The 60,948-nt window shown below is 32.9% G+C and overlaps 1 protein-coding gene across 1 annotated transcript; it reads left to right on the forward strand.

Moving 5' to 3' along the window:
- The first annotated feature begins 43,356 nt into the window (after positions 1–43,356).
- On the forward strand, positions 43,357–60,426 carry LOC127730731 (DBH-like monooxygenase protein 1 homolog). Its single transcript, XM_052239249.1, has 11 exons — positions 43,357–43,633; positions 45,766–45,912; positions 46,349–46,522; positions 48,417–48,500; positions 49,852–50,022; positions 50,729–50,831; positions 51,858–52,024; positions 52,813–53,004; positions 53,983–54,042; positions 59,155–59,403; positions 60,176–60,426. Exons 1-11 carry the CDS (start codon positions 43,577–43,579, stop codon positions 60,263–60,265), a joined length of 1,494 nt encoding a protein of 497 aa, XP_052095209.1. The 5' UTR covers positions 43,357–43,576; the 3' UTR covers positions 60,266–60,426.
- The last annotated feature ends 522 nt before the right edge of the window (positions 60,427–60,948 follow it).

The following is a 60,948-nucleotide window of genomic DNA, read 5'->3' on the forward strand; positions in this document are numbered from 1 at the left end:
GAACAGTTAGTGGAACATGTGTTGTAATTTGTGATACAGATATTCCATAACGGTGAACTGAATCATGGGGGATTCCGTATAACCATCGTAGATGAATGATTTTTACCTTGCTATTTGGTAGCTTTGGTGCAATACTAATGCTAAGCAGCAACCATCTTTCAAGGACTTAATGATTGGAGTATCGTATCAACTGTAATATATTTCTACTATGAAGGTACTGCTGGAATGTTGCTACAAGGAATTGTCAAAAAAAAAAATTCATCACTATAAAGTGTTCTTCAAATACTATTCCAAGGTCAGTAACAAACTCTATGTCTTAATTCTAAGATATGTGAAAGTTGAGGTCTATGATTTTTTTGTAAATATTTGATAACTAGTTGAAATACACAATAATCTGTTTCAATGAATTCATCTTTACGAAATTTTTACAGACGCCATCATGATTTGGTTCTCAATACCATCTTTCTTTGCCACTTTATGATATCACCTAATGCGACTAAATGAGCAACATGACACAAGTTACAATTGTATTATTCAATGTCTGAGTTGTTACTCTAGGTGACGGTCTCGTGTATTAATCACCCTATAAAAACTGCCTTTTCTTTTCAACCTTTCACATTCAGTCATGTATAAGGCTTAGCTAATTCAGGTGTACCAATGGTTTGTCGAAAATTACCAATTGACATTTACCATTCCGCTATTTGGTGATACCTTATCCCTGATTATGACTCATTAACTTATTTTGATAGGAATAACACGACAAAGGAAGCCGGAACTGCTGACCCCTTTGCAATAGTTGACTTAATCCGCAGTTTTTAAAGCTCAATCTTTAGTTTTCTGTGTTGTGTTTTATGGATCTGTGTTTGTCTTTTCGTTTGATAATATTGTTCCAAGTGGTATCTTCTAACCTTTTTAAATTGGTACATAAGTACAAAATGATGATTGCAATTGTAAGCTGCTTGCTGTATAACATCGACAACATTAAGAAAGAAGTAATTGTTTTAACAAAAAAGTATAACAAAAATACCGAACTCCAAGTAAAATTCAAAGAGAAGAAAGTCAATTAAAATTGACAAAATCAAACGTTAGATTTTATCAGCCAAGGGAAAGAATGGAAATCAACTCATATTCCTGACTTGGTACAGGCATTGTCCGAAAAACAAATGTTGAGTTAAACCTGGTTCAATAGCTAGCTTTAGCTTCAGTCCATTTAAATGGCAGACACCGAGCAGTAATAATCATATGGACGACAAATTGTAGTGTGGGTTGTCATCTTAATTGTAACAAAAAACTTCCTTTGCATGTTCAATCAATTAAAACGAGTTTTTTTTATCTCATGAAAAATATCAAAAAAGTCCCAAAACCGTGTTGACATCTGTTTCAAGTTATGGTATTATTGCTAAAGTAGCTGAAAATGAAAGTCATCTTTTGTACACACATTTTGTTAATAATAGAATACAAAATATTTTTAACAATACTTTTTTAAAAGGACTTTCTCCCTTCTCAATTCTACTTTTCCTGTGCTAAGTTTCAAATTACACTTGAGAACAATTGATCAAATGTTTATGGTACAATGTACAAGTTTTATATAGGGTTGTAAATACGTTGACCCTGCTTGGATTTTTAGTGTGTGGAGAAGGGCAACAAAATATAGCATTAAATTTCCCTCAATATTAGACTGAAAGTTATCTATAAATTGTTTGTTTGGACGCAACCATCGTCGATTTTATTCGTTTTGGATTTGAGAATTTTACATACCGAAGTGTATACCGAAGTGTATAAACTTCTTTTCTTTTAAATGACACAATCAACAAGTTGTGTTTCGGAACCGTAGCCAATGGACAACTATTTGATAATATCGGAAATTTATAATAGATCATGTGAATTTTACATTACACATGCAAATTATAATATCGAAAGTATCACATTTGAGCTTACCTAACTATATTGAAAAATGCTCGGAAATTAAATTCATTTTGTATAGGTTTACATATACGGGTTTACATTGTTTTTAAGTTGATTCAAAATGTCATTTAAGTGACACGAGATCGCTATGTATGTTTTCAAGCTCTGTACATTCTTTCTTTACTGAAAGATCAAATTTGGCTGAGAACATACATTTTTCAGTCCAAGGAGAAAGTGCTCATCGCCCAAGTTCACCGTCCCGATCATAATCTGGGCCCTCCTTCGTTTTCGAATGCGTCTTATGACAAATAACATTAACAGTTCCAATTTTATTGCACCATATGTGTATTTCGATTAATAATGTCTCTTAAGCGATGCTCAAGACAAAATCATTTAATAGTTCAAAATATGAAGAGCGAATATAACAGAAAAGGACCAAAAGTATAGCAAAAGTCGGACTAGAAATTAAAGCTAAGTATGAGGGAGACATATTCCTTAATTAAAAAGGACGTGTAAGATTTATAACAACAAAGTTCATGAATCGAGCGCCACTGGTGAGTATTATATCGACATAAATGCGCGTCTTGCGTACCACATTATAAGCCTGATATCTTTGCTGAGTTTTAACAACCACTGGATCAATGCTACTACTCATGAAAGTACGTCCCCGCCCAGTAATCAGCACTTTTGTGTCGACATGAAATATCATTGATATGTGCATTTTCTGTAAAATTTCGGTTTATAAAATGTTAAATTATTCGAAACATTAAGGATTTTCTACCCCCAGGCTATGGATTGCATTGCCGTATTTGACAGACCTTTTCAAATTTTTCAGTTTATGATATTCAAGTTCGTATTTGATTTGGCCTTGAAACTGTTTTGAATCGAGCGCAACTTATGAGTCTTATTTAGCCGAAACGCGCTTCTGGTGTACCAACTTATAAACTCGGTACTGAGCTACTGTGCCGATGATACCCTTGGGGACTTAAAGTCTTTCAGATGAGGTAAGAACCAAGTTAAGTGAACCAATTTTACTGCATTGGATGCAAATTTCGACAACTAATGTCTTTTCAGTGATGCTTGAGGCCAAAACGTTTGTTTTAAGTGCTGTTTTAAAGTGTCTTAAGGCAGGATAAATTCCAAAATTCATCGTATAGTTAGGACAACAAATACATTTCCAAATGTAAAAGACTTGCATCCAGGACCGAGGTTGTGGATGTTTTATTCTCTCTTCTCGACAAATATTTTGTTGTTCCAGGAGACAAACCCTCTAATAATTTCGTTTTATATGCAGAAATCATTATTTGGAATGTCTCTGATTCAATACTGATATCTACATTCATTTTACTTTAATTGTTTGTTGAATTTGAACTGAGTATTATTCACATTTAGCGTTATCTTAATTGACGTTGTAAAGTAAAGTGCAGATGAACTTTGGTCAAATTATTGATAACAGTTTGCCTTGTCATATCGACTTTCTTTAATTACAAACCTTTTATTGCAATTTTCATTGTTATTCAAAGCAAAATACTAACCTTAGATACCTGTGACGATTTCATTTCCTTAAGGATCTCTTTTGTTTACTTATTGAACCTCGAACTTATTAACCCGATGTACACCGTGTAGAACAAAGTAAAATAACAAAAATACCGAACTCCAAGGAAAATTCAAAACGGAAAGTCCCTCACCAAATGGCAAAATCAAAAGCTCAAACACATCAAACGAATGGAAACCAACTGTCATATTCCTGACTTGGTACAGGCATTTCCTTCTGTAGAAAATGGTGGATTAAACCTGGTTTTATAGCTAGCTAAACCTCTCTCTAGTATGATAGTCGCATAAAATTCCATTATATTGACAACAATGTGGGAACAAAACAAACAGACATAATAGGTAAAAATGTCAAAAATAGGGGTACAGCAGTCAACATTGTGTTACAATCTTAATCACTATAAAAACAACAAATATGTCAACAAAGAAAAACAAAATGGCATGTAGACAAACCACATAAGCAAAAATGAAACAAGAATACAAAATATGACCATAGCACAATAACACAATGACGGGATGTATAAGTACCGAGCCACGCGAAAAGGATATTACCAAAATTGGACTAAACAGTAAAGGTTAATGATTTACAAAGACAAATAAAAGAACACTGTAACACGAAATTAAGGGCGTCCGATACAATTTCACGTTATATTGTCATTTTTATAATTTTGAAGTATGTTGTAGCCCTGGACGAGTTATAAAAGAAATCACCAAATAAAACATAGGTCACCGTGTTTGTTTTCGAGAAAATTGAGGATTTTTGCACTTTATTTAAAAAGTTGAGCAACAAAGTTATAAAAATTTTGAAGAAGATATTCTTCGTCATAAATTGATAAGATTGGATTCAATCTGAAGCTGTGATAAGTGAAGATAAGGGAAAAATAAATCCCGTCAAGAATGACTAGTTAATTATTCAAGCCATGCTTAAAATAACAGATAAGATGCTCAAAGTGGGATATTTTTTTACCTCAAAATGTGGAAATCGAGAGGTCCTTACAATGTCATTTTTCTACATTAACTGTCTTTTGTCATGATTTCTCCAAATAACAAATAAATAATATATGTCATTGTGCTGGATTCGAAGATAAATCGCGATTTATCCTAAAAATTGCACCCCCTCCCCTCCCCTTGGTAACCTTAACGTTATTGCAAAAATGCACGACGTCGCTGGCTGACAATTTTGACGTCTCCCGCCAATTACCCCTGCAAGGTTATCGGCGACATTTTCCAAGTGTTTATATATTGCTTATAAAGAGCTACCTTGAAATAATAATATTGTTTTGGAAATAAACTGTTAACACAGAGATATGTCTCGCCTTTTTTGTAATTTTGATAATGCAAATGTTGAAATTAAATTAGCAATACTTTAACATTTAAGTTATGCAAATATTCAAAGTCAATGAACCATGACTGAAGGTACACGGCTAAACAATCTCCATGGAAATGAGATGTGCCAATGATAATACAACTGCATACCATTGACTTATCATAAGTCATTCCCTTTAAACAAATCTTAACACAAACATTAACTTGTAAACTATGTAAAAGTTTCAAAGTCAATGAACAATGATGAGGGGGTTGGGCTATATAATCTCCATGGAAACGAGACTTGCAAATTCTAATACATTTGCATACCAAATATCATTGACTTAACATTAGCAGTTCATCTTAAACTGATCTAATTAACTAATACATGTACACTTAGCAAAAGCTTCAAAGTTAATAGACCATGACTGAGGGGGCGGGGCCAAATAATCTCCATGGAAATGAAATGTGCCAATGTTAATACAACTGCATACCAAATATCATTGACCTACCACTAGTGGTTCACCATAAACTAGACCTAATCACAAACTAATACATTGTTGACGCTGCCGTCGCCGCCGTCGCCGCCGACGCCGGAAACAGCATACCTATGTCTCGCTTTTTGACACTTTATTTCTTTTGATGTGTTTTGATGTGGAATTACAATGATTAAAACTGGATTTTTTTGCGATATCTGAACTTTTGATATGAAATTTGACACAAATTGATATTGACTTTGCTTGTTACTAAAATGCGCCGTAAAACTATTTTTTGTGTGCTGTCAGAAAATCGGATCCAAATCAAAATTCGATCAGGAATGAATGATAATAAAAATGATAATTGGCATTCATTATGTTTACACCAAAAGAGTCAGTCGTCTTGAGATTGCTCACTATACGATATTTTGTTGACTTCATTATTCAAGACCTCACAGAAGCTTCAAGACGAGGACAGCAGAAACAGTAATAAGTGTTTAATTTCTTATGATTTTATATATCAAAATGTTAGAATCAAAAGCACTTATCTTAAAGACATAGAAATTGACGTGTGTAAGAAACACAAGTTGGGGCATCGTTTATACTAAATACCGTTCAAGCGGTTTTTTTTATTACGGAAAATTACACGCATGACGTCCAGCCGAAACTTTTGCGGAAATTCGAATGGTCGCGCCAATAGTTGAATCCCTTGAAACTGTTTCGGATGCCCTTAAGATGATAAACAACGTCAGTACCTAGAATCTATACGTAAAGACCATCATGTATATTATTTGTGAATTTTTTTTTTATTTATTAACAAGGTCTTGGTATCTTCCGATGAACTTTTTTTTAGGAAAAGGACGAAACGTTCTTTGACATAACCCTAGTTCATCCACTTTCTGCTCAGACACTGGTGACGTTTGATAAAGTCTGAGTAGCAGCTGCAAGCTCTTGAATACCGAATGAGTTGGGAAATGTATATCCCATATGCAGGTGAAATTGGTATATTGCTACTAAAGGGGGGAGGGGGGAAATTGATAATTTCAAAATTAAAATCGTCTCTGTTGTCATAGATCCTGGTACTGAGATGACCGCTTATGTCAAATTCGTTGTATAAGTCTAAAAATGAGGCAGAGGAAACCGTGTCTGTTGTTTCTTTAATTTCTAGTTCTATAGGATATATTAGTGGAACCCCATCAGAAAAGTTTGGAATTATTAATGGAAAGATCATCATCAATATATCTGAATGTGAAATTAAATGATCTGGCTTCTGTGATCTTCTTGTTTTTGACAAGTGTCTGAAGGAACTCCGAATCATGAAAATAAGAAAAGGTCGGCGAGGAGAAACGCAAAGTTCGTTCCCATAGGAACGCCATATGCGGGGTGTTGGCTATGTTTGACACGGGGTGGCGGTTTTGAAGCGGAGAAAAAGCGATCAAGGTAAGTAAAAGTTTTAAAATTTCTTTTCTTTAAACTTTTAGCACCAAATAATGTATTGCGCGGAAGGAACCGAACCATTATCTATTTCCATCAAGCAGACGTTTTCAATGCTTCGTTTTCATAAACACCTCTCCCTAGTTTTCCGTGTTGTAGATTTTGAGACGACTTTGTATGCAAGCTTCAGGATAAAAAACTACTTTTGGCGATTTTTCTCGCATGATTTATATAGAAATGAATTCCTATCATAGAATTTAACCAAATACCAGCTTCTCAGTCAAAATTGTTTGGTTTTAAAGTTTATTTTTCATCGAAATGTAATGTGTCGTTCGGGGTGTCAGATTTTGCATCTCAAGGGAGTGGGGCATTTATTAAAACAAGGGTAGATTTGCCTATAATTCAGTCTTTATCTGATCATTTGGAATTCAAACACACCTATTCTATTATGATGAATCATCACAAACGTAAAGTATTTCATTTTGCCCATACTTTAGTTTTTTTGAGTAATGTGCATCTTTAATGTTAGAAATAGAGAAAGAGCCTCGAAGTATTATGTTTTGTACCTGAACATGATTTGTTTTCCTTTTCAGTTCCTATCATGGTCAGGAAGATGTCACGGCCTATATGGCGTAATGCACAGAACAAGGAGCAAACTCATATGCAGAGCAGACCTCCGTATAAAATTTGCCCGAAGCCGAAACCACCAACACCTAAATTTCATCAAATTTCTTTACCAGTTTTCTCTACTAAGCACACGTGCACGCAGCAAAATGGACTTACTCCTAAACGAATTCGCTTAAATTCCACAGAAATACTCACCGGCATCTATATTTACAAATAAAAATAACGCTATAAGAAAACCCGAAGAAGATGATACATGAATTTTAAACGATTTCAAAACAGTAATCAAAAATCTAGAAGAACATAATCTGGCGACTGATTTTCTTTCATTTATCTAAATTAATTGTAAAAGAAAACAAATTTCCATTAGACAATATTTCCTCTTTTCTTTCCCGGGTTTGCTTGTATAGCTCACTACTATAATATATGTTTGAATAATTATAACAGATAATACAAGTATCAAAATATGCAGCTGCATTTCACTTTTAATGACTATAGAAACAGATGTATGCCAACATGATCTATCTTTATACTTTCTTTAAGGAAAAGACTGTAAATATAGATGCCAGTGAGTATTTCTGTGGAGTGAGTAAGCAAATGTTTCGGAATAAGTCCTTCTTGCGGAGTGTTTTGTAGAGAAAACTGGTGAAGAAATTTTATGAAATCGATGTGTTGGTGGCTTCGGCCTCGGGCAAACTTTATACGGAGATCTGCTCTGCATGTGGTTTTGCTTCATGATTTAGTGCAATAATCCATAGCCGTGACTTCTCCGAATTCCTGACTATGGTGGTAACTGAAAAGGAAAACAATTCATGTTCAGGTATAAAACAAAATGTTTTGAGACTTTTTCTCTATTTCTAACATAAAAAAAATGCACATTGCTAAAAAAAACTAAAATATGGGCAAAATGAAATACCTAAAGTTTGTGATGAGTCTTCATAACATAGTGGGTGTGTTTGAATTACAAACTATCAGATAAAGACTGAATAATAGGCAAATCTATCCTTGTTTTAATAAATGCCTCACCTCCTTGAGACGCAAAATCTGACACATTACATTTCGATGACAAAATTTACTTTCAAACCAAATAAATTTGACTAAGAAGCTGGTATTTGGTTAAATTCTACGATAGGAATTCATTTCTATATAAATCATACAGGAAAAATCGCCAAAAGAAGTTTTTTTTTAACTTGAAACGTGCATTAGAAGTCTCAAAATCTGCAACACGGAACACTAGGTAGAGGTGTTTGAGAAAACGGATCACTGGAAACTGCTTCTTCTGCTCGATGGAAATAGATCATGGTTCAGTTCCTTCCGTGCAGTACATTATTTGGTGCTAAAATTTCTCAAAAAAGAAATTTTGATACTTTTACTTACCTTGATCGTTTTTTCTCCGTTTCAAAACCGCCACCCCGTGTCAAACATAGCCAACATCACCCATGTGGCGTTCTACACGGTGGTCTTTAAGTTGAGGTTCTATTTACTAAAAGTTAATTGGGTATGCTTAATTAGATACGCTCCCTTAGAATCAAAATCGGATCCGGAAAAAATGGCCAGCGAAACCGGGAAATTTTGGTTTACAAAATAAGTGCATATCTCATTTACTTATAGTGGCCGTTATTGCCTGTTAATTCATTCCGTTCTGTTTTGGCATTTGTCTACCGTGGATAAAAAATGTGTTAATAGCTTACCTTACGATTTGATCATGATTCAACTTCATTCTAGTAAGGCATACGTTTTGCTTTAACCAACGCTTCGTCAAATTAAATAAAGGCAACAGTAGTTTACCGCTGTTCAATAGTCATAGTTCGATTAAGCAAAAACAAATCCGAGTAACAAACTAAAACCGAGGGAAACACATCAACTATAAGAGGAAAACAACGGAACAACAGAAACACTGAACTACAACAAAAGCAAACGCCAACATACATAGAAACGGACTGTCTGTTAACAACTGCCATATTCTTGACTTGGTATAGGACATTTCAAGAAAAAATGGTGGGTTGAACCTAGTTATATTGCTAGGCAAACCTCCCGCTTATATGGCAATGTTAAAAATACCGCAAAATGACAACACTTCGTTTCAGGAATACATTACAAACAAACGCAAGAACACCCAGCACAGAGAAATACATAGATAAATAATATAATAGTACATTACAACATGTAAACCGCAGAATAACAACGGACACCTCCCATGAATTTACGATAGCACACCAGGACACCACAAACGAAATATAAACTGCGCGTCACATGAATGGTCACTAAAAGGGTAAACATTTGTTTCAAGTCGACCCACTTTGCATCTCGTCATGAACATGCAGGACATATTTGACACTGGACGTCAAGTGAGCAATCAATTAATCAGCTTCATTTAATGATTTATAGTCATTTGTCCTCAGGGGAAAATTGTCCCAAACAGGTTTATTTTATTCTAATTTTTAGATATTGTATTTTTTTAAGCGAGGGTTTCAGTAGATATAAAATCTTTAAATTTGCATTTACATGGAAAGGTTTAAAGACGTATATAATAAAGGATCCTACATATGAAAAATACGATGAAGAATATTTTTTAAAATTAAAATCAAAACGACAGATTCGGTTTTATATGAAAAGAAAGGTTTAGATAGTAACTTTATATTCAGCTGAATATTACATACAACACAATAAAACGGTTTATTTTCAATTGTACAAATGTTAATATGAAAATATAGAAGGGTAAAAGGGTGGCAGACAACGGGTGGTGTTTGAAGAATGGAGTCATAATTAAATCGTGTAAGGACTTAGGATGTTTTATGATTTCTATGATTTTATTCTAGATTTTTGTTCACCAATAGCAAAAAGATCTGCAATAAACGTAAATGTTAGCATTTCTTTCATCATTTGTCTCTTTCCATTTGATTTTTTTCAGGGTTTACATTGTATCCTATCCATCCAAACTAGAGGAAGGGAGTAGAGATAAAAAAGATATTTTCATTGAGTGGCAATAACTCATTATATCGAAGCGAACAACTATGGCAGTCTGGTCTAAATGACAAAATTTACTATTTCAAGTTTTTCTTTATCTGGTTAAGTTTTCATAAAGGCAAACATAGATAAATAAAAGTTTTTTTTTAGGGCAACAATTTCTATAAGGATTCAACTATTTTTGTCGTTTCATTTATTTGTAGATACTGTCTTTTTTCATATAAAGTTTGTTTTTCTTGATCTAAAATTGCAAAAAATGTGTTAAAATCAGCCATTTGACTAATTTGAAGATCTAGCTGACCCTTCTTACTGTTTAAATATTTCAATCATTTAACTTGTGTGAAGATCTGATTTCCCCTTAAAGAGTTCTTCAAATGGTTCTTTAACGCGAAGAGAGTGTGAAACTCTGGCTACACGAGGCATCGGATATAAGACATCTCAATTGGTAGCTGCGTATTTATACATCCGCACAGCCGACCGTGCAAGGGCTGTATAGCCAGTCAAGGTCGTTAAAAACTTCCATTTGTTGTACGGACGCACCCCTTTAGCAAGGGGTTACTGTCAGGCGGGAAAAGTACAGAGATGCCAATATTTCTGTACCCAAGTCAATCCTTTGGTTTTGAATAAAATGCTACATCAATGAGACAGAAAACCCAAAGACACAGTCAAATCAAAACAGATAGAGTCAACATGCAGTTTTTTATAATGGAATAAAATGGAAACGGGGAATGTGTCAAAGAGACAACAACCCGACCAAAGAGCAGAAAACAGCCCAAGGTCACCATTAGGTCTTCAACACAGCAAGAATATTCCGCAACCGGAGGCGGGCTTCAGCTGACCCCCTTCACAATAATATATACTAGTTCAGTGAAAATGGATGTCACACTAAACTCCGAAACATATAAATGAGCCCAAATTAAAAAAAAAATACAAGACTTCACCATTTAAAAATGAATTATTAACAATACGAAAGAAAAATCATCTTTTTTATCGTAAATTGTAGTATTAAGCTTCCCGTTAAAGATATAGATATCAATATCCAGGAAAGGACAGTGTTAATTGTTGGCATTAGCTTTATTTTAAGTCAGTTCAACAGGATAAATCTCTTTAGTGTACATACTGATGTCGTCATTATTGAGAGCCAATATATCATTCAAAAATCTAAAAGTGTTATTAAATTTTTGTATCAGATATTGTTTCAATGAGTCTTTGCTGATTTTAGTCATAAATTGTAACTCGTAACAATACAGAAGGCCCAACAATAGCCGATGGGGAACTGAAATTGTTATTGGACCCTTCTTGGAAATGTATTTTTAGAGGTATTCATAAAGGAACTCCTATCCTGATATATGACACTGTTAGACCATTCAGTCAGAGATGAAGACTTCCATAACTCGTCATTTATGGTATCCCATCTCAAATGTAGAATTTTTCTAACCCTTCTAAATTTCTCATCATATGTTTTAGCTGCTCGAAACCCCAAAGATTTACATAAACCACGAATAGTATAACCATACTTTATCAAGGCCAAAGCAGAATTCAAAGACTTTTCAAAATAAATGGACATAAATATGTCAAAAGCATTCATCAATTGATGAATTGATTGGAGCTCCCTTTTGTTTTTCCTATTTGAAATAGTGATGTTAAAATTTTCAAACAAAGTTGTTGAATCTTCCTCAATATTAGACGGCAGCAAAAAGGCAAAGTTCACATAATTGTCTGCCCAAACATCATCTTTCAGGTTACAAATACCATGAAAATCTATTGGTATAGAATGTTTTAACATATGACATGCATAGGGAGTGTCTACATTAGCAGAGCTTGAGTGGAACTGCTCACCAGGTATTACATCCGGATCCGATGATAAGGGTGGCTGAAATAATGCTAATGATGAGTCATGGTTATCACTGTTGTCATGTTGTATAGTTGCCAACGGTGGTATACTTGTAATAAATGGAATCTGCATAGACTGTTCTGAGCTTGCATGACCAGTTTGTGATGAAGGATTCAGTATGGCTGAAATCTCACTGGTCGGCATCACGTTATTGTCCTTTACTAGTTGAGTGCCGGAACTGTGCAACTTTGCAAATAATGCTTCAGCAATGTCATTAACGGATGGACTGGTATGAAGATTATTGTTGGAAGAACTCATAATAATATTGTCCGGCAAATCAGCTCGTTGCGGTTGTGTCCTAGTACTCCTTCGTTTCTTTGCCCTGGGTCTATTTAACGGCGGCAAAGCAGTAGTCTCCATCTCAAAAACATCCCCAATTGTCGCCTCAGTCAAATTTCCGGGAGCAGCTTTCCTTTTTGTTTTTTGCTTTGGCATTCTGACTGAAATAATTAAGGTAGATCATAGGTATATATTTCCTCAGATAGAATTTTTTTATACTTTGCCAAAATAAAGTTTTTTTCTACGCTTTTTCCAAAAATATAATAAAAAGTATGGGTCACCGTGCTAATTTTCAAGCTACGGGTCGTACGAAATTGCACAAATTTGCTTAGATTGTTCATGAAAAAACACATTTTTGTGCATAAAAAGAAATCTATGAGATAGAATTTTGAAATAAAATATGAGAAGATATGTTTTATAATATGCTTTAAGAAAATAAAAAGAAAAAATGGTGTCACCGAACTTGTTTTCTTGCTACAAGTAAAAAATTATAATTTCCCTATCAGTCCAGTATAATTTTTTACTGAAAGAGTTATCTCCCCTTAAATGGCCAAGTTGAAAAAATGATTCTAAAAACACAATTATTTGGTATTTATTTAAACATTTTGAATAATGCAATAAATCACCAAGTTTTCTTTCATTAAATAAACAGTCTAACCTATAAATTGCCTATCTGTCTCCAAATTTGCAGATTTGGGCAAAGATCTAGACCGATTGTGTACTGCGATTGTACAATCCAAGATGGCGGTATACCATGAATCTACCTTAAGAATTAAAAAAAATATATGTGTATACTATTTTAATTATTGGTACAATATTTTCTTAATATGGCCAATTGAGGAAATTATGATCCAAAATTTTTTAGGCATATTTGTAAGCCTATTCATGTGTAAATAAATACATAGATTCAACCAATATTGAATTTAAAATTTATATATACTGATATAATAACTCAAGAACTACAAATATTATATGTATAGAACACATATAAAATTAAATTTTACAACCAATTTACCCTATTGTGACACAACCATATAGGATAATAAACCATTTAGTATGTTCCTCTGCTTGAACCAAAGTCAATACACATGTATGTACATCGAAAATGATTAAATAGTTAATCCACATGTAAAACATAACATGTAACCGAACCATGTAATAATATAAGACATTAGTAATGTCAACCATTCTTGTGTCACAACCATAATAAACCAAAGCAAGACAGAGGAAACATATGTTAAATAATATAAATTAAGTAGTAATGGAGTAGCATATTTTCAGTAATTAACCATAATATTTTGTCAAGTTACCACATGACAAGAGCCTCCATATCAAATTTTTGTATATTAAATACTTGCATCAATATCAAACAAAAGTGATAAAATAACTATTTAACTTCGAGCTGGACTACCTACAGCTGCACGAATAATCTTGGCATATTTGACCATACCTATAGCGTTTAAATGCACCTTGTCATTTGATAACAGTGCTCGAGTGTTTTTCCAAAAACCCCTGTGCTGCCAGTAGCTAATATCACAACGTTGATATACATTTTTTCGTAGCTCTTTATTTATCTCTATAACTTTGTTATTATAATTGTCTTTCAAACCCCCAGAGTATCTCTGGAGCAACTGACCTATAATCACGTGACGAACATTATAGCATTTGATTATATAATCGGCAAAAACTATTATATCTCTTGCTAATCTAGCGGGATTTGATTCAGTGGATAAATCATTGCCGCCAATTTGAAGAAAAACACAATGAGGATTATAATCATCAATAATTTTGATAAATTCTAGCCTTTGAACGCATTTTGGGCCCGGACGAATCGTACTTCCACCCAAACCGAAATATTCTAATTGAATGGCTGTACCATCAAACCCCAAATTAAACCATCCCTGATAGCCATTTTTAAACACAAATGATTCCAATCTATGAATAAAAGAGTGACCAAAAATTAATGCACATCTGACCATGGTTTAAAGGCAAAAATTGAAATTATAAATAAAATAATTGAGTTCGCTTTTACCTGAAATATAGATGTACTTTCAACAAAGATGGACCTTCCTCAGATCTTTGGAATTCAACAAGTAGTTGGAAATCAGCTCTGGCAAAGTCTTTAAATGCAGTCAGCTCTCTGAATCTCACACACAAATCTGCATACAATAAGTAACCTCCTTTTTTGAAAAAACAACTACAACCTCACAATTTCAGCTTCAGCTATACACAGCGATTTTTGCAAAAAATATTTTCAAGTTTCAAATAAAAGATGTTTCTTCTTTCAGAGAAATTAGCTGAATGACTGCATGTCCAAGTTCAAGCAATAATCTGATCTTAATTGTCCCTCCCAATAACTGGCTAATCCACTTCCTTATTTGACCATAGCATACATTGGCCTCAGGCGGGAGATAAAGTTTCTACACTCATGATTACAATACTGCCCTAGACCCCAGATGGCTAATCCCCAGATAAAATTACTACACAGTAGATATTACTTAATCCTCAATGATTATCTGAACTTGCAGACAAAAATGTTTTTATTTCCAATAAATTTATTTTTGGACTATTTTTAATTCCTATGCTGTCTTTATCGCTGCAAAAAGATTCGAAATGCCATCAAATATAAACTAACTAGCAGATCTTCTTAACCACATTTTCCACGCAAAAATCAGTTAAAAAAAGCTCCATATGAATAAAGATATTTTTTTACTGATTTTTGCGTTGAACATGTGTTCAAGAAGATTTTTCTTGTTAGTTTATATATGAAGGTCTTTCATATTTTTTGAAGCGATAAAGCCAGCACAGGAATTAAACATAGTCCAAACGTTTTTACATATTCAGTTATTTAGATACTATAACAGATATGCCCAGCTTGGCTTTTACAAAGTTAATAAGTAAAACTCGATGGACTTTGGTGCAGCATTTATTCCGAAATCTGTGTTTTCATAAACCGTTCTATGTTTATTTTTCATTTAAACAGTCCCATTCTATTTTTGTAGGTCCGAGCCTATTTTGCACCAATCGGGCGCGGATCCAGCCATTTTTAAAAGGGGACCAACACATACAAGTCATATAAAAATGTCATTCAAATAGGGGTTTCAATCCCCCCCCCCCTCTCCGGCCGATGACTAATGATCACTGATTAGAACATTGTCTGATTATAATTATTCAACATATGTATGAAATAATTTTATCGTTCAAACAATTTCATATTATCACTTACTTCTAAAGACGAATTGTTTACTTTAAATATTTCTGATTTGAAAACAAATTGCATCAGATTACCAATAAATAAAGCTGTACTTTATTGTATTTTGTATATAATATAAAAGAACATCAAAATTTTATTGCGTATAAATAATAAAATATTGGGTACGAGTGGTGAAAGTGCGAGTTGGTAGAAGTACGAGTTGGTAAATATTGGGTACGATATGGCTAAGGTACGAGTTGACATAGATCAACAGCGATCTCGGGCGGAATATTGTGGAACTATTTCATTCTTGATTTGTAAAACTTCTTGTTATGTAAAACTCCTTGATTTGTAAAACTTCTTGTTATGTAAAACTCCTTGATTTGTAACTTGTTGATTTTTAACTTGAAGTTTTTCTTGAGAAACATAACTTCTCATTAGCGGCAGCGGTAACAATTACACTGACACTTTTTCCCAAAAGGTGACTCAAACAGAGAAATTACATTTCACAAATTAAGGAATGTAGAGTTTCATGTAACGAACGAGGGAAATACGTTAACAAATTAAAAAATTGCGTTTACACATTAGGAAGTTACATTTCACAAATCAAGAAAAGAAGAAATTCATGTAACATGTGTAACGGATGTAACAAATACATGTAACAAATTAAGAAATCACATTTTACAAATTATGAAATTGCATGTTACAAATTAAAAAATAGCGTTTTACAAATTTCAAAATGTATAATTATGGCGGATATTCCTTTTCATAAATAACATATGGCCCGGTGACCTCTAAGCATATTTACGGTCTATGAACCTTCAAGGCAGTCTAGGGTACTTTGTTTATAAAAATTACCCAGTGGTGAAAAATCTTTATCCACAATCTTTAAATGATAAAGAGCATATTAATTCATCTATGAAGCACCCGAACGAACAGCTTATAACTGTCCTTTAAATGTCCCGTTAGCGAACATAGAATTCTTATTATTGCCTGCAACTAATTCTATCATTCATTCGCAGACAAACCAAACGTATTCTAAATTTTTCTTAAATAAAAGAGGGCAAAACGCAGACGATGGCCATTTCGGAACAACTAATGTCCCTACTACTTTGCATGTAATTAAATGATTAATGCCTTTGCTAACAAGTTTAACAGGAGGGACTAACCAATTATTATCTCCATTCCAATTACAAGTAAAAGCATCAATTCCACTAGTACTAGGATTTCAAAATAAAGAATTAAATCTCTCGAGTTTCGTGTTGTTCATATTCGTTATCTTCTCTTGGGATCCATTGATGATATAACGAAATATTACAAGAAACACAAATACTAAATATTGACAAAGCAAACAATTCTGATACTTTGCTACCTTTCTGAACAATACCAACAGCGTTTCGGTTACCTGTAAAAAAACGAAACCAAACTATTCGATAGTCAATGCTTAAAGCTATCTATTGACATTTCAGCGGTTTTCAATTCTCACCAAATGGAACTTTTGATAGCCTGCAGCTGCACAATCACTGGCGTCAGCTAACACTTTAAAATCTGAGTTTTCTCGCAAAATCGCTTTAAACTTACAATATTTTGTCCAAAATAAAATCTCTCATATAGAACCGAAATAAAAATTCAAGTCTACAAATTGATCCCACTCATATCTACTGTTAATAACCTGTAAAGTGCATCTAGTCATAATCTGAGTGATGTTTCCTGTAGCCGGGGTCAAAGAAATTATCTTACCACAAAATTTCGCAAGCAGCCTTATTTTCATTCTATGAGGCTCGTCTAAAATGATTCCTGCTAAATCTATCAAATTTGCCACTTTCTCTGGAATCAGCTAAAAATGTCAACGCTACAAATCCCATATAAATCCAAGCAAAACAAAATTCTGTACAGGCTTCCAAATACACTTGTCTTTATTGGGTACAAATCCCGACAAAATCAAATCCTCTTTTAACCTTATAGCTTGTTGTGCATATACTTGTTCATCCTCTGCTAACGCTCAGCCATCATCTAAATAAACATTTACTCTAATCCCGTTTTTCCGCCAAAGTTTTACTAAAGGACGAACTATCTTTGTAAAATATACCCTGCTGATGAAAGCCTAAACTGCAAAGGGAAAACATAAAAAATTACAGAATTACCAAACTTCCAGGAAAATCCCAGATATTTTTGATGATGAGGAAAAATATCCACGTGATGATAACCAGATTTAAGAAAGAAAAAAAAGGCAACAGCAGTATACCGGTGTTCAAAAGTCATAAATCGATTGAGAGAAAAACCCCGGGTTACAAAATAAAACCGAGGAAAACACATCAACTATAAGAGGAAAACAAAGGAACAACAGGAACACTGAAGTGCAATAAAAACAAACGCCAACATACATAGAAACGAACTATTTGATAACAACTGCCATATTCCTGACTAAGTACATGACAATTTAAGGAAAAATGGTGGGTTGAACCTGGTTTTGTGGCTAGCCAAACCTCCCGCTTATATGATAATGTTAAAAAACATCGCTAAAATGACAACACTACGTGACAGAAATACAGCACAAACACACACAAGAACACTCATCACAGAGAAACACACAAACGAATAATATAATAGTCGACACAACATGCAAACCTCAGAACAACAACGAACATCTTTCATCAATCACAGACACCACAGGACATCACAAATAGTGACGCACTTGCGTAACGAAAATGCAATCTCGAACTTTATACAATTTTTTTTCACAATACCAGTCCAAACAATTTTCATGACAATGATGGTACTGAAAGGCTATTTTATAATTATTTAGACTACAAACGATAAGACATAACACATTATCCAACCTAAATCATAACAAAAACATCAAAAATAAATACATGAATGTTGGATATACAAAATACCGAGACACGTCGTATAGCAATGCAAATTCACACTCGGTTTAACAGTCATATTCGGGAAAAGTTAACGTTCGGAACTTAGCAGACAGAAGACATAGATGTTACTACAATATAAGACGTGGTAAAAATGTCATTAGACACAAACACATCGTATAGATCAACAAATTCGTGATTGTGTCCATAAAAATTCACGGAGTGTCATTTTTAATCTTTCCGCCTCATAACTCTGTTGGAGCAGTTTCTGCGTAAGGAGCACACTTCTGTATATGAGGTCAAACAAACCCCAAACAGTTTGAAGTTAAAAACTGACTAGCTGTTTTCCAGTCCTCGAATTTAACCTTACAATGACGTACCTGTTTGTTTACATGTCGTAAATCTAAAATCAAACGATCTTTACCTGATTGACTTATAGGTACCGTTAAAGGATTTACAACGAAAGGTGCGTTCGACTCCTCTCTGATTAAATTAGCATCTAACAAATTCTGTATTTCCTTCCCTACAAAATCTGAATTATCAAATGCAGATTTATTGGTTTTTTTCGAAAAAAATACACTTTCAGGTTCATTGATAAAAGAATCTTATTACCAGAATTAATAACATCTAGAATAAAATCTGAAGAATTAATGTTTTTCCAAAAAGAAATAGAATGCTTCAGTTTATTATGTACAGTAATCAAAGATGAAAGGATTCATGTTCAAAATAAGTCTGAAAATTTTCTAAGCTTTGAACCTGTAAAATGTCAGACTTTATTGTATGATGAAGATCCTCTGGGAGCTGTAAAGTAGCTATTCCCTTCGTTCGTGCATTCTTTAGCCCAATGCCCATACAACCAACACTTGTAGCAGATGTCTCTGGCTTTTGATCTGATGATTTTGGATAAAGGCCCGATGCCCCGCCAACACGAAATGGCTGCTGGAAATCAATTGCAACATCACCAGCACAACGAGCGACTGAAGACGGGCCACCTGCGGTTTCAGCGGTTCTTTTCATTTCACTCCTGTTAGTATCTTTGAAGCTTTCATTGTCTTCCGAATTGCTAGCTACCTCATCTGAAAGATATTCGTCGACGGTTTCCACCCTGCTTCTGACTTGTCCGCTACACGTATCAATTTGTTTCTCTTCTTAAGCACCTTTTCTGACTCCTCCAATAAAGAAATGGCCTTGGAATATCTCTTTTGATGCATGTTGTCTAAAGCGCCACTAAGTTCAACTCACACTGCACCTAGTTTTCTTTGTATCGTAACGTATTCTCTGTCTTCTTGACTTTACGGGCCAGATCATGAGTTGTGTGTCAGCAAAGTTTCTTTCAATCCTCGACAATTTTGCCAAAATAGTTTATCATCAGAGAGAGCAAATCAGCATTGGAAATCTCATTGTCAGGAATCCCAGCATGTGGATCAACTTCTATTGGAATAGCATTCAATAAATTGTCTGGCTCAATATCAGACATGATGAAAATAAAATTCTAACTTTACTAAGTGCGTTTGTGTGGTCACTACCCAGTCCTCGATAACTTAAAACCCGTGCAATTAGCTTATATACTGACCGCCAAACCGGTTAACGGCAATAGTTACATAACTATATAAAATCCCCATATAAAATTATTGCGCAATCTTTCAAATTCATTCCGCATACCGAACATAAATTCATCTCATTTCTTACCTACCTACTCTAGGGGTGGTTTGATTCAGACGTGGAGTACAAATTTCAAAGATCTGTTAAAGTACATATAATCTCAGTCTCTTTCTCTTATGTCGTAAAGTTTTGTTATCAACCTACCCTCGAGCTCATTGTCAGTTTCTAGATGCAAGTCAAGATATGAAGCAGCCTTAACTGTATCTGGTGTATCCTTTGTTTCAAGTTCGGTTGGATATATGAGTTCTTCATATTCATTTATATAGCGGAACGTGAAGTTAAAGGATACTGCTAGCTTCTTTTCATTCCTCCTTGGAAGCTCTTGTATGACAAGAAAAGGAGCACAGCTGGTTCCCATGGAAATGACGATTGTTTGTTGAAAAACACGTCCTCCGAGAACGTGACGCATATGTTGTCTATCAAGAAATCTATCATCTCTGGCAGTTTCAGTGAATTTTTTTGTAAGAATCAAAGTAGTTTCTTATAAAGAACGATATATCCCTCTCTATAAGAAGGATTTTTTCTGCGCTGCCATTCTTCTTTATGAAACAAAGCAGGACCAATTGTTTCAATTTGTCTTGTAGTTTGAAATGGGAATACTTGTTTACCGGATAGGAATGTTTTGATACTAAAATGTTACAAGACATTTTTTGTGACATTCGACGTGAAATAAAAAAGAGTCTTTCAACAGATCTTTGTAAAGTATATCTGCCGAAGTTGTTATCTAGTAACAACATTACCCTAGTTTGGCGTACACTAGTGTAATATAAGCCATTTTTATCAATCCATTTCAAATAATTAAACTGTCAATTAATTTGTATTTCGATTGGACTTCCTGTGATCCTCTTGGCGGAGATTTGCGCCTTCACTTTTCTGAATCAAAGTTCATGGCTTAGCCACATTACTACCCAACGAAACAAAGTATTATGAAAATATGATTTAAATTATATGAGTTTAATTTTATTGAAATGGTGATTTGTATTTTATATCTGGCTTTGTTGCAATACAATTTATACTATGTTTGTCTTCTTTTTCGGTTAATTATAGATTTATTGATGAAGGTTTATATTATACTACAGTTGTTCATAGTATCGTCTTCTATTTTTTATGTGACCTACCGAATTAGACTTATCACCTGGTTTGTTACTGAAAATTCCAAACAAACATACAAATGATTCTGACAAAATTAGTAGTTGATAGTACATACAGTATAGTAAAACATAAATTCATATACACTTTTCCAATAACGTACAAATTTTGGTAAAATATAGATAAAAGGGTATACCAAATGAAAATAACACTAAAAACCGCATGCGTCTGAATTGTACATCTGGGCCTACCCGTATAAGGAACGACCAACGCTAAACCAGATAGCTGGATGGACAAATACCTAGTCACGTCAAAAGTCATACTAACAAAACAAAACATAATAGTACAAAGGCAAAATGATACACAACGTCAGCACATAGAATCTATAACTCAAGACAATCCTGTACTATTTGTGAAGTAGACACTGAAAATCTATCTATTAGGTCTTGGTACTTTCCGATGAAGATGTACTTGATCGTCTGATAGGGTTTACTGGATTTTACCTTTATCGTCATGGTTCATTGACTACGACTCAAAGACTTTTAACAAAGTGTTATATCATTATTAGTTAACAGGCAAGACATTTTAGTGAATCCTCTCTTGATTTGAATAAGAAAATGTTTGGTGAAGAAGATTATTTTTTTGGCTAATTCAAAATTAAGTTTGTTTTAGCATTTGATTTGGAACATTTGAATTCATCTGACATATACTAATGGTTTTCGATTTTAAAAGTAGGAGCTATGAGAAGAGCCCTTATCCGGCCCCTGAAATTGCAAGATCATGACATTTTCAATACTTTCCAAATTGTGTGAGTTATATTGATGCATACATAAAATGATAAAATCGGGACACTTTAGTACAGAAAATTCACTGTAATGTCGTTTAGGTAAAATTAAGTATAAGCAAAACGGTAGTTTTATCCACATTTATATATTTTCAAGACGTCATGTAGCAAAATATCTTTTTGAATACAGCCTTGGTTTATAATTGTTCTCAAAATGATGTAGTTTTAATGACTGCTGGTGAACGTTTCGTCCCCGAGGGTATCACCAGCCCAGTAGTCAGCACCTCGGTGTTGACATGAATATCAATTATATGGTCATTTTAATAAATTCCCTGTTAGAAAACTTTGAATTTTTCGAAAAACTAAGGATTTTCTTATCCCAGGAATAGTTTACCTTAGCCGTATTTGGCACAACTTTTTGGAATTTAGGTCCTCAATGCTCGTCAACTTTGTACTTGTTTGGCTTCATAACTATTTTGATCTGAGCGTCACTGATGAGTCTTATGTAGACGAAACGTGCGTCCGGCGTATTGAATTATAATCCTGGTACCTTTGATAACTATTTGGCTGTTTTCGAAATTTATATTAAATGCAAGGAAGTTTTAATCTTAAGAGCAAAAAAAGAGTGAATATTTAAAATTGAATACTGTTATCTGAGATATTAATGTTTTTTCAACATCTAAAGGAGATTTGTAATACTTAATGTTTTCGAATTCAAGGATAGAAAAGTTACATTATCATAATTCTTTTCTACCAACTAAATGTATGTAATTATATTTCATGTTGAAACTTGATAAAATAAAAATTATGCTGTACCATAACCTTTCATTACCACATACTGTACGCATAGATAAGAATTTCCTGGTCGATATATTGCATTATAAAAGTTCTCACAGGAAAAGACAGACTATTATATTATGACAGAGGAAAAGTATAGATGGTAATGTTTCATGTCATTATTACGTGCATTCGATTTGATTCAATAATCATGTTTAACGACCATTACATTTGGAATTGATTTCCCCCGAAATAGATAAAAGATGGATCATAATGTTACTCAAGGTGAAGATCTGAGATACGAAAATGAGATGCTCACATTAGATGTCATTCCCGATATCATAACAAACTTGATATATCTGGTATCTGGAACTATAGGAAATGCACTGGTAATTTATATTTATGTCTTCAAGTTGAAGTGCTTATACAGTGAGAAGTATTTCATTGCAGTTATCTCAATGGTGGATTTTATTACCTGTTGGATTAACTGTACTTTTAATATTGTCACCGACTGCATGCAGCTAATATTTGTTCACGAAGAAATTTGCAAAATAATGAGTTTCATCACTCACGTATGTCCAATTACTTCTGGGACTTTACTGTTATTAATAGCAGTACAACGGTATTTACTAGTTTGTAGACCAAATGGAGGTCAAATGACTTTAGGATGGAAAAAAGTAGGGTTATTTTCCACGGTTACTTATGCAGTTTTATTTAGTAGCCCTGTTTTAGAATTCTATGGAAAATCCATACCTTTGCAAGCAATATATCCTTCCAATAATACTATTTCTTGTGGAATTCAAACAACTTATATTGGATCAACATCTTTAATAATATATGAATTATTTGTATTTGCTTATTGTATTATTTCCATTACTACAGTGTATACATTATATATTCTAATACTTGGACAGATATACCGTCAAAAGAAGAAGCAAGACAGTCGTCATTTATTTGTTAATGTGTTATTGCAGAAGAAAGCTGGTCAAACTGGAGTACTTACTGATAATGGAGAAAATAATTTGAAAGCAAAGTTTTGTAGGAATAGAAACACTAAACAATATATTAAGAAATTGAATACTTATCGGTACACTGTCATGTTTTTGGCTGTCACAACAACTAGTCTGATATCATTTGTTCCCAACAGTTTAATGAAATCCTTTTGTGGTGGAAATTTGAGGAATGTTGTTAATCTTTTGGGTAACGATATGACTCTTTTTCGTATTTTTTATCATAGTTATATTTTGAATAGCGTTCTGAACCCACTAATATATGCTGTTTTTGATAAAATATTCAGACGCACTATTCAAAATTTGTGCAAAAAAACCTTAAACAAATTAAACGACGTTAAATCTTGATAAAAAAGTAAGTCGAGTCTGGTAATTATTATTTTTTACAAATGTTGTAACTCATATTCAATACATGATGGACATAATGGTTTTAGTAATCAGATAATTATAAGTGTGCGCAACCAATTAAATGTCGAAAGGACCGAAGTCGAATACCAAAATCGTTAACCGGTTATTCGGACCTTTTTTTTAAATTTTAATAGATTTGGTTTAAATGTGTATTGAGATCATAAAAAATAATGTTAAATTTTAAAATGACCATCGTTGTACTTAATGAAATGAATTTTCCAGTATATGGATTACCAGTCTTGATTAACAATGAAAAAAAATTAATTTTACATAATTAATTATCACACAGATATTTTGTCTATCAGCTTCGGGCACACACAGATCATTGTATAGACCCTTTTTGTGAACATGACATCTGGCATTTTTTAAAGAAATAAAATTTCTTCATTACACCAAATTACTAAGAAAGACTGTTTGGCGGTTGAAATATAATATAAGAAAAATCTAAAACTGATAACAAAACCAAACCTATTATAAAAAATATAAGAGTTTTTTATTTCACTTGCAACATATATTTCTAAATTTGTTTTTAATCTATTATACTTACCAGCATTTTTTAGAAGGAGTTAATAGTTACTTTTATTATTCTTCCCTTAGTTTATATTTATTTTGTATTTACATTGTGTCATAGGTCAAATTTATTTGTTCAGTGTATGTTCAATGGTGTTAATATGTCCTTTGATTGAGTTAAGTTATTTCAGTTGATATTTTATACTGTGTCTTTCTATGTTGTGATGTTACACTATTGTTTCAGGAAAAAGGGTGAAGGTTTGGTACCATTAAAACGTTTAAACCCGCTGCATTTGTTTGCACCTGTCCTAAGTCAGGAATCTGATGTTCAGTAGTTGTCGTTTGATGATGTGGTTCATAAGTGTTTCTCGTTTCTCGTTTTTTATATAGATTAGACCGTTGGTTTTCCCGTTTGAATGGTTTTACACTAGTAATTGTTTGGGGCCCTTTATAGCTTACTGTTCGGTGTGAGCCAAGGCTCCGTGTTGAAGACCGTACTGTGACCTATAATGGTTTACTTTTATAAATTTTGACTTGGATGGAGAGTTGTTACATTGGCACTCATACCACATCTTCTTATATCTACTAACCATTTAAGTTAAAATTGTAAAAATGAAAACTATTTTTAAGATAGTACCACATAATGACTTTCTTACACATACTTTTATTCTTTTACAAAATCTATTGAATGACATGTATAAAGATATAAATAAACGCACAACTTATAACATTTGAATTTCTAGTTATGTTGCTTTTTTTGTAGTTATCAAAAGTTGATTCATTGGAAAAGTAAGGATACAAGATTGAAGCACACAATATTCTTATTAAATTGAGCGCTATTCTAATTATCATCTAAGTTTCCGTACGAAACACATTGATGCCTTTCTATTGGACCATTTGAAGTAAAATGGGATAGAATATAACAAAAAGGGGGGAGCAATCCAAAAAAAGTAGAATATATTATAGTTTATTCCGTAGCCAAAAAGGAAAACGACGAAATGAAAAATAATAGAGTTTTCACAGTTCAAAACCAATTATAACTGACAAATAATTTATGTTTTCCAAGACTAAAATATCAATCAGTACACATTCAACTGTCCTAATAGAAAGACTTTATAAACAGGTTAAGAAAATCAATTCCAAAATACCAATATTGATATGATGTAGAACCACAAGTTTTCATAACAACAACAAAAAAAAAAACACGTCACAGACAATTAACATTAAGCGATACGAATCATGTAAGACTAATTGAAAAAGTGATAAGTCGCATTCGGGGATGCCACAATAAAGAAAAGATGACGGTATCTTGACTAGGACAAGAACAAAACACTCAACGAATGTACCAGGCTTAAAGTTGTGCCAAATATCGCTATGACAATCAAGTGTTTTGAAGGTTTTTAACTTTTTAAAAACCTTAATTTACAGTTAATGATAGTATCAATGATATTTTATGACAACACACTATAACTGACTACTAGGTTGTTGATACCTTCTGGGACAAAAAGTTCACCAAAAGTAGCATACAACCAGTGGTTGTAAAAACTCATCACAGATACCAAGTTTATAATATAGTATTCCAGACGCAAATTGTTACGTCCAAAATAAGACTCATCTATGGCATTCGATTAGAAAGGTTGGAAGGCCTTATCTATTACGAATTTGAAGAGCATTGAAAACCAAAATCCAAAAAGTTGTGCCAAATCTGGCTAAAGCCATCAATGCCTGGGGTAGAAAACCTTGTTTCGAACGATTTTTATGTTTTATTACCAATGGAACATATGTGTGGTAATTTGTGATACATATATTCAATAACGGTCAACCAATAATGAAGGTCCCTGTATATCTTCCGTAGGTAAATGATTTTAACTTTACCATTTTGAACACTTGTTTCTATAGTTTCCTAGTAAGCAGCAACCCTGTATCAAGGAAATAATTATTGGAAACACATTCCTTGGAATATTGTATCAACTGGGTGATATATACTCCATATGCTGCTGGAATGTTGCTACAAGGAATTGTACAAATAATATTCCAAGATCAAGTTCAGCAACAAACTCTATTCTTAATAATGGTACACAAATGTATAACTTTAAGAAATGTGAAATTCGGAGTCAAAGGTCAAAATCAATGGATTTAAAAAAAAATTAATAATGCGTTTAAATGCACATTGAATCTTTTAATTCATCTATACGAAAGTTTTACGGAAGCCATGGTGAGTTGGTTGTTGTTTGATTTGTCGTATCCACAATACCCTCCTCCTTTCCTGGTTTACTACATCACCTATTGATACTTCATGAGCAACACGAGTAACAATTCTATTTTTCAATGTCTGAGTTGTTACTCTGTGTAACGATATCGTGTATTAATTACCCTACTCAAACTGACTTTTCGATTTAACCTTTCAACTCGGTCATGTTTAAGGCTTTCACGTGTACCAATGGCTTGTCCAAAATTGCCAATGTTTTCGAATTTGGCAAAAGACGTTTACCAATCCGCTATTTGGTGATACCTATACCTTATCCCTGATTATGACTCATCAAGTTATGTAAACAAGAGAAACACTACAAGCGAAGCCGGAACTGCTGACCCCTCCGCAGGACTTGATTAATTCCGCATTTTTTGCTACTTTTCCTTCAGCTCAATCTTTATTTTTCTGTGTTGTGTTTTATAGATCTTTGTTTCTCCTTTTCTTTTTTCATTAATCATGATGTGCCTTGTGGTATTTTCTTACTTTTTCAAATTGGTACATTAGTACAAAATGATGGATGCATCGACAACATTAAGAAAGAAGTAATTGTTTTGACAAAAAAGTGTAACAAAAATACCGTTCTCCAAGGTAAATTCAAAGAGTCGAAAATCAACAAAAACTAACAAAATCAAGCGTGAGACTTTATCAACCAACGGAAAGAATGGAAACAACTGTTTTATTCTTTCCGAAAAAGAAAAATGACAGGTTAAACAAGGTTCTATAGCAAGCTTTAGCTTCAGTCCATTTAAATGGCAGACATCGAGCAGTGATAATTATATAGACGACAAATTGTAGTGTAGGTTGTCATCTTAATTGTAACAAAAATATTTCCTTTGCATGTTCAATCAATTTTTTTTTCATTTGAAGAAAAATATACATAAATTTCCAAAACTGTGTTGACATCTATTTATAAGTAACGCTATTATTGCTAGAATAGCTGAAAATGAATGTTTACTTTTGTAGAAACATTTTGTTAATAATAGAATACAAAATATTTTTAACAATAGTATTTTGAAAGGACTTTCTCCCGCTTCAAATCTTCTTTTCCTGTGCTTAGTTTCACTTTGCACTTGAGAACAATTGATCAAATGTTTATGGTACAATGTACAAGTTTTTATATCAAAGTGAAATCCCTTAGAAACTAACATCATACAAAACATGCATCTTGTGCTTTAACGTTTTTTAACGAATTTGTTAAAGGGAGTGAGAGTAATTAAGATTTCCATTAAAGATTGAAGATGATTATGAATTCAAGAGAAGCATTTGTTTCGTAAAAAGTACTTATTACAGTGGATGCAATTGATAAATGCACATTGTCTATTGATACTCAAGCGTATTTATGATATCATGTTCATTATCTTTAAGCAAAAAAACTGCAGGGCCAATCAAATTCTTTTTTTGTATTTCAAGATTACATAGATGTTTCAGAAGGTTTTAAAGATGACAGCCACTTGGTGTTTTAAAGTGAAATCGTATGTCTCAATTAAACGAATAATTTATTACTACACATGCATTTCCTACATGACAACGCTACAACGATGAGTAGAAATGTTCTAAACAAAATAAACAAAACGCTTGATTTAACTCGTTATTTCTTGGTTTTAGCCTTTACATCTATTTATATAAAGGGAAAACGGTACTATTACATTTTCCCAGCATTAGGTTGGTCTTTTGTGTACCCAAGGCAGGTGAAGGAAGTCAACTTAGGAGCGCTGTGATTGGATGTCAGGGTACAATATATTTTTTTATTTATCTATGAATAACTGCAGTGTGTATATTTACAATATAAATTTTGAAACCTATTGAAATATTTTCTAGAGAATTATTCGAAAAGACTTCAAAAATTTCATAAATTTGGTGTAAAATGACGGTGGGCATGGATAACATTAACAAGCTCCATTGGAAGTTGGTCATGATACTATTTGGCTTCAATTTTCAAAACAGAATAATAAAGTACTAACACCACACATAACTGTTTTATCGGGGTTTTTATTATAAAAAGTGGTAAATTTAGAAAATGTTAGTATTGTCGCCTATGGCAGAATAAATAGTACCGTTTTCCCTAAAATTGAATGATTCATTGTGTAGTTTAATAGAATTGTAAACACGTTGACCCTTCGCGAATTTTTAGTGTGGAGCATGGAACCAAAATGCTTCGATAATTGATTACATACAAGTACAACTACAAAATATAGCATTCCCTCAATTGTAGACTGAATGTAATCAATGAATTGTATGTTTGGACGCAACCATTGTTGATTTTATACGTTTTTGATTTGAGGATTTTACATACCGAAAAAGTTTACAAACTATTCTTTTCTTTTAAATCAACGAGTTGCGTTTCAGAACTGTTGCAACTATTTAAAAATATGCAAAATGTCGGTCATGAATTATAGATCATATGAATTTTACAAAACATATGCAAATTATAATATTGAAAGTATCACATTTGAACTTACCTAACTATAATGAAAATTGCTTGTGAAATTAAAATTCATTTTATGTAGGTTTACATTATACGGTTTTACATTGTTTTTAACTTGAATCAAAATACCATTTAAGTGACAATTAAGAGATCGACATGTATGTTTTCAATCTCTCAATTACCTGCTGCTGTTTCAAGTTCTGAAAACTCTTTCGTGACTGAAAGATCAAACATGACTGAGAACATACATTGTTCAGTCTAAGGATAAAGTGCTCATTAACCAAGTTAACTGTCCTGATAATAATATGGTAAAAAGTAATACAACAGAAATACCGAACTCCGAGGAAAATTCGAAAACGGAAAGTTTCTTATCAAATGGCAAAATCAAAAGCTCAAACACATCAAACGAATGGAAAACTACTGTTATACTCATGACTTGGTACAGGCATTTCCTTATGTAGAAAATGGTGGATTAAACCTGATGGCCCGCATTCGTTTTCAAAGGTATCTTAGGACAAATAACATTAACGTTTCCGATTTTTTTTCTGCACCATATACGCGCTTTGACAACTAATGTGTCTTAAGTGATGTTCGAGGCAAAACATTTGATAATTCATAATTAAATACAAACATCGAAGAGCGAATATAACAGAAAAGGACAAAAAGTATAGCAAAAGCCGGACAAGGAATTAGAGCTAATCATGAGGGAGACAAATTCCTTAATTTAAAAAGATTTTTAGGATTTATAACAGCAAAGGTCATGAATCGAGCGCCACTGACGAGTCTTATGTTGACGAAATTGGCGTCTGGCGTAACACATTATAAGCCTGCTATCTTTGAAGCGTTTTTTCAACCACTGGGTCGATGCCACTGCTTGTGAAAGTTACGTCCCCGACCAGTTGTGAGCACTTTTGTGTCGACATGAAATATCATTGATATGTTCATTTTCTGTAAATTAACTGTTTATTAAATATTAAATTATTCTAAACATTATGATTTTTCTTCCCCAGGTTTGGATTGCCTTGCCGTATTTGACACATTTTTTCAGAATTTTTAGTGTTTTATGCTCTTCATCTTTGTATTTGATTCGGCCTTGAAACGGTTTGGAATCAAGCGTCACTGATGCGTCTTATTTAGTCGAAACGCGCTTCTGGTGTACCAATTTATAAGCCTGGTATCATTGATGATTTTTCCAATAAAACCGTATTTCTATGCCAGAAGTACTGAGCTACTGTGTTGATAATACCCTCGGGGACATAAAGTCCTCCAGAAGAAGTAATGACAAAGTGATATCTATAGCAGTAATAGAACCAATTGTACTGCACGGGATGCAAATGTCGACAACTAATGTCTTTTCAGTGATGCTTGAGGCACAAAATGTTCGTTTTAAGTCGTGTTTTTGAAAGTGTCTTAAGGTAGGATAAATCCTAAAATTTATCGTATATTTGGGACAACACAATAAATTTCCTGTTCCAAAAGATTGGTTTACTTATGTATATATATTAGAATTTTGCTGTATTACCAAATTTTGCAGATTTCTGAGATATCTGAGGCAATGATTTAAGGTTTAGGGGTTGGAGTTGATAATGTGAATCAATCATAAATTTCGGAGATGGGGATAGCATTATAAAACACGTGTTTACATCAACATTCGCGATTCTGTGTTGATTGTTTATCAAGGTCGAAATCGATAAGCTTCGGCAAAAAAAAACCGGGAAATTTAGCTCAGCCAAATATTACGATCAACAATCATTTTTGTTGATTATACGTTATGGATTCGTAAAAAATGTAAAAGACGTGCACATAGAACTTAGTTTAGTATATATGCATGCATTATTTCAATAATTTCCTTAACATTATAATCACAATAAAAGGATGGATGCAGTTGAGGACTATGCTAGAAAATAGGTAAAGCGCGAGCAAAACTGGATACTTTTTCTATTAATGGATTAAAGCTATTTGCTCATGCATTCACAATCAACGACGTACAAAGGGCTCACGGGGTTTTAACCCTTTCAATAAACCCAACGTTGTGGATGCTTTATTGTCTCTTCACGACATATATGTTATTGTTCCGGCAAAAAATGCCTCTAGTAATATCGGTTTATATGTAAAAATCATTATTTGAAATGTCTAACGAAAGAATCCGGAATTCACAGCAAAACTGAAAATCCCATATATACCTCTATAGCATTCACGAAAGAGGAGATTTTAGAAAATCACAAATCCGTCCTTTTCTCCTTTCCTATTTACATCAAATAAGACGATCAAAATATCCCGTCTTCATAAAGAATACTTAAATTCACAAAAGTCATTATAACGAACGAAATATAGCCGGGTCGTGAAGATGTTCAACTGAAGTTCATATCACTGTTCTTTCTACAGTAAAAGAGGGCATTCAAAAATATTGTGATGAGGTATGTTTTACACTACCAAGAATTTAGCCACGTTTTTTTGGTACATTTCTACCCTCTTGCATATCAGTACTGTTAGGAAAGACTAAAAACTTATAATGTTATACTTTCTATCAATTCAGTATTGTTCATTTGTATACAATAACTATACAGTTACTAATTCTATAAATTCAGTACTGTTTCAGTACTGTTTCAGTACTGATTTTATCAGTACTGTTTCAGTACTGATTTTTTCAGTAATGTTTCATACTGATTTTGTCAGTACTGTGTCATTACTGATTTCATCAATAATGTTTCAGTACTAATTTTGTCAGTAATGTTTCAGTACTGATTTTGTCAGTACTGTTAGTGTACCGATTTTATTAATACTGTTTTTGTACTGATTTTATTCATCTACGGACAAAGTTAGTACTGAAACAGTACTGACAAAATCAGTACTGAAACGGCACTGACGAAATCAGTACTGAAAATATCAGTACTGAATTCATAGAATTATTAAATGTACAGGTATTGTATAATAACGAACAATACTGAATTAATAGAAAGTATAACATTATAAGTTTTTAGTCTTCCTAACAGTACTGATATGTAAGAGGGTAGAAATGTACCCAAAAAACGTGGGTAAATTCTTGGTAGTGTACCAGCAGTGTCAAGCAGATGTGGATTCTTAAAAAATCCATAGCAAAATATTCAATCACATTATGTACCATATTGCAGTGCAGTCAGGATTCTACGTCGTCAAAATTATCTCCCCATTACGCCAACAAATTTTTTATAATCGTAAAAATGGAACCCATTGTAGTGATGACGAGCTGTCAATTTATCTCTTGAAAACCGATAAATTTATCCATATAGCATCATTACGATCACGATCCTTATATGCCAGTTGTATTTTAAAAGACAAATGTATCTACTAGCTATTAAGCATAATTTAATGTACTTGTATGCAATTGATCAACTTGAAACTATTGTCTCATCGGTTGTCAGGGGGAATTTTCGAAATTTCAAAAATATTTAAAAAAATTCTAATTAAATATTTCGTGGAAGGGCAGACTAAAAACTTTCAGAGGTTGAAGACTAATTACCCTAGATAACACACACAAAAAATGAAGTTTTTTTGAAGTTATACATTTTCAAGATCCACACGCATACAGGAACTTCTTAGGAAGAAAGATAAGACGTTATCAATATCCTTTAACTCTACGTTCCGCTATATAGATGACGTTCTCTCACTAAATAATACAAAATTTGGTGACTATGTTGAACGAATCTATCCCATCGAACTAGAGATAAAGGATACTACAGATACAGTAAAGTCTGCCTCATGTCTTGACTTACATCTAGAAATTGACAATGAGGGTCGGTTGAAAACAAAACTTTACGACAAAAGAGATGATTTCAGCTTCCCACTTGTGAACTTTCCATTTCTATGTAGCAACATTCCAGCAGCGCCTGCATACGGAGTATGTATCTCCCAAGTGATACGATATTCCCGGGCTAGTGTTTCCTATCAGGATTTCCTTGATAGAGGATTGCTGCTCACAAGGAAGCTATTAAATCAAGAGTTCCAAATGGTGAAGTTGAAATCATCCCTTCGTAAATTTTACGGACGCCATCACGAGTTGGTTGACCGTTATGGAATAACCGTTTCACAGATGATATCGGATATGTTCCTTATGTCGTAACTACAATACCCTTCCCTTTTCACGAATGTGACCTACCGAATTAGGATATTTACCGGATTTGTAATAACATAAGCAACACGACAGTTTATTTTCGACCTATGAGTTTGACTGTCCCTCTGGTATCTTTCGTCCCTCTTTTGAAAAGTCTGTCGTCAAGAACTTTTAGTAAAAATTTGCTATTCGAACACAACTACTCTGTTGTTATGACTCATCAGAAAGGTATTTCACTTGATCCATATATTTCATTTTCTAGTACTGTAAATCTCTAATGTTATTATATCAACCATGAGCCTAAATATATAAAAATAATAGAATCTGAAGCGAGATGATGGATCAAATATTTTTTCTTTTATACGTTTTCAAGACAGAATAGTCAACTCACACACGCCCGAACATGGAAAGGTGTACTTGACTTCTCTTTTCGATGAAATTGTTGACCATTTTTGTAATTTTTTTCCAAAAAAACTGTCGCCGGGGGCAGAGATGTAAATTAATGCTTTAAAAAGATCAATCTATTATCTTTCTTTGGATTTTTTTCGGCGGAATTTATGCTTATGCACAAAAAAGATCCACATGAATTTGCACCTACTACAATCGACTGTTTGTGAAAATTTGTCTGTAATTTAAAAGTTTACAAATATCTGGAAGCTCCATTCAATAATTTAATTCAAAACACATACATAAGACGCATAAAATCCTAAATTAGGCACAATCATTAAACTTTTAAAGCCCATAGAAACAGATGTAAACAATTCAAATTTACCAACTTAGCCTTTTTTACCGTTTAATTTCAACTGGGTTTCCGCCTGAGTATTATTGAAACAATTGATTTTTCTACACGTTACACTACTGTTCCCCATGCTCAATTGAAAGATCGAATGCATCGTCTCATTAAGGTTTTTCTACAAAAATGAACATCTTAGATACACATTTCTTGTTGTAAGTCATAAAAACTCTACCTTTGTGAATAACCGCTCAAGTTTCGAAAAAAATACACCGGAAATGATATAATAAAAATGCTGAACATTTTGTTCTACAACGTATTTGTTGAGTTTAGTGGACAACTGTCGGTAATCTACCGAATTTTTTGTGTGTACTCATGTTGAGCGAATTCATACAAAACCTTTTCAAGGACAAAAAATAAATAACATCTTGAAAATATTTTAATTCACTTTCAAACATATTGATGATGTCGCTCAATAACTCACATTTAATTTGAAAGTACGGATTTCAAATGTCAACTTCCCGTTTTCAGTAGTAACATACCCTTTGCTCCATCTTTTGGCGTCTAAACAGAAACGTTACGTTCACACGATATGGACTGCATTAGCAGGGGTAATATTGCCCCATACAAAAAACTGCTCAAAAAGAGTTATGAGGAAGAATGACTGAAATCGACACTACGTGAGTGTTGCGGTCACCATCACGAATTGATTGACCAATACGATATATCTTTGTCTCATGGCACCAGTCGCATGTTTTCGCGTTACTAGATCTTTAGATAACAGAAAAGTCGTCTTATCTGTAATTTCATCGATTGTGTTATATTCCCGATTGTAACATTTTGACTGTTTGTGGACTCGCATGGTGGTTCATGCATGCATAGCATGAGACGCTTACCTGGTTGACGCACCCGGTCTCGCTCCTTTCGGAGTTCGTGCGATTATATCAGTTTTAATTTGTTACCTTGGTTTGTGTTCTTAATCGATTCATGAGATTTGAACATCGGTAAAATAGTGTTACCTATATCCATATTTCTATTATTATTTTTGTTGATTATGAACTGTGTATTATTCACACTTTTTCGATTATCTTTTCCTTTTTATAGTACACCTGACCGTTGGTTCATATCTTCTAAATGAAAGGTAAAAAGGTACGAATAGCCTGTTAAGTTAACATATTTTCTGGCACACGCTCTATGCGCAGTCTATTGTGTGAACCATAACATGTTCTCGTCCTGAATATGCATTTGATTAAATCGCTGGATGTTAAACAGCCATCCATCTTAATCGTCAGCTGAAAATATTGTTTATGTAACTTTTGGGCAAGTGAGATTTAGATTTTTAATTAATTCTAATATTAATGCAAAATAATGAATATGCATTTAATTTACCGCTGAATGTTGAACAGAAATCCACCTTAAGCTTATGTGCTGTTGTTGCGACCTGATAACCAAATAACGGTGTTGAGTTTTTTTTATTTTCGTTCGAAGTATTGAATAAGAACATAATAGAATCAAATTCATAACAGTGTAGACGAGACCATTCGTTGGTGCGCTCAATTCTCCAATTGACTATGTCAGATCAGGTAACCGTTTGTCTGTTACGCCTACTTTTAATACGTTGTTGTTACAAGGGACATTTAAACGTACGGGGTCACCAAAGGTTTCTCAACACCTGAAAACAAGTAACTCGAAAAAAATACTACAGGCGTATTGATTAACATTGAATATTTTGACATTCTTCACCGACAATCGATAATCAAATTATTTATCATACCGCACGTTCTTTAAACAATAAAATAAAATTTCACTAGCTTCAAAACTGAGTAGTAATAAATGTGTAAGCAATAACCTTTTTCGAACTTAGAAAGAGCGATTTTACAATTGTCGCTTCCTAAAATTTGTACTGGCTCTTTGTATCTTTTAACTTTTATCTTGTCTAAAGGTATTCATTTTTAGAACGAATGCATGATAACACTTCAAATCGTGGTGCAATTAAAAAAAAATGAATAAAAAATATTTTCATACGTTTTTTTTTGTTCGTACTTGCAAAATATAGGACAGTAAAAAGCTACATGTATTTGGGCCTAGCTTAATACAATTTGCATTTGCCTTATGAAATTGTAATCTTTAAATGATGGGGGGTATGAGTGGCCGTTCGTGTCATTGGCGGTATACACATACCGTATGAAATTTTCAACGCGTTGGTTTTAACTTGCAACGTTTTGGTTATCATTTTCAACGCGTTGGTTGTGAAAACTAACGCGTTGATTCGTAAGTCATACAATATGTGGTTTTCAATACTATACCGTAAGTTTTTCATTCCATGCCGTAAGTTTTGCGCTTTTGTCAACCAATCAAAAACTTTCTTACAAAGTTTTATCTGAATATGGGTTACACTAATGACTGGGCCTATGACAGGACAATGACAGGACCAAACGAAATGCTAATAACTTTTTTATTTCTCAAAGTATTTATCTCAAATTTGAAATATAATAAGATTTCATCATTTAATACATAAATATAAGGAGAAAAAAAAAACGAAAAAAAATATTCAAAGCTTACGAAAACGTGACCTGACCAACGTTGATAATGACCTGACCAAGCTCGACAATGACCTGACCGATGAAAAGTCCTAATATCTTTGTTATTTTATTTAAAATAAATTTAAATTGTTAAATTTTGATCCATAATTAATAAGATCAAACGTGGGCATAGGTTGAAGACGCCATTAGATTGATGACCATTACCTGTCATGATTTGACATGTTTGATCACAAATGTCAATTATAAAGTAACAAACAAAAGGTGTGAAGTAAGCCTTAAATAAGTTGATAAATCCAATATAGTTTGTGACTACAGTAATTAACAACATATATAGTTTTTTTTAAATATTTTCATAAAAGTAAATAATTATTTTCGCCGACTATATTTGAGGTATGCCTGAGCCTTGTGCAGGATATCTTGGTAGTTTTAAATATTTTTATAAAAATAAATAAACATTTTCGCGGACTACTTGAGGTATGCCCAAGCCTTGTGCAGGATATCTTGGTAGTTTTAAATATTTTCATAAAAATAAATAAACATTTCTGCGGACAACTTGAGGTATTCCCGAGCCTTGTGCAGTATATCTTTCTTGGTTTTAAATTTTACCGAAAGTCAATAAATTCATCGTTTGTTAATATGTTTGATAATCGTTTACATGCATTACATTTCAGCTATTCTTATAGGTAAAATAATTTCTATTACATAATTTTGCTTTCTTATACTTTCAAACATTGGATAAAGGCAACAGTAGTATACTGCTGTTCGAAACTCATAAATCGATAGAGATTAAAACAAATCCGGGTTACAAACAAAATCTGAGGGAAACGCATCAAATATAAGAGGAGAACAACGACACAACAAAAACACAACATTAAAATGTAACACACACAGAAACGAACTATAATATAACAATGGCCATTTTCCTGACTTGGTACAGGACATTTTAAGAAAAAAATGGTGGGTTGAACCTGGTTTTGTGGCATGCCAAACCTCCCGCTTTTATGGCAACGTCAAACACAACACCAAAACGACAACATCACATGACAGGACCACAATACAAATAAATGGGAGAACTTATAGGACAAAGAAACACACGAATAATAGCTAGCAGAAGGTACTAGGCTTAAAATTCAATACGCCAGACGTGCGTCTCGTCCACACAAGACTAACCAGTGACGCTCAGATAAAAAAAGTTTGAAAGCCAAAACAAGTACAAAGCTGAAGAGCACCGAGGACCAAAACTTCCAAAAAGTTGCGCCTAACACGGCCAGGATTTTCTGCCTGGGACAAGAACATCCTTATTATTTAGAATAATTTATAATTTTGCAAACAGTAAATATTATAAAATGACTATATAATAGATATACATGATAAAACCAAAGTGAGGACTAACTACAGAATAAAAACGGATACATTACATAAAACAACTTAATCCAACATATAAAAATACACAGCCGAGTTAGCTAAAACCTCAGCCTGACATAGTTTTTTTATTGTGATCTATACATTTAAAGTTTGAATTATGTTACAGAATCAGTATTAGGTTATACACAAATTTGAGATTTGAATTAAACGCTACTTTGACTTGTATTCTCTACTATATGTCCATTGATCATAATTAAATTGATGAAGCCAGTAATCAAATTACAATAAACTGATATAATTAGATAAGTCTGGACAAGTTGAACATTTGGAACACTGGTCAGGTCAATTTTTTTTCTATTTTTTTTTTTTTTTTTTTGATAAACTGAATGATTCAATCTTAATGTTTCTATAAATTTGAAGCAAATCCTATTACATATAAATATGTATATAGTCATTTTTCCTGGTCATGATAACGGTCAGGACACGGTCAACCCGAAAAAATATATTTTCCCCCTATTTTTTTAGTAATATCTTATTAATTATGGATCAAAATTTAACAATTTAAATTTTTTTAAAATAAAATAACAAAGAAATTAGGACATTGCATCGGTCAGGTCATTGTCGATATTGCTCAGGTCATTCTCAACGTTGGTCAGGTCACGTTTTCGCAAGCTTTGAATAACTTTTTTCGTTTTTTTTTTCTTATATTTATGTATTAAATGATGAAATTTTATTATATTTCAAATTTTAGATAAATCCTTTGAGAAATAAAAAAAATATCAGCATTTTCATTTGGTCTTGTCATTTTCCTGTCATTGTCCTGTCATCGGTCCAGTCATTAGTGTAACCCATATTTAGATAATACTTTGTAAGAAAGTTTTTGATTGGTTGACAAAAGTGCAAAACTTACGGTATGGAATGAAAAACTTACGGTATATTAATTACGAATCAACGCGTTAGTTTTTACAACCAACGCGTTGAAAATGATAACCAACGCGAACTGGAAGTTAAAAACAACGCGTTGAAAGGGAAAACCAACACGTTGAAAGTAAAAACCAACGAATCGAAAATTTCATACGGTATGTTTATACCGCCAATGACACGAACGGCCACTCATAGCGGGGGGGGGGGGGGGGGGGGGGCATTAGTTCGTTTCTTATGAACATACAGGAACAATATTTTTTTATCTCAGTATCGTATTTCTTTTTATCCCTAATTCTAAATTGATATGAATTAGTTTTTTCCTGAATGATTGAGGACCACTTAAAAAAAGTATGTAACCCTCCGAAACATAAATATATTTAAACAGGACGGGTACACTATCATTCATTGGCATACTAACGTTCCCGCTAATATAATTGTTTGATTGCATAATAAGCAATATTTATTGACTTAGAGAATTGACCAATCCATTGAATGGGTTGCAATGCATGATGGACTACTACGTACTTTATCGAGAACATGCGTGTTTCAGTGAACTACAACTCACTCTTTCTTCTTTTGTTTCTACGTTTAATAAAGCATAAGTTGTATTCTCAGATTAAAATAACCATCGGAGAGCTGATGAACTGTAACACCTGATAACTTGTAGTTTACTACGTCAACAAAACCCCGTAATAGTGTTATAACCTATGTGTTACATGGAGCTTCATACATGGTTAATGCATAGACGTTTTACATGTCCTACTCCTGACGTTGTCTAGTTTGCCGCCCCTCCCCTTTTCCTTTTCGAAATACTGGATCTGGATCTGATTTCCTTATACGGATATGCAATATTTAGCATTCTAATGCTTCCGCCAATACATGTATCAGTGTTTGTTTACAAATAATGTTTTTTTTCTCTGGGCAGTTGACCGACCAATCCACTGAATGAGTGGCAATGCATGATGGACTACTATGTATTTACAATTGCTTATAACTGCATGACATACAACACAATTTTAAACACATCGCCGAAAAAAGAATTCATTTTTATACCTTTTCTTTAAAAATCGACATGTTTTACATTTGATATATTTTTCCATAATTTAATGATATTAGCTCTGCACATTTATTGTTATTTCAAGTGAAACTGTTGGGTGTGATGATAAAAAGAGTGTTTAAAACAAATTCCTTTTAAGTTTTGTTGAAAGAAAGGTTAATTTTATGTATCGAAATGTGAAACAAGTGATTATTTAAATCCCCACTGGAAGGCCTCCGACAGACTGAGTGAGCGTAAAATCATTGTTATCGATAGCCGATGACAAACAAGTTAAAGGTAAATGATTCGGTATTATTAAAAACATAATCATTACGGTTGTCCACACTGTTATGGGACTACCTCTATTTATTATTTTAACTCAGTTGTGAAGTGAAAATATACTACCTATAGAGAAACTTTAATAAAAAAAAATCCTAAGTAGTTTCCCGAAAACTTTGTTGTGGACACAAAACTGTTAACTTTCGCAAATTTTAAACTTCCGAATGAACAAAATATCCGAATTTTCAAATACTTCCAAGATTTTATGAAAAGGTCAAACAGATTTCTTGTATACCTTCATAAAGTGTTATTGATCATCATCACAAAAATATATTCTCAATCCTTGCTTCTTTTATTTTTTTCAATTATAGTTCTTATAATATCTAATGAACTGTTAGCTGCACATGCATGCTCAAATTGTTATACCGGCATATGTTTTCATGTTGTTTTAAAGAGTGGACTTTATTATACATGTTTCGGTTTCTTAGAGAAAGCATTTAAGAATAATGAAATTACAAAAGTCATAACTCTGGAATTTCAACCTTCTACATGTAGGTCAAAGTGTATACCGCAACTTCAAAAGTTGAGAACGGTTCTGAACAATATGATTTATTTTTTTATATTCATTTCAGTTAAACATGGGGAAAAAAGAAATCTTTATTTGGTTGTGTGCTCTTTGTGTTGCTCAAATTCAAATTTAATTTCAGAGGTCTTATATTTTATTTATACAGTTGTTTTGACGACAAATTACTGACCATTAGAGAATTTGGCCTCTAATGGATAGTTGTCTCATTGGCAATTATATTACGTCTCCCTATTTTTATATTGAGGAGATAAAAATAAAAGTTGCTTAAGAGGAAAGCTTGTGTGTAGCTTTTGTTTAAGACTTCATATCAGTTCACAGGTTTTGCAAAATTTGGATGTTTTTGAATATGTTGTTTGAATTTAAATCTCAAGCCATGGCTACCCCTACAAGAATCCGTTGAACAACTTATCGGTACATACTTTTACATTTCTGAGGTAACATCATCAGAAAACTCGAATTTTAAGAATAATTTAAGAAAAAGGAAGTCAGATTACACACACTGAAGAACAAACTGTAATAATAAGCATGCATTTTTCAGTATTCTATAGGGATACCAGCCTATTCAAACTTATCATATTATATGACAGGCTATAGGTTTTATTCTTGTTTGTCTAGATTTATAGAAAATAAAAATATTTAATAAATTCATCTATTCGGTGCAGTTTTATCAAAATGAGCTTATGGCTGGAGAAGAACATCCATTGTAACCACAGAACAAAAGTGCTTCATGCTATGTCTATTTTAACACCTCATTTTATGGTGACAGACGAACTAGTAATTGTGCACTCCTTTTTGGCAGTTTGTTTGATGAAATAACTTTTATTCTATCGTATACATTGTTTCAAACGGTTACATTTATTTGAACATAATTGTCAAATTATTTCATTAATATTATCTGCAGATGCACATCAGTTGTATATCGATTCTTTCCTAAATTTTTGAAAATGTATCATAATTGCAGTCTTCTTTAAAAGAGAGGCGAATGATACCACAGGGACATTCAAATTCATAAGTCGAAAATAAACTGACAACGCCATGGCAAAAAAAGAAAAATGTTCATGGTTTGGTTGAAAATGCTCATTTACGTGTATATAACGGTGATCTGTTTAAATATTGATTTGATTTAATTTATTTGGGTTAAGGTTTAGATGTGCATATTATATCCCAATGAAGATTCAATGAGGACCAAAAGCGCCCAAACAGAAATATATATTTTATGAAAACTTTGAGATAAATTAATGCATCTCCCGCTTACCCTTTCAATGCATTATTTATTGTAGTTTTTACATATGATTTTGAATTTTCAAGTTTACAGGATTGTACTATCATGAACATTTTACAGTTGACTCTGTTGTATGTTTTTGTCTCATTGGCAATCATACTTCATTTCCTTATTTGTGTGATTCCAGTATATCTACCAGATGATAACAGTAAGCATAACTGTTTGATTGTTCCACAAAAATATAATTTGAATGAGGTTTTTTGTAAAGAAATATTCTTAGATAGATCACGAAAAGACATAATAACGTTGTATAGATCAAAATAAAAATAAACAGTAATGAAAAAAATCCCATGGTTACAAGGAACGTGCAGAATGGAGTCTCCTGATTTGAGTAGGAAATGGATTTGCAAACTATTGATGATATCAAGTTTTTATATTTATTTTTTGTTGATATTAAAAAAAATTTTTTTTTTCATTTGCCTTGAATTTGTGTAAGAATGTATTCACTGATTGATATTGCTTCACATCTATATATGATAATCCTAACTACATTTAACATGCTAAAGCATTCAACCAAATGTAAACTATATTTATGTTGTTGTTATTTGTATTGTTCATATTTGTATGTATGAGTGTTTATCTGTATTGTTTGTTTGTTGTTTTTTTTTTTCAATTGGTTTATCATTGATATGGCTTGGTTAGGATTTGTTATGCCTTAGAGTCGTTACCAACCAAAATATTGAAATACATATAGATCCTTAATGGAAAAGCATTTAAACCCCTTTAAAACTGTTAACTTAAAATATATTTCTCTCTACAAATCCTTCAACGGACAAATACTCTGTGTAGCTACATCATTTTTAACAAACAATAGTACATGTACTTTTAAACCGAATAACAAGTTTGTATACTATTTTTTAACCTTCTAAAGAAATATCAGTACTAGTTTATTGACAAGGCTATAACTAAGTTCAAAAGGTTAGTTATATACAAACTTTAAATGTATTGATGCGAAAGTTTGATTTAAAATTTTCAGTTTTCCAGACAACACAAAATTTTGTCATTTAGTGATAAATATGTGTAACCAATCATTTAATTAGTACGGCTGGGTATATAAGCAGACTGTTGTCGCAACTTCGATTAGAAGTTGGAAAACGCCATGTATATTACTTTAGTCATTTGTTCTTGTTTCGTTACTGTTTTTAGTTTTCCGAAAGGTTTCATTTCCCTGGTACCAATCCCATCGGAAAACTTTGAATTTTACGATGTTTTGGATACAAATAAGCTTTTTCATTTGTTTTGGAAATTCAACGAGACACATATAACGTTTGAACTTCATGCGAAGACACGAGGCTACATTGGGTTTGGATTGTCACCGAATGGTAAAATGTTTCCGTCCGACGTTGTTATGGGATGGGTAAAAAATGGAAATGTACATTTTGCAGTAAGTAAAATATTTAACTTTTGCCATAACTTCTGATTTTTACGATGTAAAAGTCATCTTTTAATAGAAAAAAAGGAAGAATAAATTCATCATTGATATTAAAGCCTTGAAGAAGAAATTGTAAAATAGATTAAAATAATACAAAAAACTCTAGGAAAATGAGCAACATTGTATACAAATCAAACTTATAGGTTGATTGATGTCACTTTCATACAGCTGCAAAATGGAGCAAAATATTTAATGTAGTTCTAGGAATTTTTACTACGTATATAATGACGAAAAATTCGGACATATTTTTATTCGAATAAAATAATGCAAAATTCTGACATATTTTTGTTCGAATAGAATAATGCAAAAGTCGGTCATATTTTTGATCGAATAAAATAATGCAAAATTCGGACATGTTTTGTTCGAATAAAATAATGCAAAATATGGATACATTTTTGTTCGAATAAAATAATATAAAATTCGTACATATTTTTGTTCGAATAAGTTTTGTATTTTTTCATCGTCCACCTAAGCCATATATGTAATGTTTATAAATCGGACGAGAAACGTAAGACAAGCAACGTGTGACATGACTGTTTATTACATATAAAAGTTGCCCTCTTCTACAAAGCCTCTCTCTCGGAAAATTATGCTCCTGAAAAAAATACCCGTTATTGATTTGGTTTACATATTTCCATTTTTCAGTTCTCAGCAGAATTCCTAAATCAAATAATTCAAATATTATAGGAGACGCTTCTCGAAGTGTCAAAAGATACTTTCTAAGCTGTACAAAGAAGAGGGAATATTGCAGTACCCTCGATGTTCTAGGTGTCCCATGTACTTAAGAAACCGTAATCAATATGATCATGAAATTAAGGGGATACAGATTGCCCCCAAAAAAACCGAACATATCATCGTAGTGTTGATCAACCTCGTGTAGTCAATCTTGAAAATAAATGCATTCAAATTGAAAAAAATGCTACTTTTGAATTGCAAAGTTTTTTATCAAACTACAGGAATAAATAATTATTTATGAGAAAAATGAAATTCATTTTTGATCCGTGCTACCATTGAGTTTTCGGTAAATTCGTATTAAAAACTCATCAAAGATACCAAGCTAATAATTATTGGTACGCCAGACACGTGTTTCGTCTACATTCGACATATCAAAAACAAAGTTGAAGACCAGTGAAAACCAATAATTCCAAATACGACTACGACTATTTATGCCAGGGGTAGAAATACCTTAGAGTTTCAAATAATTCAATATTTTATAAACAATAAATTTACAGAAAATGAACCTATAAATAATATTTCCTGTCAACACAAAAGTGCTGATTGCTGGGCTGTTGATACCACCGTAGAAGAAACGTCCCCGGCCGTGACATCGACCCAGTGGCTGGAAGTCCTAATCTGATACGAATTACAGCTACTTTCCCCTGTAGTTGTTTCTCTCTCATAGTCGAAGTCGGAAATTTAATGACCCCTTGGAAACTCAATATCATAATTTTTATATCATTTACTCATGGCGTTTGATTACACTTGTCATCATAATGATAAACTGACATGCTTTTGTATTTTTGCATGGAACGATAACCATAATCAAATTAAAAAAAAACATCTTTACGGAAAAAAACGTTAACCTAATGGCAGTACATTACGCACCGTTCTAAGCTTCCTTAACATTTGATATCAAGATTATTTTTTCGAAATTACGACACAAACACTCAACTTTTTTAACCTTGTGATCGGTCATTTCCAATGTTTTTTGGGCCAGGATTAAGTTGATAAAAAGAAAACATGTGTTGCAATTTTTAAAGGAATGCATGTTTTAGTATATTCAAAATGTGAAAAAAGGTCACCTTAGTGCAAGAACTACGGAGTTTTTACATGGGAAACGGATTGGCAAAAAGTATTAAATTCCTTATGCAGTATCTTGACCCATTCGCATTATTTAGGACGTATTTTTCATCACAAGATTTGTGTAAGCGTTGTTTATTTGTGCATTCCCCTTTCCACTAAGCTTGCTCTTTAGATTTCTGACAGTTTCTCAAAATCTTTACATCCATTCAGCAGTTTGTTTATTCTATTTGAATATACTCGTTATTCAATATTTTTTATGTTGCTTTATATATTTCGTATAGGACTACCATACGACTGAACATTCAGCACCAGTGAAGGACCGTTCTCAAGACTATATCTTACTTAACGGAGAAGAAAATGATTTTGGTACTGTTTTAAAGTTTGTTAGAAAACTGGATACATGCGATGAAAATGACTACAAAATATCGGTATGTTAAAATATATTATATGCACAGGCAAACATTAAAATACTTTTGTGATAGTGTTTATCAAAATATGATAACATCTGATTTTAAGGCACTTACAAGTAAGCTCTACTTTGTACACCTTATGATATTCCCTAGAAATAGGCAAAAATTTGCACGAACAGGAAGTAATATTATCCTTTATAGAATAAGAGAAAATAATTTGATATTTACAAAAAAATATTTATGTATACATTAAGATCTAAGATTGTGTTCCCTTTTTTTCCCATCAGAATCAGTTATCGGTTTAAGAAAAATGCATGAATCCTCTAATTCTAAATTACATCTCAATACTTACAAGTCAAACAAAACAAGTTAAAAAAAATACATTTTGCACATACGAACTGAATGTCTATTTGATTTTATTCTGTCACAGTAAATTTGATTCATTTTCGCTCAGGATGACACTGTTAGAATAATATATGCTCACAGTGAAGATGATCCTAATGATGAGAACGATCTGAGATGGCACGGTACAGAGGGTCGTGGTGTTAAATTTATGTACCTCCTCAATGCTGTTACCAAGCCTGACCTATCGGGTAACATTATCACCAGAGATATGACACAGACAAATGTAAGATTATATTTTAAGAACACTTCTAAGCATTTTTAAAATTTGACTTCAATATGGCTTAAAGTTGTGGGATCTTGGTCTTAATTCTAATATTTATTTTGTTTCAATAAGCAAATCGATCAAATCGGTAGGGCAAGTTCTCCCCAATAATCCACTGTATTTGCTTCACTGATATGATAGAAGATATTAAATGTTTGAATTTGAATATTACCGAGTCTAAAATGTGTAATAAAAAGTCTGTTCGACGATTTTATTTACATATATGAAATTAAAAAAAATGAAATCATTCAATTTGTATTCAATTTGTCCAAAATTTAAAACATATGCATTAGCACAAAATGATTTTCATACAAATTTCCATTCCATGTTTTGGTATGTGCCATATGTTGGTTCAAATTTTCAGAGCTTGTAACGAAACCAGTAAAAAATGTTTTGAATTGATGAAAACAAATATTTTTAACACTTCAGACATTAAATATGAAAAAAACCAAGGCTGTCAAGTTGATAATCCTATAACACATGACTTCGGGGCGACATTTTCTTTTTCTGTTTGTTTTCGGATATTTTCTTTTTACTTATTTTGCTATGTGTTATTTTCTATTTGCCATGTTAGTATCAATGTTCTACCGAGAACATTTATCTCTTTTCTTGCTTCCAGGTTTATTTTTTTTTTTTTTTTTACATATTACACGAGATAACGCCTTTGAATTGATGTTGCAGTGTTGTATGATATTGTGTTTTTCCATTGTCCTATTTAGCTAGAACTGTTTCCGCTTTATCTGATGTAATATTCTCTACCCCCGTAGATAGAAGTAAAAGCGGATTCCCTTGAAACTGATAAAGAAAATTCCTTTGATGAGGAAAACCAGGATAAGTTTGTTAATACAAAAATAATTGATCAAACCTTCTTGTTAGAAAGTACTGATTATTGCGGAATGGTTCATTGTTTATGTAACCGTATCTTTAGTTTACCTCCGAATTATGATGTAAGAAAATAAACAAATTAATTCGCATAAATAAACAAACTAGTACTTAAAGGTTTCTTTGCGGTATGGAAATGTCTCGTTGATGAAGGGCGTTCGGTGATATGAAGTTGTTTCCTTGTTTACAGACCTTTGATAGATGCATGTAGTTGTTTCATTTTCACTCATGCAACACTTTTAAAGTCACTTTACAATGTAACAAAACGTTTGAGGTACAGTTAGAAATATGACTCTGAAAGAAGCATACTAAAAATGATAAAAATAAAATAAGGAGATGTGGTATGAATTCAATGAGACAACTATCCAACAGAATTCAAGTGAAGTGCATGTAAGCAACTAGAGTTCATCGTACGGTCTTAAAAAATGAGAGAAAAAACATACCATGTAGTCAGCTATAAATGGTCCGGGCATGACAAATTGTGAAGAAATAAAAAAAAAAACCGGCCTGAATTATGACAAAAGAATAAACGGAAAACAAATATAACAGAGAGCAACCATGGACAACCACTGAATTACAGGCTCCTCAGTAGGGACAGTCATCTATTTAATGTTACTGAATGAAACATGTTTGTTAGCACCCAACCCAAATGCCCACCCCTTACCTGGCCCTGAAAGTAGTGTAACAGCACAACATAAGAACTGAAAAAATCAGTTGGAAATGGCTTACTCATTATATTGGCGGTAAGTACAAAAGACAACTAACATAAAGACAAAAGCCATAAAGTACAGTAAAAGCTTCTTATTTACTATGATATTCAGTAATATCTTGATATTGTACTTTATTGCCAAATCTTATTTGTGGAATATATTCCTGGATTATTCAACATTATATAACACAATTGCCTTATATATAACTCATGAAAGTACAACACTAAGTTAATGTTTTGAAAAGTCATCATCCTATTTTTTAGTATCACGTACCCCCACAAGTTACTACTTACCGGTGTAAAGCATTTACCTTGTCAGATCTAGGAAAGAAACATCACATGATTAAGGTGAGTAGTCACTCGATAATTTGTCAACGATTTATCATATATTTCTAAATTGTAAGTAGAATAGAGAACGGAAACGGGGTGCGCGTCAATGAGACAACAACCCGACCAAAGAGCAGAAAACAGCAAAAGGCCAACAATGGGTCTTCAACGCAGCGAGAAAATCCCGCACCGGAGGCGGTCTTCAGCTGGTTCCTAAACAATAATGTATACTAGTTCAGCGAACTGGACGCCACACTTAACTTCGAAACATACAAATGAACCAACATTACGCATACAAGACTAACTGTGAACATTTGCTATCTGTTTGTATTTTAGAATCAATGTTTATTCAATTGTCAAAAACAAACATTGCAAGGTGGTTATACAATAGCAAAATAAAGATCTGAAGAAGCAATGCCACCAAGTTTTAAAAGTTCACAAGAATTAAAAAGAATTAAATTATACAAAAGATTGGCCCTAAATTTCATCCGAATGGCCTTGACCAAGGGATATTAAACATAAAATGAAAATGTCAATTTCTTAGGGAGACGGCGTGGGAGACTTGCTAAAAAGTATCCATATAAGAGTTCATGTAAATGTTCACCCGTAAAAAATTACGAGGTATATACTATGATTGCAATAAGAGGCCAATGAAATAGATAACACCACAGAACAGCATAATGTATGTTCTACCCGAAATGAGTTTTTTTTCCGCTAATTTAATGATATTATAAACGTAAGTAAAATGTGATGACGGTATATTAATTGTCCCCTCCATTGTTATTTATATATGACTTGTTGATTCCTTCTAATAAGAATATGTGTTCCCCAGATTTCTGTTATAAAGCATAAATTTTGAACAAAGAGAACAATTTTACACAAAGTATGCCTCTACTCAATGAGTGGGTGTTATACTGCGTCCGTCCGTTCATCCTTCTGTCCTTTTGGGATTCTTGCATTGCATATTACTCTGCTGTTATATTATAGAATGATTTGAAATTTATTAGAGACTGTATACAGACGAGTTGCACCGTGTAAGCGATTTTCAGATCTGCGTGACTGTCACTTTTATGATACCTTCTGAGCATAATTTTTTTGCAAAACATTTCTCGGTTTCTGTAATAAAGAAAGATTAATTTTTAGGTCTAGAGCTTTATTATGAGTTATAACGTGAAAGCGATTTTTATCGGAGCTGTCACTTCCTGTTTGACGGTAATTTGATTTTTTGTATACCCCTGAGAATGGATTTTTTTCGTCAGTTCTCTAATGACGAGTGCATGGTGGTATACTTTGAACGTCATCGCATATAATTTCTTGTTATGATATTAATTTAAATGCATTTAACTAGAGATGACATTTATTTGTTTTGTAGTTTGAGTCACACATTCAGCGTGGTATGGAACCATTTGTCCACCACATTCTCGTCTACAAATGTCCCCCACTCACCAAAGAATGGATAAATAAGGACTATTTTTGTTATCTTAATGGTAGAGAAGTGGCACCATGCGGCAGTGTCTTCTTTGGTTGGGAGTATGGAGGACAGGTAAGGTATCAAATTCGTCTTCAGTAACCGCAAATATGACGTCATTTCCTTTCTACTGTTTATATTATCTATTATGAATGATATTTTTCCTACAACAGTTTTCGTGCGAATGAACTAATAATGCATGTCTCGGACCTTAGCTGTCTTCTTACTCTTCGTGTTCTTTTACATATGTATAGCGCAAAAGACATTACAGAGTCTATTTGGAACATTAGCCTTTAAGGATAATTATCTTTGATAGTCTCTCACAAAAATATTAGTGTATGTTACAAATAAATACTGTTATTATATTTGTACAACTATTATGTATAAATATAGCTTTCATTAAAAGTAATAATTATCAAGGAAAAACAGAAGCGTTTGGTATTGGTACACAAAAAAGCAGAACAGAAAATCTAGAGATCAACCTCCGGTCTTCAACAAGTGGCTGGGTCTATACAGTATTAAAATATGTATAATACTAAATGTCTTAACAAGTTTTTATCATCACCAAGTTCTATAAAGAAACTAACGCTGTTTACAATGAAATTAGATACTTAAAAAAAAACGGACGATGTTCTTGATTTGAGGCAGCACCGTTAACATTTTCATCTTTTATTAACAAACATTCTGGTAAATTTGGGTACGTATTAGAATTGTTTTTGGTATATCAAGCAACTTGACTATTTGGTTACTGGCTACTTTACATCATTTGTTCTAATTGAAGGACTTCTATTTCCCCGACAATGTTGGTATGCCTATCGGTGAGCCAGAAGACGATGCAACATATATAATGGAAGTACATTATAACAATCCTGAAATGCGTAGTGGTAAGTATCTTCTTCAGTTTAATTCTAATTCCCTATATCAAAAAAATGTAAAATTCATTTTTGTTAGTTTTGTAGTAGCTGGTACTGCATAAACAGTGAGATTATGTCAATCTCATGAACTGAGAACTTATGTGTTTATTATTGTTTATCGTCTCGGTTTTAAATTTCAGATGATTCTTTTTGTTTTCTGTTTCTTTTGGCTTTTTCGTGCAGGTGAAGTAATTTGTTCCATGATTTGATACACTTTATTTTGTATAGAATACTAGTATAAATATATCGAAGGCATATGAAAATACGTAAGAAGAAAAAATCAATAGAATACAGAAGAAAAAATCAATAGAATACAGAAGAAAAAATCAATAGAATACAGAAGAAAAAATCAATAGAATACCTGTAATAACATGTATTATAGTATTCTATGTTCGAATGACAATCGTTTCAATGAAATTTAAAGTTGTGGAGTACACAGTTAGCTACACACTGGTTGAGCGGTCAGTGGCGTAGCAACTGGAAAATAAATTGTAAGCAGGGGATCTGGGGGCGGCAGCCCCACAGAAGCTGAACGATAATAGTAAAATACTTAGTGAAAAAAAAATGTTTTATAAAATGAATTTGTGTCAACATATACCTACAATGCTACACTGGTGCTACGTCACTGGCTATCTTTGTTTGCTAATCCCAATACAAATGATGTATAAAAAAATACGCACAAAAAATAATACAAATCAGGAGTTTTATCCCTAAAAACAGCACTAAAATTGCCAAAACCAAATAGTGCGTTCTAACAGACCTGTTCCGATAACCGTCTTGCAGCGTGTTTTGTTCTTGTTTTCCATCAGTGTGTTCTAAACATTTTGGGTTACATTAATGTGCACACATCTGAATAAATAAGTAGAAATAAATTCGGCTTTTACGTAATTGAAGAAATAATTCAACACCAAAGAAAAGGTTCGAATTTATGTTTCATTCAAGATAGAAAACTGTTGATGGACAACTACAAACATATATATATATATTTAACTTTAGATCTAGTGGATAGTTCAGGCATGCGCATTACATTTACACCAGACCTCAGGAAATACGATGCGGGACTGCTTACTACTGGAGTTCAAATTGGTCCAACTCATATGATTCCGCCTCATGAAACTGACTTTGTAAACACAGGCTTCTGTCAGGCAGAATGTTTAGAACAGGTAGATAGATAATTTAGTGGTTTAGCTCACCTGGGCAACATGTATCGCTATGCATAGTCGTCTGTTCGTCGTTTTACATTTTTTTTCATCATCTCTGAAACCACCATGTCAATTAAAACAAAACAGGACAATCATAATAAATGCAAGGTCTTTTATAAAAGTTCCTCATTTCGTTCCGATCGGCTATGGAAAATGTCCGCTAGAGGCGATTTTTCCAAAATCTTCTCTGAAACTACATTACGAAAGGTTTTGAAACAATTGATTTACGAATTCAAGACCCACTAAACAAAAATATATGTCCATAGGACACCATACACTGCTGGCAATATCAAATGCCCATGCTCTGTGAACTGTGCAACACATAATAATGAACATGTGTACAAAGTTCCAAGTTGATGTGACCATTACATGATGGTAAACTACCTTTACCCAAAACTTGAGAATGTACTGATTTTACTACCCCTGTCTCTTTATATCTTTATATACTGACCCAAGCAGAAAGTGCTAGAATCCTAATTGAGGTGAGCGACATAAGTTCCGTATAGCCTTTTGGGTTTTTTTTCAGCTAATTTTGACAATTCAAAAAGTATTTTTGGATAAGTGTACCTTTTAGGAATTAAAGATATTTAAGGAATATTTTAGATTCAGGTCATGAAAAAAGGTAATATTCTTTATCTCCAAAAACACAAAAGAACCCATACCGCATCATCTACAGATTAATTGTGCATTTCATGGAAAGTTAAAAAAAATATTATGTGATATTTAAAGGAATATTATACTTGTTTCAGGGACTGAAAGATATGCCAGGCCAGCAAGTCAAAGTATTTGCAGCATGGCAACATTCTCATCTGTTGGCTTATGCTATGACAACAAAACATCTACGAAACGGAAAAGAAATCGAACCATTTGCAGATGATCAAGCTTATGATTTCAATTATCAACAAATAAGGCTTCTCAGAAAAGAAGTTCCATTGAAAATGGTATTGTTTATTCCACCAAGTTAAAGAATGTTAAAGTGTTTGGAGTTGATTGTCATAAAAAAAAAGAAAAACACAAAATCATTTTTATATAAAAGTTCTTAAAACAAAGTACGAGTAAATGTTCTAGTAGTTTGTTTTTTCTGAAAATTTCGTTGTATAAGATATTTGTGGAAAGAAAAGTTTTGAACTTTATTCAAATTTATCACCATTTTTATTCGTTGATTCTGACGAATTTGACTAAAAAAATTAGTGAAACAAAACTTTTTTGAATTGAGAAAAAAAAAATTTAAACTTGAAAATTTCTTTTCATAGAAACATATTCAAAGAAACTAAACATTTATTTTGTAAAGTAGAAAAAGATCTTAAAAAGTAACGATAAATTAATAAATTGACTTCTTAACGGCAACTGACAAATATTTGGGACAAGAACAGGGCGGAAATTCGGACAATCAAATTGGGAAAAGGGGGTTTGTTACATTAGGATGGATATTTTGCATAGAATAGATCACTTACAATTCCTTCAACGCGTTATTGCAATTTTTCTTACAACCCGACGTGCCTGTGTTTTGTATTTATTAATGCAGGCGCTCCTTAAGCATGGGTCTTACTGATCGATGGGGGAAAATCATATTTCCGTACTCAAGAAAATCGTTGAAGAGACGAAAGTCACGAACAGAGATTGTATAGGGTTAAATGTGTTTCAATACAATTAGAATTTGTAAATCGAAAAAATAGAATCATTCTTTTCGGATTTTTCTGCTTGACCATGTTTCTATTTCAATCTATTTTAACACGAATTTACTTATGATAAAATATGCAGTTCACTATTAACAGATTCTTTATATAATATCAATGAAATAAAAATCTGCCTTCATGTTACTTAAAAATCAATTAGTAAAAAGACTCGAATTAAATGATATGTTAATAGAATGTTCTTCTTCATACTTTAAGTATAACTTTAACCTAATTATATTGTAGGGTGATAGTCTAATTACACAATGTACATATGACTCGACTTCTAGAACCAACTTGACACTGGTAGGTACAATACATTTTCTCTTTTTTTCACCTTTTAATGAATTTGAATGTTAAATTTACTTTTTCAACTTGACATGCTTGTTCATTTTCTACATATTTATTAATTGAATTCCAGTTGAAACGCAGTGAAAATATTGAATTACTAATGAAATTGCGAAATATAAACCATTTGTTCAATTAATGAAATCATAATTGTTATTTCTTGGAACACACCAACGACTGAATGTGTAACTTTATGCATCTGCAAATGTCATGTTTCTGGTAAAACAGTATTATACGACGAAATTCTCCACCTTGCATTCTATTGTTGAATAACTAAAGTATTAAAAAATAATACATTCAAACTCGTAAAATTTCTTAAACCTTTCAATAGCAAGGGAAACCTTCGTGTTGTATGAACTAATTAAGTTAAAATGGTTCTTTCTGCCGAAGTAACTTCATGAAATCCGTTAAGAGTGTAGATTCTGTTCTTTAGGGTTTTTCTTTTTTGCGCGTCAGTATTGCACCACAGTTTTAACTTTCTGAGCTATTTTCATGTCGAAGCAGACATGTTTTGGCCTTGCCTTTGCAACACTATGTGCCATTTTTTTATTTCTTACCTCACATTATTGGTCTTCGGTCGGTAGCTGAACTGTTCTTGGTTTTTGTCTCGCCTGCGACGAAAGTAGCAGAATGCGAAACTGGGATTACTATCTAGCGGCATGCAAATTTTCATGGTTATGTTTGTATCTCAGATACTATGAGAAATAGTATTTGATGTAGTTTTACTGGGCGTATTGCTATGCGTTTGTTTATTCTACATTGGCTAGAGGTATAGGGGGAGGGTTGAGATCTCACAAAACATGTTTAACCCGCCGCATTTTTGCGCCTGTCCCAAGTCAGGAACCTCTAGCCTTTGTTAGTATTGTATATTTTTTTTAATTTTGGTTCATTTATATGTTTCGGAGCTTAGTGTGACGTCCGTTTTCGCTGAACTAGTATACCTTATTGTTAAGGGACCAGCTGAAGACCGGCTCCGGGTGCGGGATTTTCTCGCTGTGTTGAATACCCGTTGGTGGCATTGGGCTGTTTTCTGCTCTTTGGTCGGGTTTTTGTCTCTTTGATACATTCCTCGTTTCAATTCTCAATTTTATGATGGTATGGTGTATATGGTGTCTGGCAGGGTTCGTCTGAACTTTACCTTATTGTTATGGTTAATTGGTCAATGTTCAGTTTTTGTAATTAGTATAATTATCAGATGCAATAAAAAATAGGTAAACTATTGTATGGTATGATTGTAAGGTGTACATTTATGTCTGGCGGGGTTCATTGTTATAGCAAGGACTGCTTGAGTTAAGCATTACGATGTTGTTTTCTATATAGACAGTGTAGACGAGACCATTCGTTTGCGCGCTCAATTCTCCAATTGACTGGATCAGATTAGGTAACCGTTTGTCTGTTACGCCTACTTAATACGATGTTTTTACAAGGGACATTTAAGGGTCACCAAAGGTTTCTCAACGCCTGAAAACAAGTAACTCGAAAAAAAAATACTACAGGCGTATTGATTAACACGATTTTGACATTCTTCATCGACAATCGATAATCAAATTATTTATCATACCGCACGTTCTTTAAACATTAAAATAGAATTTCACTAGCTTCAAAAGTAGTAATGAATATGTAAGCAATAACCTTTTTCGGACTTAAAAGCGATTTTACAATTGTCGCTTTCTAAAATTTGTACTGGCTCTTCGTATCTTTTAACTTTTATCATGTCTAAAAGTATTCAATTTTAGAACGAATGCATGATAACTTTAAATCCTGGTGCAATTAAAAAAAAATGGAAAAATATATTTTTCGTACTTGCAAAATATAGGACAGTAAAAAGCTACATGTGTTTGTTTTTATTAGCTCTGCACATTTAGAATCATGTGCAAAACACGTCCGAAAAAAAAGATAATAATCAACACATGCATTGTAACTTTTAAAGCCAGCTAAATCCTTTTTTTGTTGTTGAAAGAACGTGCGATGTCATAAAAATTGATTATCAAAACATAACGAAAACACAAGTAAAGAACGTTTACACTGAAATGCAGTCAAGTTTAGCGATTGATAATTCATTGATAACATTCTGGCGTATCACAAACAAACAACTTGTAACGTCTCACTTCATTGGCCGAAAGATTTAAATACAACAACAATTGTTGTGTGCACGTGAATTGACACAGGTGACCGACAATGGAATGTACTACGTTACTACGAACGTTAAAAACAATGATTTTTGGTCGAAATAATTAAATAAGTATTTTGTGAATTTCAAATAGTGGGGTCGAAATATTATACTAATAATTTGTGTTAAGTAATATTCTTTATGCATGCAGCACTTGTACCGCACTATGAAAAATATAAGGATAAAATAAAATACATGTGCCGCTTTTATACGGATGAATGTATGAACCACTTTAATTTCTTTCATATTGACGCTAGGTTATTATCCTGACAATGTCGTAGTTACTTATAATAAGGATCTCATAATACTGATCCATTTCAAATTTATGATGGGTTGCACATTCCTCTTTTATTGTTTTCATGCTATAAAACGAAAATAAAGAAGCTAAGCGTTTGGTCATTCAGAAATGATGTGTCATAAACGAGCAAATTGTCCCCGAAAGATCGTACCATGTGTGCACGTGAATATAGATGTACTATGCAATGTACTATCATGGTCACCACGAAATTCAAATGAATTCAGTGAAGGCATGTTGGTGTAAAAAGGTTTGAAATGTTTCATCGGCGAAGATTTTATTTTTGCATGTGTGGAACTAAAAAATAAATAAATACTTGTGAGAAATGTCGTAGTTTATTAGGAACTATATAAATGTACTGTTTTCGATTTTGATTGGTTGAAAATTTATCCTTTAATTTCATACCGTAAGAATAGAGCTTTGCATAACATTGTTGAACAATCCGCCAAAGTAACGTGTGGCATGCGTGCGTATTAAAATGAAATACAAAATCATACATGTATGATAAACTTATAAACGAAATATTAAGAAATTAAGTATGACTACTGTAAAAGTTTGTACAAAAATGGAGTCACCTTTTATCAATACATTTAGTGAATAACCACACTGTTTAAAACTGATTGTTTTCTATGCAACTATTTAAATATTTACAATATATAATTTTCAACCGAGGATAGCAAAACAGTTAATTATAAATTAAGAAAGTATATCGCTGGAGTTTATAAAGTACATTTCCTTTCACTGTGCCATGGTTTGCCATCTCCATTTTTTCTCTAAACAAAGCATGGCTGGTTACATGTTCTGAATTTACTTAATATTTCGGGATTTTTTTTTCAAAATCAAGTAAACTAAATCAGAAAAAAAATCACACTATCCTAAAACTTATGAAAGAATATGAATAATGAACATGACAGTTTATAACACAAACCCATTTACTATAAAAATCGAGCAATATCTTTAGTATTTAATTTGGTTATATTTGTAGTCAAGTACGGTTTCATTTCAAGTACAACGTTAATTCATCAAGTCCATTGAATAAAAGATAAGGCAGGGTGAGCAACTTGACAAAAAAAAGGCAGGATGACGATTTATGTAAAAAATCAGGATAAACGAATAAATATAGTCAGGACCTAACAGACTGAAAAATAGAAAGACAGGACAGAGATAACAACTAAAAAAAATGCAGGACAAAATGTTTCATCCAAGTCCTTCACCCCCAATCAAAATAAAATGGTAGCTCCCTTAATCCAGGACCAATTGAGAGGAGACAGTTGAATTAAATATTTCGACGTGACTGTTAAGATTAAAGTTTAAAATTTTACATGCACATGTATAAAAGCTAGAATTGCCATGCGATAATCAAGAACACAATCATGTTCGGGAATACGACGATGGAAGTTTTTAACGACCTTGACCGGCTACGTGAATACTGATCAGTCCATTCAGCTTTATAGTACGCGTGTTCTATTTTCGCAGGTGTGAGGTCGAAGGTTTGAATTGACCAATGAAAACGATCGTTCCTTAACGGGTTAATCTAATAAAGTTTGTTTGACTGATTATGTTGCACGACCTTTCGCTAAGCTTGACCGCAGTTCAGTGTAAGTACTCAATATAAATCAAAACACAAAGTTTATTCCTGATTAGTTTTTCGAATTATTTTATTTAGGCGTTGAGACCCTTTGGTGACCTCACAGTTTAAATTTCTATAATAAATACGTCGTGAGTTTTGGGCGTTACAGACGAACGTTCACCTAATCTGACCCAGTCAATGGGATATTTTTGCGCGCCAATCAATGGTCTCGGCTACACTGTTATGCACATGATTCTATTGTTATTTCAAGTGAAACTGTTGGTGTGATGATAAAAAGAATGTTTAAAACAAATTCCTGTTAAATTTTGTTGAAAGAAAGTATAATTTTATGTATCGAAATGTGAAACAAGCGATTATTTAAATCCCCACTGGAAGGTCTCTGACAGACTGAGTGAGCGTAAAATCATTGTTAACGATAGCCGATGACAAACAAGTTAAAGGTAAATGATTCGGTATTATTAGAAACATAATCATTACGGTTGTCCACACTGTTATGGGACTACCTCTAAGTCAAGTCATTTCCTATAAATAGCTATTACGCTGTACAACTTCTACTAATATAACAATCTTTTTCAAGGCGTGAGCCTGTAATTCAGTGGTTGTTGTTAATTGTTGTCTTATCTTTTTTGTTTTTCGTGGGTTGTATTTAGCATAAATCGGGTCGTTGGTTTTCTCTTTTTAATTGTTTCACATTTTGTCATGCTGTGGCCTTTTATAGCTTACTATAAGATAAGGGTTTTGATCATTGTTTAACAGGTCGTACTTTAGTTTCAGGTGGATAACTGTCTCATAATAAGTAAATTCTGATAAAAAGTCAGGATACTCCAGGTGTATGCATGCACTTTAGACACTGTTTGACAAGGGTTTGGTGAAATCATAATTTTTTCCATTGTACGAAAAACACAAACGTCCTCTTGTAAGTAAAAGAAATACATGGGCTATGCCTTCTCTTTCGGAAGAGGACATAGGAAAGACATATAATACAATAGATAATACATCTCTTCTCTTTTTTAGGGCGGCGAAGCTACTACAGATGAGATGTGTATTTCCTTCATATTCTACTATCCCAGGATGCCTTTGGACGGCTGTTTAGCTGACCCAATCTTTGATACCATCCCAGAAATAAAAGATATGAAACCACCAGAGCAAGTGAAATTTCTACAGGGTTACAACTGGAAGGACCGCCATGCTAGACTTCTGTTCAGGAATAATATGGAGAAAACAAAATATAGGTCATCATGTTATGCAAGAAACCCGTCATTTGTAAGTTTAGTTATTTATATCATGTTCGAAAATATAATATACTTAAGACTATAGGATAAGTGAAAATTATCAACGAAAAAAAGAGTCAACAACATCCTTGCTTTTTACAGTTATGTGTCTCTTAGCGTTACTGTTTAGCAAAACACAGATTGAACATATATGTGCAATAGAAAATCCATGCCTTATTCTAAAATAATGTCTTCGAGTTATATTGAAGACTTGACTATATCATTTATATTTATTCCAAAATAGCACGAATCTTCCTTACCACAAAGGTCTACATACCGTTTGTGTTTGTATTGTGAAAACGATAATTTTTTAAATCCCTTTTTGTGTCTCAAAAACTGTTGTTTCTCTTTTTCTTTGTTTTTTGCCATGATTTCGGTCTCTCTTAGAATTATGAGTTTTGATTCTCCCATCCGAGACTGTTTACAGATCCTCCATACAGAATTTTTCTGACTCAAGAACGACACAATACAAGGACAAACTGAAATTTTCAGTGGTCCATAATTAACAAAGTTATTTTTTTGTAAATGAATTTAGTTTAATTGAAAAATTATTAAATAAGTGGCATATGAAGGTTTCAGAAAAAATATCTGTAGACCGATTTTATCCTACAAGACCGGAGTCATTTCGCAAGCAACAGGCCAATTGCTCCTCATTTTAAATACATCTTAATAACATGACAAAATGTTTTTTATATATTTATTAAGACCTTTCTTTCACCTAGAACTTGACTTCTTCGTAATACATATATTTTTATCCTTTACAGCTTAATTTCAAGACTGTGGATAGACTACGTCCAACAGAAGTATATCACCCTCCTCAGAGGGATTGCAAAAAAGACAGTGATCAAGTTTAACTAACGTCAGTACTAACAAGAAGATAAAAAGTGATGTAAACGATGAAATTAACACGAAACACACGTTGATTATCACACTACAAACTGTGATATCTTTTTACTGGTGTCATTTATATGTGTTGTTTTTTTATATCAAAAAAGTAAATAAACTGTAAACGGTGTTTCGGCATATTCTTGATTGTCTTGATTTAGAAGTTTTAGCAACTTTCTTTTTTCCCTTGCTATTATCTGGTCAGATATAGGTTAAATAAAAAAAAAGTAAAAATGCGAGACCCACAAATATCCAGGATTATTTTCAGTCATTAAATGTCATCCTTATACCCGGTTGCTGCTTGGGTAAATTAATAATTTAAACAGGTTCTTCAGGACAACGTTCTATTTGAAATTTGGCGACCTACAGATTAATATTCATAATGATGGAGGTTGTTCTGGTATTTAAGACAGGTTCAAGTTACCTTTTTGCTATTTGACTTGATGATTAAATGGAAATAAATACTAAATCAGTGCATAATGTCTTCAAAACTTAAAATGTTTCTTGGAAACCTTCTGGTATTTAGAAGGTTCTATAGACCTCTATCTCCGGAAGAACCCTTTACTGGTTTATGCGTATTAAAGAATACAATTGTGGTCCTTCAGATAGCAAGCTGATGGTCAAAATGTGGTCGGGTTAAACCAGTTTTACG

Source organism: Mytilus californianus, unplaced genomic scaffold, assembly GCF_021869535.1.
Source record: "Mytilus californianus isolate M0D057914Y unplaced genomic scaffold, xbMytCali1.0.p SCAF_2, whole genome shotgun sequence".
Taxonomy (NCBI): Eukaryota; Metazoa; Mollusca; class Bivalvia; order Mytilida; family Mytilidae; genus Mytilus; species Mytilus californianus.

Bases quoted from the DNA above. Each gene is read 5' to 3' on its own strand.
- LOC127730731 (XM_052239249.1), top strand. From the start codon at position 43,577: ATGTTTCCGTCCGACGTTGTTATGGGATGGGTAAAAAATGGAAATGTA. The intron at 46,523-48,416 runs GTAAGATTATAT...CCTATTTTTTAG, and splicing joins GAGATATGACACAGACAAAT to TATCACGTACCCCCACAAGT. The intron at 54,043-59,154 runs GTAGGTACAATA...TCTCTTTTTTAG, and splicing joins CTAGAACCAACTTGACACTG to GGCGGCGAAGCTACTACAGA.